The 72,089-nt window shown below is 39.7% G+C and overlaps 3 protein-coding genes across 4 annotated transcripts; 2 read left to right on the top strand and 1 right to left on the bottom strand.

Annotated features, from left to right (window-relative positions):
* Nucleotides 1–22,456: 22,456 nt before the first annotated feature.
* On the top strand, nucleotides 22,457–26,235 carry snrpe (small nuclear ribonucleoprotein polypeptide E). The gene is made up of 5 exons (XM_067503993.1): nucleotides 22,457–22,626; nucleotides 23,530–23,556; nucleotides 23,669–23,731; nucleotides 25,493–25,571; nucleotides 26,005–26,235. Exons 1-5 carry the CDS (start codon nucleotides 22,573–22,575, stop codon nucleotides 26,058–26,060), a joined length of 279 nt encoding a protein of 92 aa, XP_067360094.1. The 5' UTR covers nucleotides 22,457–22,572; the 3' UTR covers nucleotides 26,061–26,235.
* A 626-nt stretch (nucleotides 26,236–26,861) lies between these two features.
* cdc42 (cell division cycle 42) lies at nucleotides 26,862–38,806 on the top strand. Of its 2 annotated transcripts, none has more exons than XM_067503992.1 (6): nucleotides 26,862–27,007; nucleotides 30,984–31,124; nucleotides 31,394–31,466; nucleotides 31,806–31,915; nucleotides 32,333–32,530; nucleotides 34,651–36,290. In XM_067503992.1, exons 2-6 carry the CDS (start codon nucleotides 31,020–31,022, stop codon nucleotides 34,738–34,740), a joined length of 576 nt encoding a protein of 191 aa, XP_067360093.1. In that variant the 5' UTR covers nucleotides 26,862–27,007; nucleotides 30,984–31,019; the 3' UTR covers nucleotides 34,741–36,290. The 2 variants fall into 2 exon arrangements, with proteins under 2 accessions (XP_067360093.1, XP_067360092.1); XM_067503991.1 differs by lacking the exon at nucleotides 34,651–36,290 and adding an exon at nucleotides 36,995–38,806 and having other exon boundaries at nucleotides 26,863–27,007.
* Nucleotides 38,807–46,474: 7,668 nt separating this feature from the next.
* wnt4 (wingless-type MMTV integration site family, member 4) lies at nucleotides 46,475–69,795 on the bottom strand. Its single transcript, XM_067505644.1, has 6 exons — nucleotides 69,074–69,795; nucleotides 52,759–52,840; nucleotides 52,006–52,159; nucleotides 51,548–51,679; nucleotides 50,875–51,017; nucleotides 46,475–49,595 (listed from the first exon to the last, which is right to left on the bottom strand). The coding sequence occupies exons 1-6, from the start codon at nucleotides 69,148–69,150 to the stop codon at nucleotides 49,125–49,127; spliced, it is 1,059 nt and encodes a 352-aa protein (XP_067361745.1). The 5' UTR covers nucleotides 69,151–69,795; the 3' UTR covers nucleotides 46,475–49,124.
* Between the last annotated feature and the right edge of the window lie 2,294 nt (nucleotides 69,796–72,089).

Raw genomic sequence — 72,089 nt, 5'->3', positions numbered from 1 at the left:
GACATAGTGACGCAATTGGTCTTCAAATTAGTTTTGGAAGGTTGCAGCCCCGAACTGAGATATTAGCAAATCATTGCATTGTCTTTATATTTTCCCACTGCATCTTAACCTGCTTTTGTGTTTTTTCCACAAAGGGTTGTACCTCTTTATACCTGCTCTTAAGGGAACTTTATTATTACTCTCTCTGTGCCAGCTGGCCAGCATAGAACAGCTGTATGACTCCAACTGCTCCAGATGTTTGACCCTCTACAAAGAAGTTATTTGTAAAGGTACCTGGCCTGGCTGCAGTCCACCATGGTCTACACATGGCTGTTGTAAACTTTATCCTTGGTAACGTTTTCTTTATGATATAATCTTAGTATACTGTTTAATTTGTATCTGTTTGTAGACTAATATTTTTGGTGTTTTTTGTATTTATATTGAAAGTGTTTGGAATAGTGCAGCTGTCTTTATTGGAAAAGCACTTGTGGAGTGGGAAAAAACAAAGGCATTAATGAAGTTGTACACTCCACACAATAGCACATTAATATTTCCAAAAAAATCAAGATTCAGAAAACTGCAGCCATCCCTCTGGTTAGCACATGCTGGTAGAGATGTCAGCAGCATTTCAAATTAGCTTCACCTCCTTGTCATAATCAGGATTTGACCTTTTGCCAAAAGTGATGAAAACAAGCATTTACTTTAGATCCATCCGCAGCATATTTTTATAGATGTCCACATGCTGGACAGATCAAACCTTTATAGGCTCTACAGCATTTCCCACAGACCTCATGGCTCATGGTGGTGGCAGGGAATAGCATTTTGCATAACCAGGTTTATTATTCACTTGCATCTGTTTGGTGTTTTGGTGACAGACAGTGAAGATAACTCTGCCAGTGTGGGGGCAGAGGTGCAGTTTCAGTAACAATCAAACTGTGAAATGCCATTTTCATGTCAATTATTACCAAGATTTGCATTTGCTCTCATCAGGACAAGCACTAGGTGCAAAGCAAGCTTGTGGCTTTGCTGTCACATGTGCATGATCAGTTACTATTCAGAAACTGAACTTTTTGTAGATAAGCTGACCAACTGGAGTCAAAAAAAAAAAAAAAAACAAACCATCAGATCGTTTTTGATTTGATCGCAGTGCATGTGGCTGCGGTGTGAATGATTGTAATCCAACACAGAGCTGTCAATTTTTGCACCATGATGTAGCGACAACTGTGGAGGTGGCCGCATTCAATAAAGATGTCTGTTTTCTACATGTTCTACCTTTTCCATTCACCATAGTTCCTCAAACTTTCCATGTGCAATAAATTCAGGTAATGATTCTACACCTAAAGCATTCGGTTTCCATTTGGAAGGTTTTTCTAATGCTGTGTTTTGGACTGTTCTCCTCCACAGTGAAGATATGGCACACGGCAAAATGGGAAAGAGGGAATTTCATTAGTAACAAATTAAGCCAAGCTCACCACATCTACTCACATCGTGTTCCTCCTCTTTGCTAGCTCCATAGAAGGTGTGCACTGTGTCTCTGTCTTCAAAATTACACCAAACGAAAGTCACCATGTCCTGTTTGCCAACATCAAGCAGAGCCTTGCATGCAGTAATTTCTGCTACTAATGTGAAATCACTCACACCATCATTACTAACAACCAAATGTTACGTTTATGAAACACCTTGCATTTTCATTCCAACTCTGATTAACAGCAAAACTTGATACTTATCAATTTCATCCTTGTAATGAAAGTTTTAGTCAGACAAGGTAGAAATAAAATCAATTTGTAATTTTCTGCTAAAACATGTATTGGGGAATGAAACAAAATCCCACTTAATTAATTTGAGCTGTAATCTAAAATACAACTACATTAAACTGTTTCTGTTTCAACCTTACCTCAAGTCTTATCAACATTAACATTAACCTGAAATTAAACTCTAATTACTGATTATGCTCTTTCTTGGACTCATAACTCTATTGCATTTAAAAACATAATAAATGTTTTTATTATAATTTTTTCATTTCTTTGAGGTCCCTTTTTAAAGAACTTCCCTTTAAGAATAGTCTTTATTAAAGTACTTCTGTAATATCGGCTCCATAAAGGCCAAATTAAATAGCTGAAGTTGTAGCCAATCTCGTGACACTATGGAAACCACATGATCAAATACAGGTGATGGGAACTGAACTGCATTTGTTCAGTCTTAAAACATTTTCACACTGCAGAAACTACAACGCACCACAAATGTTTTGTCTATTTAAACCACACAGGTTTTGTTTTAGTAGGAAGCAAAGTGCCAGCTTTACAGTCTCGAAGCTCTTTTCTCCCTCTGGCCTTTCAGGTCGAGTACCTTTGTCTGTGTGCTGATGAAGCTGGCCGAGCTTTGCCGAGCAGTGCCAGCCTGCACTGTTTGTTCTGCCAGGCAGGACCATGCCACGGCACCTTCAGCCACTGTTAGCTGTTGTTTCTAGTGTATCCCTGCATTATCATGCTCTTCATTGTATAGCGTCAACCTATTTGTACTCCTGGGAGCACCAGAGTTTCCATCGTAGTGAGCCAAGTCGTTCAGAAAATTAAACTTTAATGATTCCCACGAGGATATTGAGACATTGCAAATAATAGGATACAGTAGAGTAAAGTACAGAGATATGGAGAAGGCTTACTGAACATATAGTGCCTTGTAAGAACAGTGCGCAATGACCACTTTTAGTAGATGTTGCATGATTATTATAGTGTAGCAATTCATCTCTGGGCATCTAACAACTCATGAATTTCACTTTAGGGTGCAATTACAAGAAGGACTATTCAATATTTTACATTAAAAATCCATATACAGTGAGTAATGTAGAGTGTTTTGCCCATCAAAAAATTTAAATGAATGCTTTTATTCTACAAAAGATATATACATTCTATAATCTTTACAAATAGGTCACATAAGTAATTTCTTGGTTACTTATTACACTGCACAAAACGTGGTCGTGTGATACTCAAAAGAACTTTTGTGCAACTCAGAGACATGACATGTGACAGTTCTGACAAACATATTCTTGAGTCTGTCCAAACGTTTGACCACCTTTTACAGTCCAAGTGTAGAAAAGTGTTTGAAACATTTCAAACATGTACCTAAGTGCTTTCATAGAAAAGAATAATCAGTTTAGGGAAAGAAAAACAACAAGCTCCACGTCATCTAATGTCCATGTGTTACTAATCAGGTGTAAGTGGAAACTGATCAAATCCAAAGAGTGTCTTAGTTTACTGAGGATAAGTTGGCCAATTTAAATTCTACCCAATATATCTTGACTGCCGGTTTTCCACAACAACTAAAACAACGCGAAAAATCTTTTTTATATCTTAAACTATTTATATTTCAGGTTAGCTGCCCACTGTTTATTGTAGAAAATGAACTCATATTATTTTTTAAATAGTATCATCTCAGTTTTACAGTGCAAGACTTGAACCACAACATTTGTTTTTCATTGCATGCCAATAAATTAAATCTTTAAATAATAGCTAAAAATGGCTGATAAATATGTAGTTTCAGCTGACACACCTAATATTTTAAGAAATTTTACCCAACCAGACGAAAACGTTGGGAAATGTTTTCAGCTGCAAACTCACACACATTTGGGACAAAGTCAAATTAAATTTTAAAAAATGGCTATTAGTGGGATTATACAGTAATTGTGATTGAACAACAGAGTGTCCTTTAATGAATATGTTTAACAAGCCAACTGGGCAACGCACTGTAGCTCCACATTAGCAAACACATGCAGATGTAATGCTGCAGAATTCAAGAACGATTTAAAGGGTCAGAGAGTCGTCATTTTTATATAACTTAATAAGTATAAGTATAAGTGGACCATGGTATTCAGATAAAACTACCCATTAAGCATAACCCAATATGTACAATATGTACAGTTAACGGCATTCACATAAGTACTGAACTTAAGTAAAACTTTGCTGTAATTCTATTTGGCATCACTAGTATTTCCATTTCCTGCCACTTCATACTTCATACTTACTCTGATTATTTACCCTTCGCTTTTGTGTGGGTAGGAGTGAAAAGCTGCGCTAAAGTATATCAGGTCAGTTTAAAAGTATGATAGGTTAGAGCCAGAGAATCGTGTTGTTTGTCGCAGGGCAACACAGACACAGATCAAAACATCTTTAAACACCAGGCATTCAGAGGGATGCTTACCCAACTTTAAGAATATTTGATAAGTATGATATTGACATGTATCAATTTCTATTGCCTTCACAGTCACCAGATCAACACTTATCATCACCAGTGCAAGATTTTAGAGTGATGTGTTATTCAGCTCCACCAACATCATACCATGACCATCATCAATATGTAGTAAAACAATTTTTCCATCTACAATGAAAAAGGAAAGTTTTAGACTAAAAAAAAAAAAAAAGAGTCTTTGATTATTATTTTTGCTCACAAACAATGCAAGCTGGGAAATCTAATAATACCTTAGTTTTTTCTTCAAAACCTAATTTATACAGTTATTTAAACACAGAATTTCACCACTTCAATTAATCACTTCAAGTTGACAGACTTGAACAACTAATGTTTAGAATTTCTGACAGTAAACATAGCAATCTAAATACAGTTTAAAATATAAAATTACTCATTATGTATAAAAAGTGTAAAAAAAAAAGTGCAGAATAGGAGTAAAAGTAATGTGGTCATAGAATATTGGACATAGTGTTTCTTGCTTTCTTAAATAAATGGTTTAATTAGTGAAGGAATTTTATAATCTGTTTAAGTTTTTGACAAGTCATCAGAAATGTACCTGTGGTGCGCCACAAATAACAGGAAATATGTTATTATGTTATGTTTTTAGAGCAAATATGTGTTTTTAAATGTGCACCAACACAAACCCCTCTGGCCATAGTGGCAGTTGCTGGAGGCTTGTTGTGTATGAGCAGCATAAAGTAATCTACATGCAAAATGTCATAACAACCTCAACCTCAACTGAAGTCAATTACCCACAGTGTCTTCCTGTGTCCCAGTTTGCTCCTCTTTTCTGGGGTTGTCAGACCCTGATGGTAGAGATTGGAATCAGGTCACACTGCTGCTGTATCTACACTCTGCCATTAGATAGATATCTGCTTCATCTGAGGGCTGCTGACTGCACCGCATACCTGCCCCTTCACTCACACACACACACACACACACACACACACACACACACACACACACACACACACACACACACACACACACACACACACACACAGGCACTTAACAGCATGAACCAAGCCTTCAGGACGATATCCAGCAGATAGTGAAGTATTAAATACATGCTAAGTTGAAGGACGGTGTCACCAATTAGGATGAAAATTGAAGCTGAGACAATGAATTTGAAGACTCGATAAATATTTTAAAAAACATCCTTATTTGCATTAATGCATATTTCTGCAACATCCTGTCACCTTCAGTATCTTGTATGTAACACTGTACGCAAATGGTTTTCTGTCAGGTTTCACCTCCATCCATACACTGCATAAGCTCAGTTCACTTACTGACGGACGACAGGAGATCATGACCGAGCTACTGCCATTGCGCCATTTCGAGTAAAATCCGACATTGCTCCTCAGTGACCATCACAAAGACACACTTAAGCTTGTCGGGTCACAGAATTGGTTCAGAGGACAGAAATAGAAACACTGGATGAAAGAGAGAAGTAGGCCTATGGCCATTGCTAGGGGTCATTTTGGGTCAGTATCAGACACAGCTCATCATGATAACAAAAAAAATTTAATTTTGTCAAATTAAATTGTGAAAATATTCCAGCCAAAGGAGCAGATATGGTAAAAGAGAGCTATTTTGACGGTATAATGATGGATTCCCATTGGTACGTTTGGGTTTGACTTAATCATCATATCATCATAATCATCATATTTTCTTTTTCTCTATAGTTTGACACTCTATAGTTTGACACTTTGCTATCTGTGCTATCTGTTATGATACATATATTAATTTAAGGTTGCTTTATATCTCTTTTCTTTTTTTTGCCACACATTCAAACTGACAAAAGGCCCAGTCTAAGCTGGAGAAATACACTGATGAAAACAAAATTCTATTTCTGCCTATAAATCCCTGTAAATCTTACACACTGTACCTTTAAATCAAACTTCCAAAAATGAGAGAAGACAATTCTTTCCTTTCTTTTAAGATATAAACATCATGTAGATCTAAAAGTTTGGATCTTTTTCTAATGTTAAAGGTGATTCTGGAGTGTTTAACAGGCTTCATGTCACTGACTCTATTACTCATCTGCTACTATTTTCTGATGAAAAATTGAAAGTACCAGTTTAAATGTTTGCAAAAAAGTTTAGTGTGTTTTTCTGTCAGATTTCACACCTGATTCTACACTGAATGCTGAACTGAAACGGTCAGTTTAATTTCCATCTTTTCCATTTTTACATGTGGAGATAGAAAGATTTTCTTTAAAACATTTATTAGCGATTACAAGTCTAAGTAACGTGGTAACAGGACAAACATATATCTGAAATATTTTTACCATAACCCATAATAATAGACTAAATGTATTATTAAAGATAAAATGCTTGCAGTAATTCAATACAATTTAAAGGCAGTTGAATAATGATGGAGCTAGGAGGATAATTGTGGCACTGACTGGTCAACAAGATGAAGGAAAAGTAGCAATAGCACACTGCAGAAAGACTCAATTTGTAACTCAGCCACTCCTTATAAACAATGACTCATTTTCAGGATAAGACAAACGTTGTTGGATTTTAATTGCTGATGCTGATGGTCGAATCCACCTGCCACCTGTGGTCTTTCCGCGTGTAGTTTGCATGTTGTTCCCCGTGCTTGCGTGGGTTTTCTCCCACATTCCAAAGACATGCAGTTTGGTTGATTGGGGCCGTGAAATTGCCCGTAGGAGTGAATGTGAGCGTGACCGTTTGTCTGCTGCGTCGCTTCAGCCCTGTGATAGACCGGCAACCTGTCTAGGGTGTTTCCCCCCCATCTTTCGCAATGACAGCTTGGATCAGCTCCAGCAACCCTTCACAGGATACGTGGTTTGGATAATGGAGGAATAGATCTGCAAAGTAAGTGACAAAAAAAAGGACAATATTTCTCAATTAAAGTATCATAAAATGAAAGTACAAGAAATTAAAATAAATAAACGGACTTTGTTACTTTCCACTGCTTTGTCATGAGCCTTAGTTTTTTTTAAGGTTATTCAATTGTATAAAGAGCCCTCTGAATGCATAAGACATAATTGTGTCAGCAGTGTGACCCATGACATCCAGCCTAAAAAAGGTATGGTGCACACGAGGGGGAAAGGAGGGCCCCTGACTGAGTGGCAACGCCGTGAGATAAACACCAACAGTGGAAAAACCTCATAAGGTTATTCTGCTTAGCTGACACAATATCACAGCGATAGCACTGATCTGCTTATGTGTGCATTTAAACAGAACAAGGTGCCTTTACCAATGAAAAGCACCCACACATACCAACACAGAGCAAACTGCATGGGGTGGCTGAATGAGACTTGTTGAAACAACAGTTTTTGTGAGCGTGTCAACGTGTTCAAGATGCTGCCCGTCCGATAAGCAAAGTTCGCATTATTTCTGAGAAGCAAGTACACCGCAACACCCTCTTTTCCGACCCATCATCCGCTGAATGCAGCAAAACAACGCTGCGGAAGCACATCGAAGGCGAGAGCTGCTTTTTCGCAAACATTAGCCTATAGAGATATGGAGACCACAATGACCTGATTGAGGGGATAGTGATGTGCAAAATATTCTACAGAAAGTCTCCAGAGGACAACGGATGCTCGGATTGGCGTCGGCAAACACGACTCAGACACTGAGCCCGAACATCACAGGTTGGCCCGACGGGGAGTCAGATATCCCCACCAAACCGACGGCCGTCACCTTCCTGCCTCGTGTTTTGTTTTTCTTTTTTCCTTTTTGCTCTCCCTCCATCTCCCTGCAGCTCAGGCCCATGTAGCTGGCTACACTTTGCCCTCCGCTGATGGAAAGCAAATAACAAGCCACATAAAAGGCCCGCACTCAATCCATGGACACACACACACACATAAACATGCATGGACAAACACACACGACCGTGCACAAGATAACAGGGCCTCTGCGGGGGCGAGCCGGGGAGGGGTGGATTCAGGGAGCTGAGGATCAAGGAGGGGTGGGGGAGTATGGCACTGCCCCACACAAAGGCAGCCCTGAAATAGCCCCCTCGCACAATGAGACCTGCCACTCTGTCTATGAGATAATGTCTAATTGAAAACACTGCAGCCATTGTGCTCCTGTCACCGGCTCTATTGTCCAGATAGCCCTCTCTCCCCCCTCCTCTCTTTTTCCATTGACGCGGCGCGATTGTTCCTCGCCATTGTGGCAACCCTACTCTCTCGCTCTCTTTCTCTGTCTCTCTATCTCCCCCTCTCACTGTATTGTTATGATTTCATTACTTATTTGTTTTTTGTTCCACTTCTCCTTTCACTCCCCTGCAGACCTTTTGTTCACCATATTTAGGCACTTCATTGGGATCTGCTGCCAATGTGTGTGTACATCAGTCTGTCGTGTGCGTGTGTGCTTGTGGCTGCGTGTGCAGGTGTCAGTTTCATGAGGAGATAAAAACAGGAAGCAAGATAAAATAGTTCTCTGAGATGAAATAAAGCTCTTGTGGGCATCACAGAGAGGGAGATTGGTTTTATCCATGTCCAGCACTCGATTCTGGTAATATGAAACATGGCCCTTGTGTTTCATTGTCCTAGGAGACAAGAGGTTATGAGGACAACTGGCATTGTCCTGAGTGACCTACAGTCTGTGCAGAAACAGGCTTTTTGCTGACATGGTAGCAGTTTGCCTACGTCCTAAAACTATGGGCCACCTATCACCTAATGACACAGATATCTGGCAGGGATGGAGCAAACATAGATCATGAACCTTGGGACTGACAAGGCCAGTCTCCCCGAGGAAAGGCACAGTAATGCACAAGAGGACTATGGGATTAGTGCTTGGACATGGCGAACCTGTCGCTGTTTGCTAAGGAAGCTCCCACTCCTCATCTTTCTGTGTTGATTTTATAATGTCCAAGTTCTGATAAATACAGTATATTCATTAAAAAAATTCTTAAGGCCCAGTCACTGAAGGACTTGGCAAATATCAGCTACACATCTTAGGACATTTCGGACATTTTTCTCACACAGATTATCCAAATATTACAACGCTCTATTTGAAGCTAAACTAGCTAGCAGCTAATCGCTCACCTCTTCCACACATTAGCCCCTTAAAAAACGTTTTTAGTTGGCCCCATATTTTACTGCTGTGCACCAACTTGTCAGATGAGACATTTAAAGAGACGGCATTAATTTACCTTAGGTTATATGTGAAAACAAAAATCCCAACAGGGTTTCTGAACAGGGTAAACCTGCATAATGTAAACAGTAATAATTTTACAAAATTGTTGAGGTAATGCGTTATGTTACTGCATTACTATAAAAAGTACACTACATAACACATTACCAAAGTAGTGCATTACCCTAACACAGAGTTTAGGCAGCACGGTGGCCATTCTGTGCGGACTTTCTGCTTGCATGAGTTTTCAGCCACCAACCAATTTCCTGCAACTTTGCAATTTCCCAATGCGATCAATAAAGTTCTCTGAATCTTGAGGACAGGCGACAGGTAAATGTGAGGGTGAACAGTTGTCTGTCTTTGTTGGCCCTGAGATAAACTGGTGACCTGTCCAGGGTGAACCCCAACTCTCGTCCTATGACAGCTGGGATAGGCCCCAGCCCCCACAACACCCTAAATAAGATAAATGACCTTTGTACGCAGGTAAGCTCACTAATAAAGCAAACATTCTTTCCTGTAATCGGTGCAATAGAGCTTTAATTCTGGAATCTTCCTTTTCCACAGTGGTTGCTTGTTGCCAGCTAAATGTTCAAAGTCTGTGGCTCTTTTTTGGGTGGTATCACAACCAATAGCAGAACTATGAGGTCAAGTTAGGTCGGCTTTGGGCATTTCTGAATTTATATGCGTCATACCAGACTGGCTGTCTGACATTATGAAGGACGTGGTCATAAAAGGTCTGTCATTGAAAATCACACCCACCTGAATGTGCTTTATTTGCACAGGATAGGGTTAAGCTTGCATCCCCTTCCACTGAAATAGTGTAGAAGGACATGCAACCTTTACCCTAAACCTAATGTAATAAAAATGCACTTTCAGCTAATAGGATGTTCTGTCATCATCAGAAGCATTTTCAAAACACCATAGTAAAAAAAGACTTATGTAAATAATGAATTTATTTTGCAGCAAAAACGTACATTCCCCTTGTTAAATTAATTAAACATTGACTTGAAATAATGTCTTGTAAATGTAAATGAAGATTCTTTTTTTTTTTAACCTTTTTTTGCCATTTGCCACTTTGCACCTCCACCATACTGTTACTCCCACCAAAAACAACTTGTAACAACATTACATTTATTGTAATATCGCACATATTTTGTTGCAAGATTAAGTAATAGGTAATGCATATTTGTGTAGCCTAACACTAGCTAGAAAACAGGCCATGCAGGTGAAAGAAACAAAAATAATGAATATGCACACTTGCTGCCAACTCCACAGGAGTTTGAATTACTTGAAGGTTAAGTAGATTGCTCTCAACATTCAGATTTTTCATTTTATCAATGACAGAAAACATTATGTGACATCTGAAATCCTACGTACCATGGAATATTTTCTTTTTTAGAGACTGCAGATCACGAAAGAACATGGAGCTCACGGTAGATTACAAGTAAAAGTGATCCACCTACGTTCTAAGTTGCAAGTTAGGCACCTCATAAAATGTGCTGCTCATAAAAAGACAAACTTCCTTGGAAGCTCACACACATTTTTATGAACTTAATACTTAATTGCTCCTCTCTTGCAGGTGGAATGCATGTGGCACCTTTTTCAGGCATTGTTATTCTCTAACAAGTCGTTCCACAAATGTCACATTGATTGAAAGAATACCTCAGAACAATGATAATTATCCCCTCTGCTGAACTTCCTTATTGTCAGCAAATCAACCAGCACACACTTGAAAGGCTCACTGGATATGTGAGCATTTGACCCGGTTGAGGGCCTAAAAAATGCAGGATGCTTATTGTGACTGAATTTTGACAGATAATACTAATAATGCAAATAACATTGTAAAACTGTACCTGTGATCACATTACTGAACAAAACTCCTGATTTCTCTCTCTCCTGACTCACACTGTATTTTGTATTTTGTAACCATGGTAAATTATTGTCGTAGAATTTCCTTATCTGTAAATGTTTTGTGTTTCTTTATCTCAAATTGCATCTTTTTAAATAGTTTGTTCGGCAAACTGAATTATTGTTGATTGATTTTCACACACGAAATCATACCATCACTGCATAATTATTATTTTTGTGTTTGAGAGTGATTTTGACTCTGACATGTATTTAAGAAATATACTTCCAATAATTACAGGGTAATTCTGTAAGTATTAATAATGGGTAACAAGGCAGGGCCACTGGGCTATTATATATATTGTGAAGTCTTTTCTGAAAATCAAATAGGAATTGCAACTATAAACGTTTGGAAATATATTAATCTTCAGTATGGTTGTATGGTTTAAAGGCTAAGACTGCTGGTAACAGGTTTGCACCTAAATGCACATAAAATATGATATTATGCTCTTCAATTAAGTTTCAGTTTAATTTAGTTCTCGGTACCATAAACACAAATTTGATAGTCTTAAATTCTCACGCAGAAGTCGCTTGGCCCCTGCAGATAAAACGTAACAATTTCTTTGCACTCTTTAAAGTTAGTAAACTTTAGTTTTTAGTTACTTTACCAGGTAATGCAAACCATAAATATTTTCTGTATTTGCTGGACTGCTGGGTTGGTAATCTTTAAACCCAATTCTCTATATAGACTACAAGGCACTGTACCTGAAAGGTCCCTCTCCAGGATCAAATTGCAACAAAAAACAGTGCATCCATTCTTTTATAATTCTTGTTCTTCACAGATGGTTCTCTTCAGCTGTTTTTTGCTGGATTGTTCAAGATTTAAGATTCCAAGAACTTTATTGACCCCATTATCTACGTATTTATGCTCTTCATTGAGTTTCAAAACACTCCAAAAGGTGGAGTGTAAAGTGCCACCTGAATAGTTGGTGGAGGCACACAACTGCAAGGCAGTTAATTCTGGATTAAATACTTTTACATTCAACTTCAGTTGTTCAATTCAACACAATTGTTCTATCATCAAATCAATTGGAATCATTTTGATGTACAAGAGATGCACAAACTTTGTTTTGTTTTCTATTGTATATAGGTGAAAGGCCATCTTATTACCGCTGCAGTCTTTGGATTCTGCACATAACTTGAAGACCCAGTCGCTCTGGTTGCATTTTTGATGAACCCGTTTTGACCTTACCTGTAGTAGTATTTACATTCATTCCTATGTCTTTACTTCACATGAATACCTACCTGAAGTTGCACTGATGTTACCGGCTGCTTATACAAAACAGGTTTTCTCTGGTAAATAAAACTGCACCTCCACACAGCTGCTTGGCATGTTCAACAGCAAACTAATGGTACTGGTGGATGCAGCAGCATGACATGTCGACTTTGACAATCACACTTCTGCAGACTGGAATCGCAAGCACTTAACTGATGTACATGAGAAAACCAGAGGTCATTTATAATGGTCAAATTTAGGATACGGACGAAGCAGGTGATAACAACTCTAAGGGGGGGGGATCAGCAAAAACAATGGAAAAGGACTAGAATGCTACGTGCTAGCTAGATCTGGCTTATTAGAAGGGGAGGTGAACTGGTATATAGTAGGGGTGGACTGGATGATAAGACAGGTGTGTAGGCAGGAGGGAATTAGATGACGGGAAAGGTGAGAAGGGGTGAGGGTCGCTGCTGGTTCAGGTGATGAATGACGTGAGCTGAAATAGGAAAACATGAGTGGGATATAAAATATGTAGAGCTTGAGTCGAGTGGAGGGCGAACATGTGACGGGAACTATACTATCGAAACCGAACTAATGCTGACTAACACAGGAATCCTACTAAACACACTCATACTTACCGTATTAATAGAACTTCATCTGTCTTTGAAGGCTGTATAGGAAATAATAATAATAATTTGTTTGCACATGGATCATAAGATAAAAATTCATTAGTCTTTTATTTCCTAAATATGATTTTGTAGTTGAGGCAGTGAACAAGCTTAAAACTTCAAACCATAAATGAAGGTTCAGGACACCTGAATGTTCGCGCCTGTATGTATAACAAAGGATAATCACAATTACAGAGTCTTTCTGAATCATTCGCTCAGTAAATAGCAAGCTGTGCTCAGGTACTTACACAACCTTCAACCCTGGACTGGAATGAAAACTAAAGCTTTTTTTTTTTTTTGATAATGAGGTGGCTCTCTGTGTTTTTATTAATGTCACTTAATTCCATAAGACTGTGAATTTAATCTACTCAGTGTCTGCAAATCCAGGGCCTTGTGTTAGCACATTAAGCAAAACTGCTGCACTGCACTTGGTGACAATATTGTGAACGTAGTATTTTCTTAATATAGTGCTCCAATAGAGAAGAATGACCATCAGATTTTACAGGATCTGCAACAAATTCCTGTGAGCGCTGATGAATGTCCGAAGATGGAATCATATCAACTGGACTTTTTTCTTGGTTAGAAACGTTTTACTACTTATCCAACCAGCTTCCTCAGTCTGAATAAAGTGGTTAGGGAACCGTCTTATATCCTCCAAGTCCAATTGACACAATTCAATGTTCGGGTTTCTAGGTTCACAGATAGTACAGTGACAAGAATCAATTCATTGTTAGTTTTAGTCTATTTTTTGTTGGAATAACTGACAATACCAAAAGAGCTGCTTTATTGTTAATAAAATGTATTCATGCCACATTTTGTCAGTACCTCCCAGCTGTAAATAACAATAAATCATAATAAATCTGATTTATTGTAAAATGTACAAATGAATCAACCAATTGAAAAATAATTCAAACTTTTGGTAAAATTAACAAATTGCTCATTATGAGTCGACGGGCTTCCTACTTAGTCAGCAGTGATAACTTTAGTTGCCAAATGAAACTCCACACTAAGACACAACAATGGCACTTCAAGTCTTTAGCTGTACAACATATCCTGACAGCTGCTATACTGCACATACCAGGCAACACGTAATCCTGAAGACTTTTGGGGAAAAGATGTATGATTTAAAACATTTACTTTTATCAGGCTTTGTGTGGGAAATGAATTGAATGCATTTCAAGGTCTGACGACAAGCAGAAATATATTACAGAGCTCAGCTTTAATTTCTGAATTTGAAGCAGTCTCCTCTGAAGCCGAGATGTGGAGTGACAAAATGTAGTGATGGCATCATCTTGAGACAAATCCTGTTGCACTGTGCTCACAGTGAATAATGAAGCAAATGGTTGCACACTATGGCTCCTGCCATGGTGATTCGACTACAGTTTCCCGACTCACAGCTGGAACATAATCATTTAAAAAACTTCTTTATCTCTAATTAAATTACTCCACTAATTTGTTATGAAGCTTTCAAAAACCTCTTTCACACAATCACTGAGATCCTAAAATTCTTGTGACTTTGTCCGAAAGCAGTGTATGTGAGAACACACTCCCAACATTATCCGGACTTCATCCTGTGAGCCCCCCCGAGTACAATGTCCATATTCTGTGCATTGGCTCATGCATGGAGCACATTGCTCTATCCTGAATTGACTGAGGAATTTTAAGCTAATGGGTGTTTTTATGATGTTTCTATCAGCGACAACACTCGAGTGAAGTGCTCTGACGTGCGATAAACAAAATACCTAAGTTTTCTGTTGTGTTGTGCCTCGTGCTGATCCTTGACTGAAATCTAGCAGAGTTTTCAAGAGGCCACTTCTGACTCGGACGATCTCCTGCTGTGTGTTACACGTGTGAAAAGCAACCAGCTTTGGATATTAGGGGCTAAAGTTAAAGCTGCATAAAGTGTTTGGTTTGACCATTCGGGGGCAGTAGATCAATTTGGAAACACGGCACCCATATGAGTTCTTATGGCCGACATTCTAGCAAACAGCTGCCTGTTCTCAAAGCTGACTGACTCAGAGCAACATTAGCATTCTTTGGGATTTGTGTTGCCTTCACCTGATGAACATAAGTGCGATATTTACTCTCTTTATAGCTTTGTGTTTGAGTTCAACCAGTCCTGGGGAAAATGTCTGGCTCTTTAAATGCTCCATTAGGTTTACTGTTCTGTACTAGTTCTAAGTGCTGTGAGAGCATTGACAGTAAAGAGCTGCGAAAACAAGCATTTGAAAGATGCTGAGTAAAACTATACATTTAAATCATGTAATTATCAGTAAATTTGTCATTAAGTGACCTTTGATAAACCATGCATAGTTATCAAAACAATAATTTATAGAAAAATATGGATTAGCACAACTGTCATTAAATTTCTAAAACAACGTATCACTTTTCACGATTGTTGGAACTGAGCATTATTTCACACACACACACACACACACACACACACACACACACACACACACGCATACATAGATATTATCTTAGCATCTGAGATGGTGCTGTAGTTTTTCTCCCTCTTTTTGCACCCCTCACCCCCCTCGCCTCTGCTCACTGACCCCTGCCACTTCTGGAGCAGTTTTGGCCGACATGTTCATCAGATCCCCAGTGTTACAGCCAAACAACATCACAATGAAAAATGCCTCCACATTTCCTCGGTTTCACAAACAGTGATTCAAACAAAAAGCCCTTATCAGACCTGCATATTATTCACCGTGTTAATTGGAGGGAAAATAAATGTATTGTGCATCTCGACTGTGCTGTTAAAACAAGATAAGACCCACATGAGAAGTACGAGGCTGTGGCCATTGAATGAATTGTTTAATAGAGAAAGTGTGAACGAGTTGGAAACTGTTTTTTCCCTCTTTCTACTGTGTTGAGCCCTGGCGCGGTTTGTGTGACCAAACTGGTAATCCCCCTGTAGATGTCATGTATTGATTGTCACTGATTCTGGCATTGCACATACTGGCAAGAAAAGGTCAGAGGTCAACATGGACAGGCACATTAAGGCTGTAAAGTTGCACAATGAAAACATGCAGGTCTGATTACTCAACCACGAAAGACATGGATGTGTGTGTGTGTGTGTGTGTGGAAAGCTAGTCTGGACATTACAGTGAACTTCTCTAGATATTGAGATGAGCTTACAGTTATTTTTGTTTTGCAGACTCTCATTAGGTGTCTGCACCCCAGGCCACACAGTACCTCAGAACTCCATTTGCAACTTTATATCAAGAAGTTGACAGCTTTACTTTTTTATGTGTTTGATGTGTTTACAGTCTGTTTTTAATAAAAGCTTAAATGCAATTTATTCGAACAATATCAAATGAAATCATAAAAAAATCTTAAATATATTAGATTTTGGGGTTAGCTGATACAAAACTATGGGTGGATTCTGAATGTAAACAAACTAAATGTAGTACATGCAAATATGGGTGTATGGGCGAGGTGCACCGCCACAAACCATAACCTGGTTTTGCTGCCTCTATTGATTGAAAAGGGATAGTGAATTAAAGTAGTACAGTGAGATAATTATATTGTGACTCAGATTATCAAACTCCGTATTTGGTCAAGTTCGGGCACAGAAAATGAACACATGATTTCACATGTTTTTGTAATTGCTTTGCGTCGTGCATCACAGCTTAGAGCAATAACAAGCTGCTCCACCCTGTCCAGGAGCAAACCCATTTACTACTTCGGAATAAACATGTCAGTAATCGTGCTTATATGATCAAGGCCTTATGACTGACATCACATTGCACCAGAAACACTGACCCGTGTGTCACACTGAGCATGAATAGGTAAAGGGGTCATCCACAGGTTACAGCAGCCTGCCATCACTCATTACACATACTCTCCAAACCACTGGGTCTGACACAAACCCCTTTGACTGTAACTATTTATTCATATCAGGCCATCTGGATGGAAATAAGGGGGTTATGTCTCTCAACGGATATTGAAGACTAAAGTGAATGCTTTTTGTAGTTATTTTGTGCCTGTACTACTCACCTTTAAACTGAGGCACTTTGTTTTCAAAGCCTGCACATACACAGACATTCTCAGTTTACTCTACAATGAAGACAATCCAGACCCTTGACTGCACCATTTGATTCCTGTAGCACACACACACACGCACACACACACACAAAACCTGTTCTACACACAGAAGTAGTCATGTAAGGGTGCTTTAATGTAGCAGAGTACTGATGCTGAGAAAAAGGACAGGGACCCCCCTGTCCTGATAAGTTGATGTGTGTAACTTGGGGCTGCCAGTGTGCCAAAAATAGAACTGTAGGTATTTTAACCAGCGATGTGTCATCATCATTTGTCCCCCTGTTAACACGTTTTTTCGCCATTTTCTGTATGAAGAGTATTGTATTGTATTCTTATTGGGCTACTACTGAATGCAGTACTTTATTATACACATATTTATACTGTGATATCAATCTCTGTCACAGTGCAATATCGTTGTCTTTCCTTCTTTCTATATCACTTTTTCTTAGGTTATGTTGCCTCATTCTGAGACAATTGTACTGTCTTTAAATGACTGAGAGAAATGTGGAAGAACTGCTATATCACCTATATCTGTGTGTGGCAAAACATTTCTCCATGTATATTGAAAACCCCCTATACCCCCTGCCCTGCAGTACTACAGAGTACCCCAAAGGGATATTTGAGAAACTTTTCAGCCCATACTGTAGTTATATCTGTTTTTATCAGCAGGTATGTTGAATTGGTTAGAGCTGGGCTCTGATGAGGCCACAGAGGCTCTGTTCACATTACATCACCCTCTACTCACTATATAGCGTCGACACCATTTTGTATTGCAGAATGTATAAATCTGTCCACTATAAATAGTGCAAAGTATAGTGTGTACATGGCATGTACACTACTTTCTTTCACAATGCAATGCACCCTATTTTAGAGATGAGAAAATGGCCGTCAATACCAACGTGGGAAGTCTGTCCATTACCAAAATTCAGTCTCTGATTTCTCCCTCTATTCTTGTACAGCTTACTTCCACTCCCAGATAAAAAGTGCTGTAATTGATCATTTAAAAATTACTTAAATATATTCAAAAAAATAATATGTTGAGTAACAAAGTTAGGAAGCTTGTCCATAAAAAATAATCAAAAATTTCCTCAGTCTCAATCTCCAGTCACTACACTTTCTGTAGTTGTTCTCCATGAGGTGCCACACTGAAAGGTGATGAAATGCAGGAGTCAAATAAAAACAAAAAAAACACAATTAACTACTGGATATGAATCAGATCTAGAACCACACACTACTAACCTCTGCTAAAAAGTCCGAAGTGAGTCACTTCTGGGTAAAAAGGTCATATTTGGGCAACTTCAGCTGATGTGAATTTAGTTTAAGTAGATGGAAAGAACAGCGTAGGAGACAGCAATCTCAACGAAGACGTAAGAAAATACCACCAAACACTTTCTGTTTTTCGATTCCCTCCATTGCCCTCAGTCAGTAAGTAATGATAAGACTTATTCTGACTCAAGAGAAAAAGTTACACATTGTAGTTTTAAAAATAGGTAAATACACATTAGATTTTTGTATTTAATAATCACTTATATAAAAGACCAATATCAGTTCAGTCCAACTCTGTGTTCCAAGCACATTATGAATATCCTGTCAGTCATATAGAACAGGAAACACACAGCCAGCGGGTTGTCTGGCTTGCTCTAATGGGCCTGCTGGGGTCAAGCCCGTCAGGTGGGGGTCAGGCAGGTGAGGCAGACAGGGTAACAAAGAACAACCAACAATCTCTCGCCTCCTTCTCCAGCCCCCTCCTCTTCTCCCATCCCGTCTGCCTTCCCTTTCCCTCAGAACAATCGCCACCAACAGGAACAGGAAGTGATGTCGAAGGGAGGTTGTTCTAACCAGGGCAATTCCTCTGGCTGGGTCAGATGAGGAAAGGAGAAGGTAAAAAGAGGCTTGGAAAATAAGAAAGATAGAAAACACACAGGGCAAGTGGTGGCAGGGTATCCTGTTTGGGTATGTGTATAACTTTCCTATTTATAGGATCTTCCCTACGAGTTGTTGTGGTATTCAGGAATGACTTACAGTGTTGTGCATTAGAAGGACAGAGTTTAACTCGTGGTTTTAAAGGGCAACTTCGCTGATTTTCAACATCTTTCTATGACTCCAGTTTGGGGAGTAGAACCATGCATACAAATAGTACTATTTAATATTGGAGAGAGAAAATTAACATAATTTAAATATATTTATCTCCAAACAACAACCATATGAATAAAGTTGAAAATCTTAGGTATTTATTATTAATCCTTTCATTTTTTTAACAATATTAAGGTCATTCTAGTTAAGTTAATGTATTTAAAGGACCCTTAAAAAGAACAAACATTAACCAAACTACAGCAGTAAATAAGGAAAAAACCATTCAGACCAAAAAGGACACATTTAATAAAGCGTAGACTAGTATTAGTCATATCAGAGTTTTCACATAGAAAATGTTTGTGTTGGTGAGTCGGTGCACACGGCAGGTTAATACCCTGAATAAGAAGGCACATACACACAAACAGAGGGAGGTGGTTTGTCATAAATGGAAACAGATCTCTTTGCCCATATGAAACTCATACCCATATGATTTTGGCCATGACAGCAGTTTGTGGCACCATACTCTGTGCATGTTAACACTAGCTTCCTTGCTGTTATTTTGACTCTGGTGGGGCCTCTGCAGCAGGGAGTGCCGGTGTCTGCGGTGTCTCCCTTCTCTCAGTCTTTCTTAAGAATGTGAGCAGGCGTGTGGCATTGAGTCACCAGCTCATTCCAGTTCTCATAGCACAAAGACAAGCATGTGGCACTTGACAGCGATGCCCGATGAGAAACGCACGCTACCACGGGCCGCAGCAGCCCTGCCTTTTAAGACGTGGCTGAGGGGTCCCTGCCCTGAAAGGCGACACCTCTGCCTGCGCCATCGAGGCTCCTTGCGTCTTTTCTCTCCCCCCCACTTGCGGACTCTTGTCTGTCCTCGGCTGCTAATTTCTGTCACACTTTCTCTTCTGAGCAAAGGGACAAGCCTGTGTTGTATGTTATTAATACTATTGTTAACTGCACACTCAAGGCTGGCCTCCTGACTCAGCTCATCATGTTACAGGTATATTGTATGCAACAGAGAAATTGCCAATCCTGCTTTATATAATACCATCTATAAATATCAGAGGGAATACCTTGGCCAATTATGGTGAGACGCAGACTGATTGTCATCGTTGATCTGGATGCAGACCTCGACGCTTTCTTCTTGGCCTTAAAGTTGGACGTGTGTTTTGACTGTGGGGATTTCTGAGACCAAAGATTAAAAACTAGATTCTGGATCAGGGGTGAAAGCTGGTTATCAACTCATCTGCCCGTTTGCCAGAGAAAATGCTGCTATACGCAACAGTCACATCTGTCAACCTGCTGCTCCAGTGTTTGTTGTAACATTTGATATGTCACAGCACCATCTGGAGGCTGTTGTTTGGGAATTAGTTTGAACTTGTACTTAGCAGAGTGACATTTTGATCTTAAACTTAAGAATAGACTTTTAAAACAAACTCAATTTCCTCAATAAATAAAAGACACTACTTATTGCTCTTATTTTTTTGCTCCTATTTTTTGTTTAATTTATATTTTTCTTTCTTTTTTTTTTACTTTAATGTATGACATTTAGTGTGGACGGCAAAGTAAGGGAAATATGCTTTCTGTCTGTGCATTTTACAATAAACATTTTTAATCTTGAATCTTTTAATCTTGAAAAAAGCTTAAATAGCAAAAGACACAGATGAACACAACTTCCAAGACAGGGTTTGGGGTATATTCAACTCAAATATGCAAATATTCATAAGTATTATCCACAAAATGTATTTAAAGGTCAACTTCTCTAATTTCTAACATGCTTGCTGGGTTGAGAGAGTACATTTATGTGAGTTGTATTAAACTTTGCTCTGGCTTTTTTTTCCCTGCTGTAAAACTCTTCCAGATTATGTCAGTACTGATGCTATTATATCTTATTGTTCAGATTGGAGGCATTATCTTGATCGATCTGCTCCTCCATAACTCCTTCAGGTGACTGTCTAATGGCATTCATATACACCCAGCATGACCTTTATTAATGTTATGCTGAGTATGTGACTGGATGTTTTAATAGGGGGGAATATACAGAAGAGTCTAATACCACATTGAGAATATGCAATATTTTTATGTAAACCTCCAAATAATCAGAAGATCTGAAGGTTCAGAAACCCAAGAAGTTCTTACTTTTAAGATTTCTCCCTATTTTTAGGGTAGCAATCCAATTAATGCGTATAAGTGGCTTTGAACATGTTGAGAAGCCACTAAGGTGGATTTGTTTGATACATCGTTGACGTGTTCAGCTAAATTACCTTGAAACCATTGTTTGCCTATTATACACAAGGCTGAGCAGAACGTTGCTGACTAAGCAGAAATGTCTGAAACATGGCATAAGAACTAAATGAAAGTGTCCATTATTATTCTAAACAAAGAAGGACTTTATCAGCATCCTGTCATTGATAGACTGAGGGTTTACAGTGGCAGTGCATGGTACTGTATACCATGCTTTGTGTAAACTTTTACTATAACGTGAAGCTTGATCTTAGAGCACTGACCACCTCTTCTTGGGTTTTGATTTTACATGAGATTTATTAATTATGTCTCTGGGCATTTACTGTTGTTCCAGTTCAAATGCTCAAATGTTCACATCCACAGACTGGTGATAGACTATGAAGGGCTTGCAAAAGTCACAGTTAAAAGACAATGTTTAAATGGAAAGTCATTCAGTGGTATGTAATGTGGGATGGCTGCCAAAATATTGTGTTTGTAGTGTGTGCATTATAAAGAAAAAAAAAACACATGCAATTAAGTTAAAAATTAAAGTCAAATAAACACTAGTTCACTAAAACGATGTGTCTGCATTTATTAACATGTTAAAAGTTGTCTTTTTCGAAGCAATGCAAAGGGAAAGAAGACTGATCAAAAGTTGAATTCAATTTTCTGACTTAAAAACATTTAACGCAAGACAAATGTTTCATGAATAGGAGTTTGACCTTCCACCATTCGTACCTCCGAATTTCCTTCAAAATTCTCCTACAGATTTCTCTAATGTGTAATCCATATGCCTTCGAATTATTTTTCTATTTGAAATAAAAAAAAAAAAAGGTTGTGAACTTTAATCATTAAAACAATTAAAATATGTCACACAATGCTTACTTTGTTTAAAGGCCCGTCTCTAAGATCCACCGTGATCCTGTAGCGTGACAGCAGGTGGCGGTATTTGCTCCATGTTGAAGCATATTGTCAATGCGAAGAAGAAAGAAAAGCGGAAGAAACCCCGCCACAAGCCCCGAAACAAGTTCACAACGTGAGTGTTTCGTTTACGCGCACTCTGCAATTTTTTTCTTTATATACCTAGCACTGGTATTTTGTTGGAGAGATGGCTTACAGAGGACAAGGACAGAAGGTCCAGAAGGTTATGGTGCAACCCATTGTATCCTTTTGTTGCCGCGAACGACAGATGCAATTAAATTGAACGCTACCACGGTTAGCAGCTAGGCTAACCTTGTTAGCTAGGCTAACCTTGTTAGCTAGCTACACTGTTAATTTCCGTGAAAGTAACCAAGTGGGTACTTTAGACAAAGCATTGGAAAGTCATGTATTAAGCAGGAGATATTATGTTGATTTTAAATACTATTTTAAAACAGCGCTGGTTTATTGTAGCTTGCATTTGAAGGTCTAATTAGTGTGCTAGCCATAGGCCTTGACTTTAGCATAGCATAGCATGCACCCATTCTCTTATTAAGTAGAATATCCCGCATAAACTTTCTAGTCTAACTTTCGGTCAGATTTGTGTCTAGACAAAATAGATATATTTTGGATTAGACATTTGTTGTTTAGATGATAAACCACACTATAGCTGCAATTGCTCAGTACGACTGTCGATAGGAAAGTAATCTGCAGTTACTTAATAATACTCAGGTTTTCTGTTACTGTATAATAAAATGGTACGTTAAAATTGTATAGTTTCACCTTTTTAATTTTAAGAATCTCCAGCTTTTCCTGGAGTTATGTTTTGTATATTTCATGTATTATTTTTTTTAAATTGATTGTGTCTATTGTACACAATCAGTAACTACTTTTATCATATTTTTAATATATTACCTTTTATTTAAACAGGTAAAAGACCAGTAAAGATAAAATACTCTTTTAATGGTGACCTGGCCAAAAAGGCAGCATGTTTAAAAATGATCATCACATTGACTATTAAAGCAAAAAATACATGACAATATAGTAAGACAAAGTCAAATAAAGACGTCTTTACTGTGAACATATTTGTCTTTGTGTAAATGATGGTGTGTTGAGAGCATTGGATTTTCTTAACTTCATGCATCAGAATCTCATTTTTAGGTATCTACAAAATGTAAGTATATATAGTGTGTGTATATATATATATAAGATTTTTGCATTGTATATTTTGCATTGATTTGGCTAAAAGTAGAATTCTTACTTATTTACTTATTTCTTATTCTCAGCGCTCACGGATCCAGGTTTGGTTGTATGAGCAGGTGAACATGCGGATAGAAGGCTGCATTATTGTAAGTTGTAATTTTGCTTTTTTTAAAAGACAATGTTGAAAAAAAAAATTTACACTTTTGCAACTGAGACATAATTGTACAATTGTAAATACAACTAAAATTCTATTCAATAGAACATGTACTACCCAGTGAATAGTAGCTGCTGTGCTAAGATTAAATCTCTATTTCAGGGATCACCAACCTTTTTGAAACTGAGAGCTGTGATTAATGTGAAGGGCTACCAGTTTAATACGCACTTTTGAAATAACAAATTTGCTCAATTTACCGTTAATTATGTTATTAATAATTAATTAAATTAATGATATTCATCTATGTGAAGAAACGGATCGAGTTAATGATTTCTCACAATAACTATCAAATGTGATTTTAAAAAAGAATAGCAAGCAAAAAAATTATATGCAGCTCATTGGTAAGTGGCACTATGGTGAGCTAGTTTTAGAACAAAGTACTTTTAAAACGTTACTATCAAATTGAAGCCTGACCCACAGGCATAGCATGTTGGTGACCCCTTCTCTATTCTATGCTTTTAACATTTTTAGACTCTTAATATCGAGATATCAGTGACACATATATTGGGTGTATATTGTGATGTTTCTATTACCTTTTTAGTCTACATTTGTATCTTTTTCATCTTTCCACCCCATATGCTCAGGATATTTACAAAACTATTTTTTCCTACTCTTCCCATTTTTGAGCAAAATCAACAAACCCTCAGGATTCTAATGGCTCCAAAGTGGTGACTCATTTCTTGTGCAAGTTGCTTGTTCATGTTAGGATGAACATGTATTGTGTACTGGCAATAAACATAAATAGACAAACAACGGAAATTGTGCACATTTGTGGGCTAAAAATAATTAGTTTACTTGAGATGCTGATGATTGAAGCTGTCCCAACTACCCCTTTTTTGGCACCTGTGCTTCAGTACTTACAGCCAGCTCATTTCTACAAAGACTTCTCTCCACATTAGAAGCCCACAATTTAACAGGAATCGAGACACAGCTGATTTATGAGCATTCATTTTAAAGATATGGCTTCATCTCAGAACAAGCAGAAAACAGTAGTGAGAGGGTAAATTGGCCTTCGTTGTCTACACAGACAAAGGTTGAACTGCTTTTGTTTCTAATTTATTTGGTTACCAATATAATGGAAACAGACGTCAAAGCAGATACAGTTCAAGGCACAAACCAACTCCTTATGAGTGTGAAACGCAATTTATCACATAATCATAATATAGCATTGCATTGTTTCCTTGACCCCTGGTCCACAGACTTTAAAGGTAAACTACAAAGGCATCTATCAAAGGCAAACTATTAAATCTATATGGTGTCACTAATGACATCATCAGTACATAGACACATGACAAACATACATAACACTACACACACAGGCAAACATTACATTTAATGTTGGAAACAATTATTAAATTACATCGAACAAACCCTAACAAACATTACAGTACTGAGACCAATCTTGAAAATCTGTTTCACATATTATTCTTGAAAGAGTTGCACAACAGAGTTTTTACAAAGTTTTATATTTGCTTAATTTTATTGGCATCTTTTACACTTTAATTTCCCAAACAGCTGTGACAGACTCTTTCTGCAAGATATTGTCTGGGGTAGTGTCCTCTGCATCTAACATTGTAATATCACCAAAAGTATACTAATCGCTTGTCTTATGAAATGAGTAATGGCAGCCTTACTGAAAAAGTGCATAATGCTCACTGAAACAAATTTTGGCTCATTGTTCCTTCTGCCATAGGGTTTTGATGAGTACATGAACCTGGTTCTAGATGATGCTGAGGAAGTCCACATGAAGACTAAGAACAGAAAGCCACTGGGTAAGAATACAACCTAGATTTTGACATGTGTTTGTGTGGTAGCTTCACTTAGCATTAAAATATGTTTAAAGCTCGTTGAGTGTCACTATCCTGGTATAAAAGAGCTTCCAGTTTACCAACAATTAAGGATACTCACTCCTCAATGAAGCACAAAATGTGCAGTTTTTCACACAAAACCCTTTTACCTCAATGCTCCTTGTGCATGCTGGCCTAGGGTTTAGTGGGACACTTGATGGAACTAGGCAGTAATTAAATTGTTCAGTTAGTGGTTTTCCTGCTATGTTGGTTCCGAATGTCTGCCACTATATTCGTTACTCAGAAGGTGCCTTGTTGGTGTCCTGTGAAATTACCTTTTTATCTCTTTCAATCATCTTGATCTTGTAATTTCCCTTGACTTGGCTTTCACTCTTTCTTGCTCTCTTATGTCTTCCAGGGAGGATAATGTTGAAAGGAGACAACATTACCTTGCTGCAGAGTGTGTCCAACTAAGGACATCGGAGGACATCTGCAAATCTCAATCTTTACTAGAAAGAAAAGTTTGTTTTGTTTTTTTTTTTAATACAAGTGGTGCAGAGTATGTCTGTGTTTGTATAACTGAGTATTGTAATTTACTTTCTACTTCATGGATTCTATTTGGAATAAAGTTTGTTTTGCTTTTTTCCTACTGCTGCTGTCCATATTTAAACTTGTTCTGCTGTGATGTAACCACCAAGTTGTTCCATAGATATTTGGGTCATTACACTAAAGTGCCCTCTTGTGCCAGACAGCAGTATTGCACCAAACGTATGTAGGTCAAACTTCCAGCTCCAAATACAGGACACAGAAGTTTGTTTTGCTTGAACGACAATCACAGCGCTTATGTTTTGTTGTTGGGGTATTTGCTTAAGTGTTGCAAGAGTGTAGTAGTGTATGTGTGGAGCCATGTGATACAAGTTACAAAGGGAAACGTGCATATTAAAATGCCATAAATCTGGCTTTAGTATAGAGCACAGACCAAGCACGTCGTACACAGATTTCTCATTCACTGAACAGGCTGCTTTAAGATGTTATTGCATAGGCTAAGTTTGATATAACATTCTTTTAGTTGAATGAACACACTTAAGGAATTTGTCACTAAGTGTAATTTTTGGCACAAATGCCGGTATTAAACCCTGGGTTTACACTTGTGCTGGCACAGTTAATAATTTTCAGATTCAAATACAGATTCTAAGATAATTCATGATGAATCACCTGTATTCTTCAAGCATATAATTGAGCAGTTGAAAAACTCACGCTTTTAAGTCGTTTTTAAAGAAAAATAGTCCTGTTGTTAAATGCATTGAACGTAATTACGTAGTAACTGACTACGCACCGCATCGTGTCCCTGTTCTGTTGACTGGGAAGCCCCTAGCGCGGAGTTGCCAACGCCCGGCGTAAAGACACAAATAGAGGAGACGGTAGGATCTGTTTTTGTGTTTTTAGACGTAGTTATTGTCGATTATTATTTTAAATGTTGTCAATCTAATCTGTGCTGTATATCAGCGATACATTGGTTGTAATTGCCAGTTTATATATGCTGTTCAGCAACAGCGTCCGCTAAGGTTAGCGCTGCCAGTTAGCCAGCAAGCTAATATGACAGTAGGCTTAGTTAGCAAGAGAAAAGGCTGTTACATTGAACCGGCTTGTAAATAGTACTATTGGGTGTGTGTGTAACGGCACATATCACTCCGGGGATTTTAGTATGTTGGGATCTCTTCATTTATTGGACCTTTAGATGTGGCAAGGACGTTATATTGAAAAGGACGCGAATAGTTAGCGATTAGCTTTTTAACGAATTGAAGTAAAAGCCGTAGAGTTGGCATACAAACGCTTTTCAAATCTAAGCAGGGCCTTGGATAATTTGCGTAGGAAGCTGCCCTACATGATCCAAATCCACATCACTGGCTGGATAAAAAGAGGGGCAGGTTGTAAATTTATTGTTGGGTTAAGCAGCCGGCAAGAAACGAGGCCAGAATGAGGCCGAGGATGTGGCCGAAATTTAGAAGCTAGTAAGACTAACGCATCCAAACTAAGACCATCTTTCATCCTGATGGGATCCATCAAAATGGGCTGGTTGAAATGTTTTTGTAGTATAGTTGGCAGTAATTACACGTACAGGCAAATCACTACAATACACAAGTATTAGTCAATGTTTAGAGGATACAGGTTGTGAGCATGCTAATTTAATTGTTAATTGGTGGAGGACTGATGAAAAGTATTTTATGTTGATCTCGTAGTAAAATGCCTGTTTTTATGTTGGTCAAGTTACTCTGTAACCAAATCTGATGTAATTTCAGTGAATTCAGTGGTGAAGTATGGACATAGGGACGCTTGACTGGTTGGCAGAAGTGTTTATTTTTCAAGAGAAAACCTACACTGCTCACATCTGATGACATTATATCATCATAGTTTTCCACAAATTATTCTACTAAATGCAGTGGCTAACGTGCGGTGCTGATTTCAAATGAGGAGGTGCTTGTTTTGGGGAAAACCGCTTGATTAAACTCGGTCTCATTCTCATTTGCTACCAGCCTTTAAGTAGGCCTGCTCTTAAATTGCTTGCTGCCCTACAAACACAAATGCTTGGATTAAGTCGGTCAGCATTATTGCAACTGCACCGAACCGCTGTGGTTCTTGGCCATTGTCACACTAAAGTTCTTAATTTTTCCGACTTGTTTGATAATTTAGAATGACTTCAATTACAGGATGTCTCTAGACTTTCTTCTGTTACATATAGTTACATGATAAACAATGTTGAGTAGATGTAAAATTGATAAGGACCTATATAAACTTTTGGTTATCAGTATTACATGTAATGTAGATATTTTGCAACTACCCTCATCACAAGCATCTTTATAACAACATTTGGAACATGTGACTTTTTAACTGCACAGGTCAAGAGACCACAGTTGTAGGGAAGAAGTGTAACTTTGTTATGGCACGCCATATTGTAAATTGTTCATGTCTTAAAGTTATTAATCAACAATTTTCTGTTGCACCACTGTTACTTGTTTACACAATTGCAGTTAACTCAGTCCAAGTGTTGGTTAATCCTTATGCCCCTTTCGGACACAAATGCTTCTGCAAAAAAAATACTGTCAATTTAACAAGTCAATGTCACGTTCCTTGTGTGGAGCAAAGCTTAAATGTATGGTTTTGCATTTAATTCATGCACAGCCTAAACCATAGGCTTTACAAGTCCTATACACTATTGTTAGCATTTATACTTGTGCGCTCTCTGTCTTAGTCGCTCTGCAATTACGGCAAACCATAGCCATGAAGAAAACACCGGAAAATAAATCCCACCACCAACTAGCGTCTGGGAATTGATTTTGTCTGGTGATGTGCTCGAAGCTTCTAACTTGCACTGTTGGTATCCTTTCTTGAGTCTTGAAGAAACATGCCTTTCGTCCACGTTTTGAAAGGTTTCGTCTGTGCCTCAGTGTGGGCTCTGTCCATGAGTGTTATCTGTTAGCTCACCAATACCAGATGTAGTCCGACTTTTTCATTATGTTTTGGTGTAGTATTTTGCCACAACAACTTCTTGGGCAGGAAACCATTTATATTTTAGGTGTTTCTGATGTATAATTTTATCTTGTGGTTATGTGAAACATTTATTTTATGTAACTCATGTAACAGCACAGTTGTTTTAAAATCAGAGCTAGTATTATTTAATCTGTTTCTATAGCCAGCCCTAGTTTAATTACATTCAAATCAATCCTCCAATAGTTATATGAAGGAAAAACACCATCTCCCTGTGTAGTCAGGTGAGACAAATCTTTAAGATGTAAACTGAAATTTCATCTAGTGACAGTTTTCTCATTAGCTTCAGGCTTTCTTTGTTCTGGCATTTTGTTAAACATCTCACCAGTATCAGCACAGTGTTGCTGCAGGATGTCCACCTGTCCTGTCTTCCCTTTAAAAATCATTTTCATGCTGTAACATTTGGTCCCTGCAGTTTTGTCCCTCCTGCTTCTCCCAATGATGCCCCCACCCCCACACAGTGGTGCAGAGCTCCGCAGTGGCTTAGTGCTGACAAACCGTAATTTGTAGTGGAGAAACAGGAGTACTGTGGTCCACATACTACATGTAGTGCACACTGCTTCAAGATACACTGCATTGTTCATTTTCAAGGTCAGCTTGTCTGGTTTTGCTCATCTTTAAAGGCCTTTTTTGTCTTTCTGACGACATGCCATGGTATGAACTGCACGTTTAAGTAAATGACGATGACTTTATAAAATTTAATGCTACAGCAAATGATCATTTTCATTATACATTAATATATAGATTATTACCTTTATTAATCATATAGTCTACAGTTTTCTTTAGCTGATGGAAGCATTTAAAAAAATTACCATAGTGGTTTAATGAAAATAGTGGTTAATTTTATTGTTTGTCTTTGGTGTGTGCAGCTTTGGGACATGCACAGGCACTTCTCATTCAGCTATTCGCCCTCAAAACCACACACACTCACACTCACACACATGGATGGGGGAGCTGCTATGCAGCTGGTCCACACTCACTGGGAGCATCTTAGTTGAGGTTCAGTATCTTGCTCAAGGACACTTAGACATGTGTCAGGAATAACCTGGGATCGAGCCAACAACCCCGGGATTGGTGGATAATTGCTTAACCTCCTGCACCACAGTCGCCCCTGCTCCTTTCCCAAAGTCATGCAGACTATAGACAATTTTGAATCTATATAGGGACGTGTCCGTGTAAGTGTAACTTCTGTTTATCTCTGCGAGCTTCATGAACTTAAATCATGTTTTCCAACTGCAGCATTACAATTGCCAGTCATGGGGCAGCCCTTAACATGTGAACATGCAATGGGTTTAATATTAATAATTATGTCAATACCTGATAAATATCAGCTGGTGAGCATGTAGTTAGTTGTTTTTTAATACCTTTATAGTATCAGACTATTATCTGTTGAATTAATTTGCAGCATTTTTCTTGGGAGCTCCATAGAAAGAACACACCAATCCAGTGTATTTTATTTATTGTTTATCATTTCTTTCCAAATTTTTGCCACCCAAACATTCCTAATCCTTCGCTAACACAACCACTTTCTGCACTGTGCTTTAGTGTGTCATATGTTTCACACTTGGGTTTCAGGCTTTGCCTGATGAATAAATTAGAAAACCTTATTTGCACACTTTATTTTACGCCCTTGGTTGATTGAGGGTGTTTACCTATTAATCAGTTGAGGGAAATGAGGGAAGATCCTTATTTTAAAATAAGTTATGAGGCTTTTATTCAGGGGATAGGATTCAAATGCTTTCAGATTTAGTCAGGCTTCATTTTGATAGTAATGTTTTAAAAGATGAGTGTGGTATCTTTACAGTGTTGTTAACGCACAATGTTTTCTCTCTGTATGTTTTTCTGTTTCAGATCTTGAATGAGTAGTGTAGACAGTAAAACACAGCTATGCAGACCATTAAGTGTGTTGTAGTTGGAGATGGTGCTGTGGGTAAAACCTGCCTGCTCATCTCCTACACCACAAACAAGTTTCCCTCTGAATATGTTCCTACGGTAAGTGTGTGAATGACTGACTGCATTTACATGCACTTTAGAAGCCAGGTATCAACTGCCTGAGTTAGAAAATATGTGGGGAAAGTGACTTATTTAGACTTTTACGAGGCACTTTGTGTTAGTCAAATTTTCAGACATTGCTCTGTTAATGATCTCCGTGATTTACCGTGATACATTGAAATGTGCAGTTTAAAATACATTGACTACATGTTGATTAACAAGAGTTTATGCAAAGTCAAATTTCTAATAAAAATTTCTGTGTTTTGTAGGTGTTTGACAACTATGCTGTAACTGTAATGATTGGAGGTGAGCCCTACACACTGGGCTTGTTTGATACAGCAGGTATGTATTTCTATTCCCATCCTGCACTCACTTACTCTAGGGTAACCACTTAGGGGGAACTTTAACCCCCTAACCAATTACATTTTGTACTGTGATGTGTTTCTGTGAAGTTATATTGTTCGAATAAAGTTATGAGGTGTCCTGCCTTCACACTCATTCACAGGGTAACTTTTAATGGTGAGTGTGTGCTAATGACAGTTTTATTTTAGACTGGGCTGGACCCTGTGCTTTTGTTTCTCTGCATTGTCCCGCTGACAGAGACATCCTGCTTTGTCCAGTGCATCAGTGCACAATGATCAGGCTGTGTTTGTTGAACGTGTTGGTATGTGGTTTCCTCAGGTCAGGAAGACTACGACAGATTACGACCTCTGAGTTATCCTCAGACAGATGTCTTCCTCGTCTGTTTCTCCGTCGTGTCCCCCTCCTCCTTTGAAAATGTTAAAGAAAAGGCAAGTTTGCCCATTTCCTTTTCTGCTTGCTTATAAAAGATTTCCATGGTCCTTTAAAAATTGTATAAATTAAAAATTCTAAAATATACTTGGATATAGTGGTTTGTATATTAAAAAAAATAGAATCATTTGTAAAATTAATAAAAATGTTTTGTCGCATTAGACCTAGCAGAAGAATTAGTGGAGTCAACCCTACGTACCTCTGTCATAGTCAAACAAATAAAAGAACATCAAATTAATAGTTTTGTTAATGTTCAACAGCTAAAAATAAAAATATAATCAGATACTCAGTCAGTACTGACTAGTGTAGTACTACATATGTATTTATTATGCAGTTGTCTGGCTGAATAAGTAAATGGTTTAAGTTTTGTATTACAATGTAATGATCATTGCAATTGCCTATGTTTGGGTATCTAGTGGGTTCCAGAGATCACCCACCACTGTCCAAAGACCCCCTTCCTGCTAGTTGGGACTCAGATTGACTTGCGGGATGACCCCTCCACTATAGAGAAGCTGGCCAAGAATAAGCAGAAGCCCATCACTCCAGAAACAGCCGAGAAGCTGGCAAGGGACCTGAAGGCTGTGAAATATGTGGAATGTTCAGCCCTCACACAGGTAATACACAAGATCTGCACCACATGCTTAAGCATTAGCAACAACTAAGAAAATGGAGGGAAGAGAAACATGTCTTTATTCACCCAGATCTGTGCATGCGTTTTGTTTTGCATGCTGCTTTGGTTTTGGTGATTATTCTAGCTCATGTCCTTAGTGGTGTTGCTATTTGTTTATCATCAGATAGTTTCATATGGATTCAAATCCTTGCTTTAGGTCACAGCAAACAGTCTGCATTTACTTGTGTTGGTGCTGTTGAAGAAAGCAGTTGACATTTTTCCTCTTCATTCTACTGGCTCAACATGACTTGACTGTATGCTTTGGCTACTAGGAAGTTTTTAGCTGAAGATTATTTACCCCCTAGATGTAACCTAGATGTTGCTGCATGAACCGTGGTGATGACAAGGTTACACACAGTATAGGGGTGTATGTTATATCAATTGAGCATCTCTGGGTAATGTCAAACATGGCAAATTAAATCCAACACACGATGCTACAACTTTTTTTTGGTGGCTGATGCGAAAGGGAAATGTTTTCCCAAAGCGACTTACAAGGCAAGCAAAACTCTTAAGTCAAGGAGCAAACATTAAAGCAAAGTGCTATCATAACTAATCTATAAAAGAAATTTAGGCTCCCATCCAGAAGTACTCGTTTTTGGAACACTTTATTCTCGCCAAGTCTTGTATCCTTCTGGCTCGGAACGAACATTATTCTTCCACCGAGGTATGTTACGTGTTAATTATAGCAAATCCATCCTTTGTTCCAGTTTGCAAAGTTAGACTGGACACTTTAGGGACTGCTGCAATGGAGCAGAGGGTGAATTGAAAGGATAGATGATGATGACATTTTATTAAAAAAAGAGTGACATGGCAAATGTAAGTAGTTAGTTATATACTCCCAGTAATGTAGCATACGTAGCTTAAATTATTCAGTTTGTCATTAGACTGGAATAACTCTAAACCTTCTCACCTGTATCCACATTAGGGAGGGTACAGAAGAAGGTGGAAAACAGAAACGTAATGGCCATTTCTAAACACTAATTTATAAAATGTATTAAAATTCTATAACGGTTAATTCTTGCCAGATGTAGCCAGTCGAGCCAGCGGGTGAACTTTTTGTGTTTGTTTTTTTCTCATTGTGAAATATGTATCAGAGGAATAAAATATTGCAATAGCAGTGTTTCTTTTTATTTTGTTCAGTTAGAATGAAAGGTTTGCTGATTGTCTTTTTGGATTAGTACATAAGGAATTGGGCACAAGACCTCTGTGACAATTTTGAGACATGAAAATTACTATGGGCATATAGCTAATGGATAGTTGGATGGAGGTAAAATGAAATGAGCAGAGTGAAGATGCTGCTGCTATTGATGTAGAAGAGAGAATTGCTGAATTGTATAGACAAGCTTAGTGCCATCCTCCTTTTTGTTTGTCATTTTTGCTTAGAATGTTCTAATGTAATGTTTTAACGAGAACCGTATTAGCCAGTGTCATTACATCCGAGCAATCAAAAGGTTTTAGTAGGAGAAAAAGAAAACGTTGTAAAATCCATGAGCTCCATCTGTGCTCGATATTAGTTTAAATATGCTCATTATTTGTGTTTGATTTTATGAATAATATGAGTTATTCTGCTGGAGTACTTGTGTTGGCATTAGCACCACATTGTTTGAAATCTGTGCTGGGAAGCGAGCAGAGGGAACATAACTTAAAGGGAAACGCATGCGTTGGGCCATACTCAGGCAGAGAACAATAGTGTTGATGGAGCTAAGGTGCAGACCCTCCCACCCCCACCCCTACCTCCCTGCTATGCTCCTTCCTTCCTCTTCCTCCTCTCTCTGTGGCACAGCTGTTGCTGTTGTACTGATGTCATTTCCTGTTTCCTGTTGGGATGTGAGCACTCGGTCCACACCTTACTGCCCTTTTTCTTTTTCAGTAGGGAGCATTACAACGGTTCACTTCTCTTCTTTTTACCAAACATCTCCTTCTCAAACTTGTTCTGTGACTCTGGCACCTTCTGTTTGAATTTCACACAGACACTTTCCTCCATGTTCTGCCATGTTCCTCCTCATCCCTTTCTCTGTTTGCTGTTTTAATTGTGCTCTTCTCTCCCCTCTCCTGTCTTTGTAGCGAGGGCTGAAGAATGTATTTGACGAAGCTATCCTAGCTGCGCTTGAGCCTCCTGAGACGCAGAGAAAGAGGAAATGCTGTATATTTTAATTTGCCAGTGCTCTCATCTCTCTCTCCTCTAATTTCTTCATTCTTTCTCAGCTCTTTTCATTCCTTTACACCCTCTCTTCTTCTTCAGTCACTCTATTTACATGCACTGCTTTTGTAATCTCTATCTCTGTCAACTTACTAACCAAACTGTCCTGGACCTACAGTACTTTGTACTGAAACTTCATCACAACTAACCTTTGGGTGTCTAGAATCACTGACTTGAGGCCTTTATGCTCTTCAGTGATTTGCTGCCTATTCTACTCTGTAAAAGACATTTGCTTTGTTCAATGTGTCAACATACTTCATGCTTGACTTCTGGACTGCTTACTTTCACTCTTGTATCACTTTAATTTTTCGGAGCCAGGGCTCACTAATGTGGCCCCTGGCCAACAGTAGACACGCATCTTACAGGACATGTAGGATGTGATTTGGGATGTAGCCTTGTTTTTGTTAGTCTCTCGTCTCTGTCCTGCAGTGGTGGTGGCTTTACATAGTTCCACAATATGCTAACAATAAACAGAGCTTCCATTTTTAATGATAATGTATATTTTGTACTGCTTTTGATGCCTGATTAAACGATTTGAGTCTGACTGTGGGTTTATATATAGGGCTTCAAAACACAAAAAGCATATAGAGAGAATGTTTGGGCCTTTTTGTTTTTATTATACCGATTAGTGCTGGGCGATATATACGATTAATTGCATATATTAGAATCTTTGTTATTGGACGATGAGAAAAGTTCTCAAATGAAAAATTGAGGTACATTCTTCCTTCTGCTTGAACACCAGTAGTTCTTTTTAAAGTTACAATAGTAATGTCAGGTGTCATTGTTGTCTTGGAGACACTTACACGTGTGTTGACTTTGCTAGTCAAAAGGTGTTTTTTGTGAGTAATGGTGGCCACAGCAGGTGAGGACAACACAATATCAGAAAAAGCTACATATGTTACCTACTTGACATATCAACTATAGCGTTAGCAATCTCTTAGCAGGCATTGCTGTGTTCTGTGGATGTGTCCAGGGACAATGCACAGTGTAGCTCATCTGTGTGTTATTATGGGCAGGTTATGTTATGTTATGTACCTTACAATGTTTACAATATATAAAAGGAGAACAGTTTTCTAGTGATATTTTTCTTTATCAATACGGCACACATGACCCTAAGGGAACAGCATATAGTTTTAATTATTCTATTTCATTTTTTTTTTAAAAGTGAATCACCCAGAGCTCTGAAAAAAAGGAAAAAATAATCAAGATTACATTTTTTGGCTATATTGCCCAGCCCTAATACCATTAGTATAGAAATATAATTATTATTGTTGTTGTTGTTTATTAATTCAGTTTATGTAAAGCTCAGCAGCACTTTTAAAGCTATAGTTATATGAAAATTGCTATCTGAGTTTGCTGAGCCCAACATTCTCTATACATGACACTAATGTGCCGTTAACCTTGGTGCATATTCTGCTGTATTGGAGGTCCAATTAATAAAAAGCTAACAACAATTGTGTGAAATGACCGATGAAATAAATTAATAAAGAACAGATGAACTTGCGCTCTTCTCTCTGGCTCACTTCTTTCCCAGTACTTTCTCACAAAAGAATGGAGTGGGGCTAGTTGATTGAGTTAAGCAACACTGGGGTTTACTGGTATCCTGAATAACTACGGCTCTGTGTCAGAGCTGCTGGTTACCTCACATGATGAAGCTCATGGTATAAGCCGCTCTGCTCTGGGGCAAGTACAAAAACAAGAACCATTCAATGGAGCTACTTTGTGATGATTATTATTTTAAAATGTTCTTTGTTTTCCTACACTTAATCTGCACGACCTTTTCAACTCCAGAGTCAGTTGAGTCAATAATCAGGAGGCATGGAATGAAATCCTCAGCTATAGATTCTTTTGTATTCTTTTGTTTGCAGCATGATTTGCACGTTTCATCAAGCATGCATGGGATTTGTGTTGTTGACCACCTCTGTCTCATCTGACTGAAACAACCACATTGAATGGAGAATTGAATATTCTTATGGGTTGTTCATTTCAGACCTGAACACCTGGAAATTATTTCTAATTATTGTTTGTCCCCAACAGCTCTTTAACAATCCCTTCCTTACTATAACCCACTAAATGGAGCCTTCCCCCCACTCCACCCACTTGTTTCCCCCTCTTATATTACTCATATTATTTTACCTGTGTGTTTGTGTGTGTCTGTTTGCGTTGCCCCTTATTGAGCCTGTGTTTTTGTTGTGTTTGTGTTCACAGAAAGGACTAAAGAATGTGTTTGATGAGGCGATATTGGCTGCATTGGAGCCCCCAGAGCCCAAGAAGAAACGCAAATGTGTGCTGCTATGAGAGGCTCCCACTTTTTTCAAAGCGCGCACACATAACACATCCTAAATACATACACACACACGCCCAACTCCCCTTCCCTAACCCCCCTTTTCCCTTGCTCTGCTAAGGCTGGTAGACAGGATTGTCTTCCACAGGGAGGACCAGAAAGAAAACAGCCTACTAAGTTTCAGAAAAAAAAAAATCTGCAATAATAAGAAGCTTTTCCCCAAGTCTGAGATGAATCTAACCTGGCTAACAGGCTGCTGGCTGCTTGGGGCAGGGCAGGTCAGCCTGCTGTGATCTCGATACCAAGCTAACATAGAAGTAGAATTCATTCTGTCAAGCTTTTTGGTAGATTGACTTAAACTCGCTCAGTGTTGTGGCCTGATTGACCTGGATGCCCAGACATGTAGTTGTCCTCAGCCAGTGTAAATGTTTCATGGTTACAAGCCCTGCCCCAGCACCTGCTAACTGCCTAATGTGCGGGTGCTCATGCTGTTGGTTGACTAGCACACACTTTGCCCAATCCATCCTTTATTACTCAGCACTACCAGAGATGTCGCTAACAGTAGTGTTGTTTTGTTTTGTTTGCCAACATCCCCTTTCTCCTCAAACACAGTCTGAGATATTTATTCCGTGTTACAGATAGACGTGCTTTCAACCACTAAAGACACTGTGTAGGTCTGACAGGACTCTGTAATTGAGGCAATATTGTTATTTAAAAAAACTGAAAAAAAAAAAACATACCACAGCTCTCTCTTTTTTGAGGAAGTTGGTCAATATTGCCATCTAGTGTCCAGTCCTCTCTTTTCAAATATCCACAGTGCTCAGTCACAGTCCATTTGGAGTGTGGTAATCACATGAAGAGTGGAAGGCAGCCAGTACAAATGGGTCTGCAGCCGACCACAGGAATTGGCCTTTTAGATGCAGGGAACTTAAAACAGTGTTAGCAGAACAAGTGGTGTGTTGTCATGCGTTGCAAGGGACCAAGGAAGGGTGCAGCATGACTGAGTGCTTTAACGATGTCATCACCTTACACATCGAATGGGTACAACAGGGACTTTCCTTGGCTGAAGTTTCACATTTAGATGAGTGATCAATGAACATGCATTTCCACCAGATTTCTGTGCCAGGTCAGAGTTTGGTGCCTTTCTCTAGTTTCTCTAGTGTGTACAGACTGTGCATACGAGGTGTGATGGGCTGTCCCGCCTGTTGTACCCATTCAAAATGTACCACGCTGCAAATAGCTGAGCCTTGGTCTCTGGTCTAAATGATAGGTTTAACAGATATAATTATAATGTAAGCTGGCACACAATGTTGATGTAGGTTCCAGGTGTTTTTACCAAAATCTTTTTTTCTTCATTATTTCTCTCTGTGTTTTTATATTGTTATATATATATAAATATATAGGAAAAGGTTACTTTCAATCTTTTTCCATTCAGGAGTCGGAATTCATCTGAACTCTTAACCTATCAGTTTATACCAAGTAAACCTCCCTTGGATTACAACACAGTGCGGAAAAAAGTCCAATGGCAGAGAGACTGTTTGGTAAAAAATATTTGTGATTGGTTGGTTCTTTGTTTTTTTTTTACTGGTGGCTTATAGTTGGGTTGACCTGAGCCCAATCAGTATAATTATTATAACCTGTTGTTGTTTTGGTGCAAAACCAAATGCTTTGTCTAAAGTCTTTGTTCTTTGTATATGCATTCTTTTCAAAAATATTAAACTTATACCTTGCCTTTACCACTTCTCCCGTGCCATTTATTTTAAGTCTTGACTGATATCAGGTAATATGCAGTAAGTTATGTTGATCCCTGTTCATTGTCTACTCCAGTGCATATTAATAGCTCCATAACCTGTCATGGCATGTTAAGCCAGCAGGAGATGCTGTGCACCCAAACATTCTCATTCCTCTTTGACGTTCCACTGTTGGTGGTATCGAGAAGTTGATGCTGATGTTTACAATCCACACAAGGTGCTTTTACACTCTTATCTGATTATTGCATATTGACACTAGGGTTATTTAAACTCGCATTTAAGATCAAAAATGTATCCAGTGACACTGCTATGGAAACATACATTTATATGACCCTTTGCTGTATTTATCACAATGTATTTTTCTTAAGTAATGCTTACATGTGTTACAATGTACAACATCATAAAACAGCCCAAATGGAGTTTAAAGTTAGTGAAAAGGAATTCATCTAAAATATTCCTAATTGTAAAATATCAGTACACTAAAAAGTGTAGCAGTAACACTGCTACTAGTTAAATGGTTTGCACTCATAGTGCTTTACACTGCTTCTTACTCACCCATTCACACTCACAATCACCGATGGGGGAGCTGCTATGCAGCTGGCCAACACTCACCAGGAGCAACTAAGTTGGGGTTCAGTGTCTTGCTCAAGGACACGTCGACTTGTGACCCCCACAGTCGCCCCACAGTAACCATCACTTGTAGTCTTACCAGGTTCAAAATCTGTTTATTAGTGATCAAAACATTGAAAAATTGCAGAACAAACAATAGAACAAAGTGACACCAAAAGTAGACGAAAGGACACACACACACACACACACACACACACACACACAGCATGATCAGCTCTCTGACATGAGAAGAAACTTTAATTAAGCTGTGGTCCAAACAGCTTAGCAGAATTTTTAAACCCCCTTTTCAAGTGTGGTTACAAATGTGTTGTAAAGTTAGTAACGCTGGAAATTTGAAATTTCCAAGTTATTATTGAAGTTGGTATTGAAGTTTCCAAGTTATTATGATATTATGAAATTCTGATTTCCCAGTTCAAATGGAACACACCACAATTAACATATTAAGTTTCATTACAAGTCTCCCAGCTATATGAAAGTTTACGTTAAATATGAAGTTACCCAATTGCCCCTTGAAGAATCAGCAGGCTGTGTTCTAAGTTTTCCTAGTTAGCCACTCAGTCATTTTCTAATTTTTAAATTTGAGCAATTAGAAATTCTCAAAACACCATGTTACATTATCTTGGTTATGTAATTAATCATCACTGAAATAAATGTTGTAACTCTGTGTAGGAATATAAAGATATGATACCATTTGATACATGTACATGCATAGACAGGTCAACAACATTGTCAATAATACATAAATATATTATAAGGAAATAAGATGACATGTGCTCTGTCTGACTGACATAGCACATGTGATAATAATCCATTTACACTTTAACAAGTTATTTCCAGCAAATTTTTACTTTTGAAGCAGAGACAGGTCCTTACGTCGAGGTCTCACTGAGCAAGACACTGAAAACCAGGTGTCTCCGTGTGTGTAGAGAAAAGTGTAGACTTGTCAAGTTGTGTTTTTGGATTGACTTTGATTTCCAGGAGACCCGTGCCAACCATCACTACTCTACTAACCCTTACGTTAACCTTAATCTAACCTTCCCATAACCTGAAACCAGGTCATCGCACTTTGCACTCACACTAGCCGTGGTTGCCTTGTACCTATGTTCACCTTTTGCTATAGCTTTCATCACTATCATATGACTTTTAGTTTTGAAAAGAAGTGCTTCTCCATAGTCACACCATGGTATACAGTGTGGGTAAAACATGGTGCGTGCACACACACACACACACACACCAGTGTATCCCTGTATTGTTGTGATGTAAGTGTTAAGAGATATTGTTGTGATGTAAGTGTTAAGAGATCAGTATCACTATCACACAGCTCACACAGATGTCCAGGAATTCCTCAAATGTCAGAAAATGAGGGTGATATCTCAGTCTTGGTGACCTGAATCCTCTGCCATAGATGGTTAGGAGAGATATTGGACTGAAACCCCACCCCACCCTTGGATCACCCCTCATCCACCCCTGTGAGACGTTCACACATTCCCTGCGTTTCTGGAGTGCTGTCTGTCAGTGCCTTCTTCCGCTAAAGAGATGCTGACAGCCATTAATTATCACAGAGGCTGAACGGAGGGCATTCCTCTCTGCTGAAATATTGGCGTACACACACACACACACACACAAAGGCACCACCTGGCCTCCATTGGTCTTCATCATGTTTCACAAATGAGTGTAAATGTTTTGTCCTCTGGGGTTGTCCAATCACAGGTGAGCATGACTGAGTGTCTTTTCTTGGTGGGGCGAGCAGCAAGAAGTGGGGATGTAAAGCCCACGCAACACATCAGGAACGTTAAGAAACCTGCAACACACACACACACACACACACAATACTGGCGTGCACTGCTGCACCCACTTTTATGAGACGGTTTTATGATGATCTGCACAGATACTGACTTGTGATGAAAAGCACGCTGAGGATTTTAGCAGTTTATCAGAGCTCAGCAGTAAATCAGTGTGCAGACATCTCGGTTATATACTGTCTGAGGGCCTGCTCAGAACCACTTGAGGGCATGAAAATAAATTATTGTTGGCTGAAGCTACAGGCTTAGCCATGCTCAACCTATGTACTGAACCTTTAACAGTCTCTGCTGTTCTAGTGTCTATAAAGCTCCTGCCATCACACGGAACACAATGTGTTTTTCATGTCAAAGTTGGCTGTGGTGTAGAGGTGAAGCTTTACCTGCAAGTATAAGGAAAATGAAGAGGGGCCCATCTTTATTTTCAACTTTTAGCCCATATTGTAAAGCAGGTGGGAAATGATCTCTCAGCTGCATTGTGAAAAGACAGGTGTTTTAAGTTCTGCCTTCACTCTCACATCAGAACTTGGTTTAACTTTCATTTGCTTGTAATTCCAACAACAGGACAGACTGTGCAGCTTTTAAAGGGTTGGTTCTGACTTGTTTAGTTGTGTAGCTAAGCAAATATATCTGTAGGAGTTGATTGCACTCAGTCATTTATGCCATTCTTCCTGGAAAATCTGCTGTAGTTCCATCAAATAGGACAGAAAGTCACTGTGGTCTCTTCTTCTATAAGATTTAAGTCTGGGTTTTGGTTGGACCAGTCAGGGACAATCAAAGGCTCCAGGGTAGTGTTGTTACAATCCCCCCACTGCACTCTGGAGCAGGTTTTATTCCAAAGCTTCTCTGTATTTTGCTGCAATCATTAATACCTCATCTCCAGCATGATGCTGCCATCACCATGCTTCACTGTAGGCACCAGAGTCTGCTCTTTGCAAAGTAGAGTGGTTGTCCACCAGGGGGGATTCAATAAGTGATACTGTGTGTTACAAATGTAAAAGAAACTATTCAAATGTTACATGAAGCCAGGTACAGGGTGCATCCAACTACTGCAAACTATCAAAGATTTAATATCTTAAGACCACACCTACATGTCTGAAATAAACTAACAAGAACACAACAGCAGGAAAAAATGAATGTACAATGACATTTACTGTAAGTCTGTAAGTCAAAGGTCAGACCAAGGATCAGCCTGCAAACTACAGTAGTGCACTAAAGTATAATGATCCCAAATGACTCACTTGCTTGGCTGAGATCTGCGGTCTACTGAGAACATTTACTAGTTTTCGATTTGTCTAAATTCTTTTTTCTTTTTTGGTTTTTGTATTAAATTCCATCATCTGATGTTTTCGGTTTATGCTGTGACATTGTTTCAGGTTCAGTATCAAAATATTTTGGCAGAAATTAGTACTGAAGTCATAATTTTTGGTATTGTGAAAACACGACTGAAGAGGACGTCTAAAGTTCTTTTGCAGCGACCATTTGGTTCACTGTGCTCCTGGGAACACTCAAGCTTTAGAAATGGTTGTATATACTTGTCCTGGTCTTTGTCTAACCATGAAATGTTATTGAGGTGGTCTACAGAGACTTCCTTGGACTTCATGCCTGTGCCTTTCTAAACTATGTGCAGTGAATTCGATATATCAGAGGAATCTAATCAGGTTCTAGACCCGTCCAGGGAAAAACAAAAGCAAACAGGATTCCTAAAAGGGTTTGAGTACTTTTCAAAACGAGGGATTTTTATTTCCAATTAATTTGCATAAAATGTTGCAAATTCAGTTTACAGCACGTAAAGGGATCTGAAGTGACTGTAGGTACTAAAAACAGTAAAACATCATTATTAAAATGTCAGAACAAGTCTAACAATTCAAACGAGAAGTTTCTAAACTGAACTAAATATTAAAATAGGCACGTGTGTGCGAGTGTTTTCTGCATATTGAGTGCACGACTGACAGCCAGGCGCCCATGACGCTATCTCTGGTCACTGCAAGGATTATTTTGATATGGCAGATTGGTGCTGGCTAATAGATACATGGGACACTCCCAATCCAGCCCCTTTTACCCACATGCGCACACACACTTGAAGACGTGTGTTTGTTCATTTTAGTGTCCAGGTGTTTAAGGAAAGTTCTTTTCAGTTCAGCTGAAAACTTCTTGATGACAGACACACGACTCTAACCATCAGTGCGGAGTGTGTGTGTGTGTGTGTGTGTGTGAGCTCACAGTGATCCTCTATACCCTCATCCAGAGATGAAGCCGTGCCAGTTAAAGTCCCCATCAACACCCTGATCCACCATCTGTGTGTGGAAGGGGGAGAGGTTGTGTGTTGTCACTTTCACTCCTCTGTACTTATCTGATCTGTCCATGCTGGGATAAAGTGCAACCTAAAAGACATGGACACCAACACTTATAATTCAATACAGGTCAGGTGTCAAGTCCTTCTGAGCACTGAGCTCATTAAATGTGCAGAGATTTTACTTTTGCTCTTGTTTGTTAAAACATTAACACTATATGAAAAGGGATGTCCTGCTAATTATGTTTCGTGTCTTTCTCACTTTTTTTTTTCCTTTGGGCCTATGTGTAGTGTGCAATCAAGATCCATCGTTGAGAATTCTCCATGTATTCAGCCCTCTGAGGAAAAACTGAGATTAAATCCGAAGCACTTAACAAACAGTGGGCATGTGGAGTACAACAATTTCAAATGTGCTGAAAAAGAAAAGAAAATACTGGTGAACAACATTGGAAAACAGCAACAGATGATGACAAAAGGATTAGTCAGTGAAATCAGAGCAGGGCTGAAGGTGTCAAAATTCTCTTTCTGTCACAATCCTTTTTCCTAAATGTGTGGCTGCAATAAGTTTCATTGATAGTAATAGAAGCCAAGACCCCTTTTGCATGCTCATATTCATATTTAGGGCAGACTGGTGAACGCAGACACTCTTCTCACTGCAGGCAACCTGGTTTCTCACAGGAGGAGCAGAAGCTTATGTTAAACAGTAGTCTAAGGTGGGAATGACCTTACTCAGCTTGCAACACGACTACTTCATGTGTGACTTAAGCGTAGAGTTAACTTGAATAATCACTGTTTTCCTAACCAGAGCAGGTTCAGTTAGTGTGAACATGTAACCAGAGATAACAATACATGTTAAAATGGAACATGCAGGTAGTAGAACTAAGACGAGACTCAGGTGGAAAATGTGGAACTGTGCCCCATCAAAAAATGGTAAGCGTGATGTCACGGCTTCAGTGCCGAGCAAAAACCAATAAAGTGGACTGTTTATGAGGTGAGTTCTAAGTCAGATAACAACAACTCGTTTTTACTCCTTTAAATTACAGTATGTTCATATGTAGCTAATCGGTTTTAGTGAGGTATCTTTGAAGCGGTATTGTGGGAAATTGGGTTTTGCAAAACAGAAGTAATGGGTGTGGAGGTTCATGGTTCATGTCCTTTCTGGTACTTGTTATTGGTCCTGACAACAGATTTGGAAAAATGCAAAATAGCAGCATAAGAAATCAAATGATAGAAAATACATTAATAAGAAACATGAAAGAGCCTGCAGAAAGTGTAGTTTGCCCACACGCTGACTGATTTGGACTTGAAGCACATCAGGCTTACAGGCAGTGTAATGGCAAAACAAGTCAAGGTAACGGAAGGTCTGCACCAGTATGTGGCCATGTCAGGCAAGAATCTTTGTGCGTATATCTCGATGCCCACCAGCTCGACTCTCACACCCGCTCGACTCGTGTTGCGCAACGTGGCCGTTTCAGGGCAAGAAAAAGCCAGCAGAGACACCAGAGGAAAGCTGAGAGGGAGGCAGAGGGGGAGAGGGCTGCGAGAGAAAGAATTGCAACTGTCATCACAAACAAGAACCATCTGTCTCATTTGTGTAACTTGTTTTCTTTTAATATGAGAAGTATGCTGGAGCGATCTGGGAGTTTGAGAGAGGCCTGGGAGGGCCGGGCCCTGGGCTAAAGCCAGCCTTCTCCTGGTTCTCTGAGCAAGTGGCATTAATATACAGCCAACTTGCCCTCTTAACCCTTCACACTCACAACACACAGTGGAGGACAAAGAGAGACAACATCAGAAAACCTTTAAACTTATATACGCAGAGCTACAGGTATAACGTGAACTGAAGGTTGAATGATTTACATCAAATATGTCCTTACCTGTATTACCCTGATTTATTTGGGAAGTACTTGTACTTTAGTACATGTACCTGTAAATAACATATGCTTGTTGGACGACTCACTAGTCAAATTATTTTGTCTTTATTTTAAAGTTTATGGGATTTATGTTTAGCAGCAGTCAGAAGCCCTGCTGTTATTTCATGTAATGTAATATGAGTAGGAGCTGATTCAACTGCACCTTCTTAACGAAGTGATAGTTAAAAATCTAGCTTTGTCACAGGTAATTAAAAGAAAACTGTTTGATGAACACTATGACGTATAACTTTCAGATCCGTATATATGGGTTAAATGCCATAAACATAATTTTTTACAGACCAAGGAAATAAATGCTGAACAAGAGATTGCACTGAGGCCCAGATATGAAGTTGTATGTATGGCCGTGTCACCACAGTTAGCGTTAGATCCCAATCCTAATGCTCTAATTTCAGGGGAAGTGAAGTCTGTTTTGCCACATGTGTTTCCCATGGCCTTAATCTGAAGCAAAACTCCACTCTAACGTGAACCAGTCGTGTTTTATGACGCTTAACCTTTGCCTAACCCCAGCCAGTTACCTCTGCTCACTCCCAAGGCTTTTACCATGTCTCTGTGGTGATGCTGTAAAGGCTGATCGATGACTGAAGTATTGCAAAGCCCATAATAATATGGTATTTATCTCTTACTGTAGTAATGCTGGCATAGATTAAGGCATTTCTACTACAGCAATTTCTGAGGTTGTGCCAAGCTATTGACTCAATTTATATAAACTTTATTAGATTAGGTTATGTAGCAGCCTATTGAAATATGTAATATTTTAGTTGTATTTGCACTCATTAGGGAGAAAAGTAGAGGTTTAAATAATCCTGTAATAATATGCAGCCTTTTCTTTCTGTAATGTGAATGAGCTTTGTGCGCGTTTAGCTTGGAGGGTCGATCCCCAAGTCCTCCTGTCCATATGTCGAAATATCCATGGACAAGACTCTGATCCCCATTTGGTCCTTATGGGTGTGTGACTGTGTGTGTTAGAAGCAGTGCAAAGAGCTGTGGGGTCTAATGAAGTAGGAAAATTTATTTAAGTACAGACCATTTACTGTACATGCACCATATGAGAAATCATACCACAAAAGACAAAATAGGATAATTGCTAGTATTTTTTGGTCTAGTTGAAAAAAAATAACAGTCCTAATCCAGTTGAGCTAAGCTAAGGTTACTGTCTGATCTTAATTGACTACTGAAAAAAGACAAGCAGTTACTATAGTTTCAGATTTGTCTGTATTTTTGTTTTTGTTCTGAAAAGTTATAGATAGTTGTTATTAGCACAAAAAAATCAGATATGATTAGTTTCATTCCAAAAATATTTGTATCAGCTTTCAAATACCCATATTTGTTGCCTCTTAATTTTCTTCCACATTCATGCTAAAAAGCTACTGTCAGCCTCTCGTCTCTCGCCACAACCGCAGCAAACCACAAGAAGCATTAGAGTTGTCTGACTGAGTGTACAGTTGGCTGTCTGACAGACTGAACACACACACCCCCACACAAAAACACACACGTCCACAGCACATTCCCAATCAGTGCGGCCACCATCACCCACCTTATCCAGGCCATCACGGTGGCTTAATGAAGGACAGATCCCCACAGTCGTAGACCAAGAAACGGTTAGAGTTACAGTTTCTCTGCAGAGGGAGCAGACTGGAACCAATGTAAATCAAAGATATTCAGAATAGAGAGGGGGGCAGTGTAATCTTCCTGCCTGTGAGCGACTGCTCTGATTCTTACCAAAGCCAGATAAGATACTGTATGTGGTGATACACAACACATACATTGAATTAATAGGTGTCAGATGTGCACTTAAGGACCTTGGAGTGTCACACACACACACACACACACACACACACACAGGTGCTTGGTGTGGCCACATAATAATGCAGCAGAAAGACACGGGAAATGGACTTTTATTGAGATATGTCTATGTCTGTCAGCAGGGCTGTGAGAATACGCGCACGCGTGTGTGTGTGTGTGTGTGTGTGTGTGTGTGTGTGTGTGTGTGTGTGTGTGTTTCAGGGATTGTCTTCACTTTCCACCTTCTGTTCTTCTCATGTTCTTTCTTTCCTTCTGGGCAACGTTTGTTTTCGTGGCATTCTTTCTGTCTGTGACACACATAAAGAGACACACACACACAAGCACACACACAGTGCATAGTTGCTTTTGAAATAAGTGACAACAGTCATTTTGGACACAGCATATATTCCATATTAACATACATTCATAGGCAGTATAGTCTTCTTCAGTGTATAAGTCTTTACAGATCTACAGTATGTCTCTATAATGAAAGCACATTATTATAAGAAAGCTTGGCTTTATGGTGGTGGTACAAGACAACAAGACAGTGGCATGGGAAACTGTGTGTGTGTGTGTATAGGAGAGCGATAGAGTAACAGGGAAACTTTAATATGTGGTTGGATGTTTGTTGGCATGGGGCAAGGGCTCTATGTGCGCTTGGAGAGAAAGTGCTTCAGTCATGCATGGTAAACATGCTCAGCAAGCCACTGGCAGACTCCTTTCTTTGTGTGTGTGTGTGTGTGTGTGTGTGTGTGTTTACATTGTATCTATTTGCTGGGACATGCATGTCTCTGGGTGTCCGCTCATGTTTGCATTAAGCCAGCTAGCGTCTGGCAGATGGTGACATGCAGAAGGAGGCCAACATCAACGTCGACCCAAAATGAGCACGTAAGATTTTCACATATTGTCTTCTGAATTGGTAACTAATCATCAAACTCTACTCTTTTGATATAAAGTCTCTGGTTTCCCATTGCAGGTAGCAGCTGTGGACGAACACAGGTGTGGATTGTTTGTAAGTGTGTGTTTGGTGTGTCTCATGCCTATCGCTTGCCAGTGCTACAGGCCGACAGAAAGGACAGGAGGAAGCTGACGGTGGGTTTCACCTCGTGTGTCACCATCCTCTGACAGAAAGACAGTGAGTGTGTGAGTGGAGCAGCATCAGGGCATTGCAGGGGGCAAAATAAAGGACACAACAACTGAATCCCAGCGAGGCACAAACATGTCCGCTTGGAAAGCAAATCACCGAAATGTAATCTCCAATGCATTTTGTCTTTGTGGTTTGCGTCTGTCCTCTGACAGACTTGGTATCTCTCTTTTTGACATCCAGCATTCCAAGTCAGTCCCCGAAGCAGCAGCAGCAGCAAGGACAGAGGACAAGCTACCCTCCTTTTGAACCCACCCTAACCCCTTGATTCCACCCACCCATGGGTCCAAGTTGTCCTTTATCTCCACTTGTCTGTCCCCTCCCTCTAGGTCCACATCCCTGTTACTCTTTTCAGTCTCCACAAATAAGTTAAACATTACAAAAATAAGAAGAATCAATGACAAACTAGATATGAGTGAGGGAGGGAGACAGAAAGCGAAAGATGCTTTCTACTTGAGAAGAAACAAACTGCCTCTGTAGCTTTGGAGGAAATCCCATGCATAATCTACTGATATCCATAATGGTGGCATAAAATGTATAGGATGACCTTTGATGACCTCTCAGCCACTCGGTCTGTTTCCATTGACCAGTAGTAGGAAGGTGGGGTGATTTCAAGCCGAAGAGGGAACTTGACTTCGCTGTGCTCCCTTTCACCTTGGTAATCGAGTAGGGGGGCATTTTTTATTTTGTTCATCAGCAGTGCCCTCCAAGCCCCCGACTCCTATCACCGGCAAGTGTGCATCTCTACCATTTTGCGGCACTGTTTGCATTTGACATAACAGCACCAGTGGAACTTGCAGCTGCATCTGTCCACCACCTCCACCTCCTGCGTTTGGAAGCCGCGGCCACAGCACATCAACTCGCAGCCATCAATGGCCTTTGACGTTCTGTTACACTGGCGGCCCACCGTGCCCAGCATACCCGGCGTGCGTGGGTCAAAATCGCAGAAATCTGGACTGGGGTCCAGGTAGACCAGATCTTCATCTGTGTGAGGTTTGAACTGGGAGTTGCGAGGTACCAGGACCTTGGTGGTGCCCACTTTGCGCTGCTCCACCTCAGTGGCACCGTCAAATTTCTCTTTGATGATGTTGCCCACCTTGCGGAAGGGCGGCATAGCTTTCCAGCAGGTCTTTACCTCACAGGATCCTGACACACCATGACATTTACACTCAACACGCATGTGGGACAGGATGGCCTGCAGAGATGCCAAACAACCTTTGATTAGCTGATAGACATTGGACAAAAAGTGATGGCATTGTGTAGCTTTCTTAAGGACTAGTCAATGTGGGTATAGAAAAGAATCGATCCCTTTTCAATTATTCACATCTAGTTCCTTCAAAAGCCTGAAATGAAAAAATACACAAAAAATGTTTTCCCAGCTTGACTTAGTCAATGCTGGTTACAACATAAACGTGAAAGGAAACAACAGCAACAGCTTGGAAGATGGATGAAATTAAGAAAACTGGAATAAGACTATTTGGAAAAGTTTTGACTGAGTTAACCTTTTGCTTTAATTACTTTTCGACATCTCTCTACTAACTTTTTACACCTAGACTGAGCAATGTTTCTTACAGAACTGCTCGAGCTCCCGTCAGCTGACAGATTGCAGACTTTAATTAGGACTTAAGTCTGCGCTCTGATTAGAAGATGCGGGGACATTAACCTCTTTATCCTTCATGATGTGCACTTACAGAGCACTTTTCTACCTTACTGGTTCCCAAAGCACTTTCTCATTCACCCATTCACTCTGTTCTTTGGCAAGCTCAGCTGAGACATGACGCCTCCCTTTTTGAAGAGTGGTGTTTTTTTTTTTTCTCGCATGCAAGAAAAACTTGTGGAGCTCTTATGTGATATTGTTGTCACATGCACACATTGACCACTCTGCCATGAAGTCCTGCAACTGCTTCAGAGTTGTCACTGGCCTCCTGGTAGCCTCTCTGACCAGTTTCCTCCCCACTCTGCCATCCAATTTAAAGGGGCAGCCTGACCCTGCCAAAGTCGTAGTAGAACCACATACCTTCCATTTCTTAATTATAGACTTAACTATGTTCCTAGGGACAGACAAATCCTTAAAAAACCCTTTTGTACTCATATTTTGACCCGCTCCTCCACCACTCTTTCACTGAGATCTTTCAAAAGTGCCTTTCCACCCATAGTAAAATGCTTTCAGTCGCACTGCCAAGCACCGGAATGCTCTGTGAACGGCTTCTTTTTTTCTGAACTAATAAAAAGCAGCACAACAGATCACAGGTGATTTGGGAGGCATTTAGATAAGCCTGACTGAGTTTACATGTGCTCCTCAGGAAGCCTAACCTACTACTCAATCACGTTACCTTGAATGACGTGAGACTCAAATGATTTGAGACTCAACAACTTATGTTAAATGAAGTAAAACGTGACAAGGGTTTTTTTTTTTCTAATTCCTGTTCTTCAAAAGAGCTAAATCATATTTTACTTTAAGTATTGCTGATTACCTTCCTGCCAGCCTCGTTGTTGTGCAGGTTCATAAGAGCCCGACTGGACGACTGGCCTTTACTCCTTTCTCTCACATCCACAAACGACTGGGAAAAGGCCACTCCATATGCGATGTTATCGCTGCAGCCCGACCACTGGAAGCCTATGGCAAGATATTAAGACAGATACAGGAAGTGGTTATCTGTATGACTGTGTCATCACCCCCTGTGCAGAAACATAAATACCCTTTTGCAGCTATTTTTTAAAATCAAAAGTTAACAGCTTTCGGCTTGTCCCTTAAAGCGTCGCCACAGCGGAACGTGTTCCGTACGTTGATTTGACATGAGTTATTACGCCAGATGCCCTTCCTGCTCCCATCTTATCCAGGCTCGGGACTGGCACCACGGTGTTCCTTGGTGACTGGGGGGGGGGGGGCTACTTGCATCTCAACCCAATATAATGGATTAGATAAGACAAGCCTTTCTTTGTCACAGTAACAGTGGGGCAATGTCCATGTTAGAGCAGCAAAATGTGCAAATGTGAGGCAAAAAGCGACTTATGTCGACCTGGTCTTTAAAAACAAAATAGCCATTTAAAACGATTGCATTACAATGTACTGCACCAGCTGGTCCCTTTGTTTGCACGTGTGTGTGTGGGGGAGAGAGACAGAGAGAGAGAGAGAGAGACACCTACCCTCTGGACTGACTCCATGTACGTTATGGTCACAGCCACATTTTTCCAGCTCTCCGCTGCTGCAGGCCCTTGTGACCGCAAACGCCACACTGGCTGCTGAGATGGCATAGACAAAGGCTGCCTCACGGGTGCCTAGCACACACACACGCACAAAAAAATATTATTTCATTTTGTAGCTTAAATCCCATTCTGAATTGTGAAAAGAAAGCAGTTTGTATCCAGATGAAGGAGGGAAGGAGGCCAGATGTTAACATGGAAGAGGTTAAGCCAACAACAATAGAATCTAGCTCAAACATGTCAAAGTGTTTTAAAATCACCATCAAATTCAGCTTTGGAAACAGCTTTGAAGTGATATGAAAGATAATTCTTGCTTAAATGCCATCAATCATCTTTATTGCTTCCCATCATAGCAGCATATCATTGTCTATTCTGTGTGCTGATGCAGTGTATAATCCTACCCTGTGTGACCACCTTGCCAAACACAGGCATGGTCTCGAGAGTGGAGCAGTTCCATCGGCGGTTGCGAAATTGAAACTGACACTCATCTATAGCCAGCTGGGCACCACGACGCACGGCATCCATCACCTCCACACTGCGCTTACAGATCTGAACCTGGAGCAGAGACAAGCGGATGTGCAGGATTCAGCAACAAACACAGTATACACACACACACACACACACACCATGGGCCTCTGTTCACATACATGAACCTGCTATAGAAACAACCCAAAGGATGCAAAGATACAGCCGTGTTGTCGGTGCAATACATCTGTTTGAGGACACTTAACTCTTTGCATCTCTTTGTACTTGTTCTCTACCTCTTTGGTCATTTTCTCTCTTTGGTCTCTTTCTGATCATGTGTTTCTTTGTGGTTGTTTCTCTGAGGACACATTACATTTCTTAGTAGATGTTTTGTGTCTCTTTGTATTTGTTCTGTGAATGTTTTGGGTTATTTTGGAAGAATTTACACATAAAGAACTGCAGCCCCCTGAACTGCTGTGTCCCTGGGCCTTTGTTTAGGTTGGAAGACTTGTAAAGTTGACCGTATTAGAACTTTATTAATTCATTGATATAAGTTTTTGCACTTTTAAATCTAAACATTCAAACATTTCATTTTCACAGCAAGAAGTTATATTTGAGTGGTTGTTATAATCGAGTGAAAAGAGCCACATACATGGAGTCAGAATTAAAATTTTTGGTGGTATGTTTACCTGTCTCTGGATGAGGCCTCGTAACCTCTCGCACGTCTCTTCATCCCTGATGCTTCCCACTGATGACAGCTTGGCTAGGTACCTACCGAGAAAAAAAAACCATAACAGTAGTAGTATTACATGTGCAGCAGGAAAAATAAAATACATTTACTGACATTCTGAAAGAACATGAAGTGATGGAAGATGTTAAATGACTGAATGTGAAACCTGAGTTTTAAGAGATACAAGTTCTGATAGATGCTTGACCTTCACTACAGTCTCACTGGGGTTCAGTTATTGTCACTGTTTAATCGTTGAATTTGATGAGACCATACAGATGAAGCAGGTGTAGGGAGGACTGTTTCCCATGATGGTGTGGGAATGTTTTGGATAAATGTCTGACTGTGAGGACACTGAGAGGAGGGAAAGTGGCTTATCATGTGCACCACCTCCAGGCCAGACAGGTCACCGAGATATCCTGCAACCACACACACACACACACACACACACAAAATCTTAGACGTGTGAGGGAATGGCATTAATCTGGATGCCCTGACCCTCACACATTCACCCCACCTCACTCTACTTTCATATCTCGTCACCCAGCTGCACCTTACAGAAATAGGCTTTCTCATATGCTGGCAGTGAGTCTTCCACAGCGGGAGCAGCCCTGATTGTGTACTGTCTACACTACTGAAAGTGTCCTAAGACGTCATTTAAATCCATGTTATGTCTAAAAAACTAAGTGATTATTCCCCATTACAGCTCTGTTTTACTTACACATTTGAATAAAAAAAAAGTGTCAACATGCTTGTGTGCACTGTTATAAATTAGTTTGCCCTTTAGTATGTTTCTGTTTGCTTTCTAAAGATTTAAGTTATATGAGAAGATTGGGCTTCATTCACCAACTCTTCCTAAGAAGAGATTTCTTCCTAAAACCCACTTATAGAGTTTTTACAAAGAGTTTGACATTCACCAGTGTTTTCTTTATTTTTGAGTGTCATGTGCACAATTACTAATAGTGTTTTCTTTTCAGTTCTACAGTTCTATAATATATGAGGCTTTCCATCACAATATAATTTTTTATCATGAATACATTTTTACAAATAATTTCCAGTATTTTGGAAGCCATTCTTGTCTATTAAAATTAAGAAATATTACACCAACACTTCAATTCACATCACACATTAGTGTGCTACTCAGGAGAAGAGCTACTCTGTCTCAAATTACTGAAACTAATGAATGCTGGTTCAGATATAAGTGTGTCAGAACATACAGGGCATCGCAGTTTGGGGGCTGGGTAGCCAGTCAACCAGTCAGGGTGCTTATGCCCATGCTGACCTGTCCACTGTCAATGTTCTGCTGAGATGTAATTGTTCCTTTGACATGTATCAGCCACCTAAACATTGTTGCTGATGAAATTCAAGCCATTCATAAAAACGATTTTCCATATATTGCCGGATGCCACACGGTACCTTCAAAGGTCTTGCGGATTCCACGACTCGGCAAAAGGGGGACCTCCTCGATATCAGGCTGTCATAATGTTATTTCTGATCAATGTATATTTCCAGAGATTACAATCAGACATTGTGTTCCCGCCACATACAGCATTTACTGAATGAGTAACGTGGATTTTTCTTAAGAACTAATTCAGGAAAAAACATAGTAAGATATTAGTTAATGTGACTCATTGATATCCGTTAAATCTTTGAGAGGACAAAGTTTTAACTGATTTGACACAACTATCTGAAATCTTGCCAAATAAGTTGCCAGGTTTCATCCATCAGTGTGCCTGTACAGAGACCTCACTGATGTCTCACTGATGTCCAACCAGCAGTGTGCAGACACTCCGGTCGGATCTATGAACTATTGTTCCAGCACGTTACTCACCTAACAGCCAAATTATCCTGTTGTACATTTTCTTGCTTAAACGGATGTTAGTCAGGAGAGACTAACCCCATTTTGACTCCAGCCCTAAATGTACACAAATTAGTATTGATCTTGTTATCTGACTGTCAGAAAGAAAGCAAGCTGCTAATTGCTTCAGACCAAGTCACACTATATCCACACATTCATCTTTAAAAAACAAACTACATTATAAAGCAAATTTACAGTACATGAGATTGTCATTGTTTATTTTGCACGGCATTAAGCTACAACAGGTACTGCACATACCCAACAAATACCAACTACAGTTAGTGTCCAATGTATGTAGCACTGCAATAGTGTGAAAATGTTGAAGGGAAAGGAACAGAGTGGAAAACATAATAACTATCCTACTACTATATAATAACTAACTATACTAACAGGATTTGAGGCTCCCACACACAATGGACACAGTGTGAATATCAAATGGACCTTTAATAAAGGCAAAGTGGTCCAAAATGAACTTTTTAGGCCATTATTCTGTATAAGTAGACATGTTTTTCCTTAAGGGTTTTCAATCTTGTTTTATGAGTCTCGCGTTATGAGTTTCCAAGACCACACATACCTCTGTAAAGCCCTGCTTGCCTCTCTCAATCAGGCTGTGGCACAGATCCACTCTGCAGAGAATTTTGCTGTTAGCTCATAGACAAAGCAATAATGCAAAACATAAAGTCATATCACCAATGTTTTGTACCAGCAGACTGGTTGGAAAGGTTTAGCAATGGGATTATATGTAACACCTTTTGGTAATTGGTATATCAGCTTTCCAGACGTTAAACAGCTCAGACCTTCTAGTCACCATCGCATCTCCTCCTCTCAACAGTCTAGATAATCACTCTTTCTTTTCTCTCTCTCTCTCTTTGATGGCCCTCTTCTTCTCTTTCCATCCAGACAGTGTCAGTATTTAGCACTCATCGCTGTGATAACCCCCGCTCTCTGCCACTCCACCACACCTCAGGCACATCCACCATTGAGTGTGACCTCACTCTGTCATAAAGTTGACGCACCATCAAGGTCCCATCTGTCCTCAGACATGAGTGTTTTCATGTCATGAACGTCCAACAAAGCTACAATGAGCCAATATATCTCTTTATAGTGGGTTTAGCATATTTTATTGCATTGGTAAAAAATACGACGTTATAATAAACGGACTCTTCGCTATCTGCTAACAGCAGACAGATACTCTTACAAGAATTTAGTCAACATACATGAGCATTAAGAAGGTTAAGAGATCATGTATTTCTCTCTGGAGTTGGTAGAAACCAAAACCAGAGCTAAAAGGAGCAAGACAATTGGACTTACATTCATCAGGTGAACAGAAATACAAAAATTAAATGCTAATATAAACAATCAATTATAATTTAGCTCCATATCCACTGCTTGTAAATGGGCAATGATTTGTTAATCCACCGACCAACATTTGAAGGTGATATTGTGACAGTTTAGACGTTTTATTTGTCTTGCTGCTCCCATATCATCAGAATTGACTGTCAGCATAAACATATCAAGTGTTATGACGTACGACAAGATCAGAGCTGATTCTGAGTGTGATACGCGCAGATGAGTATGAGCCATATCAAAACAGACATAAGAAGTCCAGTACAGGGTTACAGCACACTGACCTCATCTAACATGATTAAGTTGACAACTTTTTGTGGAAGTTAGTCCGATGTCATCAACTTGACTAATGGCTGTTCCTAACCCTAAACACTCAACTTTTATCTTTAACTCAATGTTCTGCTAAAATTAACAACTACTGACTCATTTTGACTACTTCCTGCCAAGGTCCACTTGGTGTGTCTGCAACCATATTGTGGTGGTAGTTTTTGGTTGTAACTCAAAAAAAAAAAACAAAAAAAAAAAAAACAGCTGTACAATATCTACTCAACAGTGAACAGCACTTAGACCCTGTTAGAGACTAGATGGTGAACAGAGTGAAGCATTTAGCAGCTGAAGAGCCTGATGTTTCCTGTGGGAATTGGTAGAGGCCCTAAACTGAGCGTAAAGATGCTGAATCTTAGAGTCCTGTTTATAACTTAGAAATGAGTGACATTAAATTCGAATGATTATTAAAGTCTAATGGCCACTGCCAAGTGGCCAAAAACCACTGAAATATGTATCTTTAATTGTGTAATAATATAAATTATGATATTATATTCATATGCTTCACTTTTATATATTAAACAGCTGCAGAGTTATGGCTCACTTCTCTGCTTGGCTAACCAACAAGCCTCCACAAGCTGACCAATCAGAACAGGACTCCTGCATAAAAGCCTATTTTATAAAAAATAAGTATTTTTTGCAATCCAGTGGAGCCCCAGATTAAAAATAGAAACATAATATCATGTTAAAGAAAAAGTAAAGTCATAAGCTGTAATGTCAGTTTCATTGCTAATGTTGCCAGCATTAGTCAGAATTAGCTACTTACTGTTGTGATTACCAAACCAAGTAAGGTTTGGCAAAGCGTTTGAGTGAGTTAAATTGTTTTGTTGGTATTGCATGTATGTAGAATTAGGATGTGTTAAAACTTAAAGTCTCTCTAAAAGCCACGTGCAGCGTTTGATCCCTCTTTTCTGTTCCGCGCAGCCTTAGGCAGGGGGATACATTTTAGGTCGAGGTATTCAACTGGTAGAGCATTGGACAGCGATAAAAATTACCCATGGACGAAACTCAAGATGACAACAGATGAGCAGCACCACACACACAAAAACACGAACAGCTGGATGGTGCCCTGCTGGCCTGACATTTACCCTGGAAACATTTAATAAATATCGGATAAGCTTTTATTCAGGTAATTTTCTGGATATATGTTTGTGTGTGTATCCAAGCATGGGAAAAGTTCGTTGTTGGCCTTGGGCAAGTGTGTGTTAGCATTTGCAGCCCTGTCTCGTTTTATCTGCTCATTTTGCTGTGTATACCCTTCACTTCCCAGAGACGAGGTTAACAAAACACCTCAACAGGGAGACAGAGGAGTCAACCCGTAGAAGGACGGAGCAGTGCAACACACACACACACACACACCATCATCATCCCACATCTCATCCTCATTCCTCTCTGTGTCTCTTTTGCCTCTGGTGGTTGTGGGCTTAAATCCCAGGGGCCTAAGCCCAGTGGAGCCAGTGGTGTTGGGAAGGCTCGCAGTGTGTAATGCAACACAAACATACAGCGGCCCTGTGAACACATCACAATGAAGGGGGAATGCTCTATACCTCCCACCCAGACCTCCCCCCATGGCTCAGTACCTTTAGTGCTGTTCAAGGAGTCCACACCACAGGAGACCTTAACAGCACATTATCATGCCGGGATACGTTTATGAGAGTTCTGAATCTCAAGTAAAAAAACAAAAAGGAAAAAAAACAAAAACAATTTACTATAGCTTTAAATTCGAGGATTTGTGTCTCGCATAAACAACTGTACTCGCTGATGACCCTGAAAATCAATAGTGACCTTTTCTAAATTTGGAGAGTTTTTTCAAAAGTACAATTTCACCTTAGTGAGTCAAAGCGCAAGACAACACTAGAGAGAAGAGAGATGCTGGAGAAGACAACTCTAAATGTGCTACAGTAAACTTTTTAGTGTTCCAGGACACAAAATGACAAAAATGCTCACAAACAGCAGCTCCCTCTGCACCTCCATCATCTCATGTGTATTTATATAAAAATATCCTCATGTTTGCCTTTCCAGCACTGAGCATACAGCAGAGGCACACAGTGAAGGGTAAATTTAGCATCGACAGCAAATGCAAGGAGAGACAAGCTTCAGGAAAGGGGCTAAGAAATGTCTTTCCTGCCGGGGCGCTGTGCACTGAACCTGCAAGCAACGCTGCAACTCTACTGCCGAGACCCTCGCCCGAAGCACTAACAGTGTTTTTGCTTTAGTTTCATCCAGATAACGTCCAGGGAAAGTGAAGAGGACGCACTAATATTAAACATTACTTACAAACACACAAAAACAACATCTCATTACATTACTGTTAGTCAGCAGGCAGCAGAGATCTATGATGCTTGTAGAGACCATTATGATGGTGCTGTGACCTGAGCTAACCCTTCATATCCCCTCTGTAGTGGACACTCACACTCTCTCAATCATATGGCAACCTGTAGAGGGCACTATTCTCTCAGTTTAGTAGACACCTGACTGGACTGAACCCTTGTGGATCCTTTAGATGTTCAGTCTCTTGGCAGATGAAGAAATAATATTATTCCACCAGAGGGTCTCTGTTTTTAAGTCTGCATTTCCTCGCCGTGTTCCTACAAATGCTCTCTGTTCATTGCATGCTAATCTGAATAAAGCACAGATGGAAAATAAAAGTATTAAAAAATCAAAACAAAATTTAAAGCAACTTTTAAGGGTTGAGAAACAGAGTTTGAAATACATTTCAAGTTTGTCAGCATCATTATTTTCTCTTATTTGACATGTGAATGTTATTGTAAGACAAAATGAAAATAAAAAGTAAAGCTATCTGCTTTACAAACTGCTGTAACAGTTTTACCATCATGGCCACAGAGAACATTCGGATTGACTGGTAGTTGTGTGTTAACACTTAAAAATTACAATCAGCAGTTTAACAACCACAGGCAACATGCATTAACCAGTCTGACATAAGCCTTTAAAATGTTACTTTTCTACTTAACTCTAACTCTTAAAATACTTAGTAAACTTACTAAAACTAACTAAAACAACACTGCTGCCATACATCCATTGCTAGGGTGGTGGTAATAATGGGTGGATGTGTGGGTTATTGTATCGTTAGACTAGGTGGATCCAATCTGGAGTCATGACATTCAAAATAGTCTCACTCGTGTATGGTCAGCGACCGAAAATATAAATGTAGGAGGGAGATACAGTCCCTTCAATTGAAAGAACGAAAGATAAGAAAAAGGGAGAATGTGAGTGGAAAGACAATTGAAGGAGGTCGGAGGGAATCAATTCTAGTCCAGAGTGGGGGAAAGAAAAGTGAAGGTAAAGCCATATCGAGAAAGAGTTAAAGGAGAGAGGTGAAAATGTAAAGTACCTGAAGAGTTCAATTAACACATTTACTGAGCGGTGTTTTGTGTGTGTGTGTGTGTGTGTGTGTGTGTGTGTGCCTGAGTGTATTTATAAGCTGCTGGCTCCACTAGAGCTCATTTCCGCCTAAAAATAACATGCTCTGCCAACACCACAGTTCTCAAACACACACACACACACACACACACACACACACACACACACACACACACACACACACTTTCACACATATTTAGGAAAAGAGGCTGTAAAAGCTGTGAAATTAACCTCCTGCCTGGTGTTAGTGCTGTGGATCCCAAAAAACTACAAAGCAGTTAATGTATATGTGTGGGTGTCTTGTCCCACTGTCTTCAGCTCGCTTTAATACCACTGTCCTCTGCTTTGTTGTCCTGCATTCTATTGGCGTTCAGGTGATGTAACAGAAACTGAGACAGCCATGTTGGAGGTCTGTAGCTCTTGGGAAACAATAGCTGTGAACAGCTGATTGTTTCTAAATGCAGGACTTGGCTGTGGCTGACTACTGTGCTGCGTACCTGTGTTTAGGTGAAGTCAGCTTGTTGTCTAGGTTGCCATGGAGATAGAGCAAAATGCATCATCCCAACGAGGGCTGATGGTTTTGTGCTAGGTATGCGTGGTCATGCAGTATCAGGTTCTAAGCAAACAAGTCTCCGCATCTCTGTCAATCTGCTCATCTGTTCACAGATGTGTGTCTAGAACACAATGAATTAGATTTAGCTCCCCCTGTATTTTCTTTTGTGAAGTTAATTTCGTGATTCTGTGGAAAGTTGTTCCTAAAACTTGTTCCTGTTTGTTCCTGCCTGTTTGCTGGAGAGAAAAATTCAAGCATCTTGTTATTTCAGCAATTTTTTTGGAAAGAGGATTCTACAGCCATGCTAGTGGTAAAAAATGCATTAAGGCATAGTGGTGCATTAAACTTTAGTACATTAAAGTTGTTTTTATCAAACAGGTGTGAAGTTTACCATGTTTACCACGTTAAAGATTTTTAAGATCAATTTAACTTAGAATTGGTCCAAAACTGAAGTCGTTTAACGTGACCTGTGATTTGAACTCACCAGCACCGGTGCAGAGATGCTGGCTTTAAAATGTTTTTGAGCGAGTCTTACCCTTCTGGCCGATCAGAGAATTTTAATCATATAGCCTGCAATTATATTTAATTTTTTGTACCTATTGGTTCTCAAAGCTTTACGCTGCCTCTCATTCACCCATTTGCACTCACAATCACACACACTCACACACTGATGGGGGAGCTGGTTTCAGTGTCTTGCTCAAGGACCCTTCGACATGTGACCAGAGGAGGCAGGGGTCAAACCCAGAACTGTTGGATTTGTGGATGACCGCTCTACCTCCTGCCCCACAGGAGGTAGGTGCTGCAGGAGTGTGGTTATAGAGAAACATCACATTGTGTTAACTGTTGGAAGCTGTGAAGTAGGATGTTATAAAGTATAGGCTGTCAGTTTGCCTGTGGTTACAATGAGCTACCTGCATATATTTTGCCTGGATAAATTGTTCACATTAGATTTGAGGAAGATGGAGAGAGGTGAATAGGAGAAGGACGACACACGATGGCTCAGGATGATGCAAAACAATTAACATGAAGTCAACTTTCCATTCTTGATTAGGTTTTGGAGCATTCTTATTTGTTTAGATTCAGTAAGGACGACTCCCTGATGCACGGGACAGAGTGTAGCAGAGCAGTGAGAGTGAGGGCTGGATGGAGCAGAGCTGATTGATTTAGGGTCTCATCCTTGAGCCAGCTTACATAGAAGCATTTTTGATTAGATGATTTTCCTTGACTCAGGAACAACTGGAGCAAGTGAACCCGGTGGCTTAACAAACAACAAAACAAACCATGATATTAAACATCTCTTTACAATACTAGACTGATGATTAGACTGCTTATATTATGCCATGGACCCTTCATTAAACCACAGACTGAATGTTAGTGAGGAGTTCTGCTACAGTTTCAATGGTGTACTTTTATTTTCACATTCAGTTTCAGAGGAAGATAAGTTGCTTGTACAGCTGAAATCATTCATCCACAGTGGGCAGGGTTTGGACTAGAACCCTTTACTGCTGCTGCTTACTGTTTATACAGTTAACACACGTGTGTAAACTGTGTGTGGTACACAAAGTTTGCATGAATAAAGAGGTCTCTGTGTACAAGATTAGAATAAATCTGGTAACTTGCCATCACTACTGACCCGAATTCTTTCCTTTTTACATCTTTAGTTTTTTGTTCACTAATCAAAGTCAAGCAATTGAATATTAAATTAAATGTCCTTAAATATTGCTAACAAAGTGTTTCTTTCACTTTAATATTAAATGCATTTACTGATCAGGGACTTGATATGAAGGACCGTTAGTTTACAGCAGGGATTTTCAAAATCTGCCACCGTGGACCACACACAGACAAATGAGGGGATAATGTTGCCTTGGATACAGCTGGTTAGCTTTGGGCTGTAACTTGAGCACAGTTCTTTTCACAATTAATTGTTATCATTTTGCCAAAATGGCACCATTACAAACATGCCAATTTACCTATTAGCACTTCCTGGGCATTCTGAAGCAAAAAGGAGCACATTCATTTCATAATTTGTAAGCTGATTTGTGTCTGTTGGTGATTACCAGATGAAGACCCACTGAGACTGAGATCTAAATTACAAAGGCAAATTAGAGATAACATCATATCTGCGATATAGTGTAAGTCACACTGAATTTGCATTGTGTGGGTTATGCCTATGAGTTAAGTGCAGTAAAGTGCAATTTTTGATACAAATTGTGGCAATTTAGACATTTTTTAGTCGACATGAGCTGTTTACAGGAGCACAAGTTCTTCAACATGTCTCATAAAAGCCCTAGGTGCCAGTTCTCTCTCTCTATCAACTTTCAACAACCCCAGGGTTTCCTCATCGCCCGTGAACTGTCCTGGATGTGCTTTGATGTGGTCATCCCGAGTGGCTCCCCATGGCTCCAAGCGTGGCACGATAATTGTACACACTCTGGTGACACGAAGGCTCAAAATAACATGCCACAGCTTTACCACATTCATGTGTGCGCGAGTGTGTAAAAGATGTGTGAGGCGCCAGTGTGTACCGCAATGCCAAGGTCTCGGCTTTCTCTGGTTACTCATCAGCTGCCATCTCTTTAGCACCTCACCATGGTCATCCAGGACTCATGCATACATGTCCACACACTTACTACATACATAAACACAAACAAAGAGCAGCATGTGTGATTCTTTTTCTTATTTATCTGTGTTGTTTAGTTCCCATAAAGCTACTTGGATTAAAAAGGAAGTAGCACTTTAGCATCCAAAACATTGAGCCTGATCCAGAACATGTTAATAATATGTTCATTTTCTTTTGCTGATTGCTTTGCTGTCATATCTTTGGCTTCATGTTGACAGTAGCACCTGACATACAAACTTGAACCCACTATTCCAAACTGAAAGTGAAGTGTTTAAAAAGCAAACAGCAAACTCTTTCACGGTTTGAAAGGAGATGTGCTTTCCTAAGCAAATAAATAAGGATTATAATCCTTTCTCCAGGGCAGATTCACGACAGTTTAACTAAGCAAATAAATTGAACTGAACAAGGCTGCTTTCATTTGGTGTCCTTCCTTTAGATGCTTGCCAGATGTAACACTTCGTTTGCCTCAGCGGTGGTGAGTGTAATCACTCACAACAACTCTGATTACATTTTCTCAGGTCATAGTTTGAGAACCTTTTGAAACTAGATTTACCAACTCAGTGCTGTGTGCCTCTTCCAACCAATGAAGTTGTGGTTTGCATGAACATGTCTGCCCTGACTCAAATTCTAATCAGTTCATCAATGACTCCAATGAGATAGCTGTGCCAGATGTAATAAAATTCTCTCCATTCCTGCGATATTGTGATGATGAGAATGGGACAGATGTAAGGTCACTTTGATCGTGATCTTTGACCACCAAAATCTAATCACTTCATCCTTGAATCTAAGTGTACACTTTTACCAAATTTAAAGAAATGAAAGTGAGGTCACAGTGATCTTGATCTTTGACTACCTAAAACAAATCAGTTCATTTTTGGAGTCCAAGTAAGCTTTTGTGCAAATTTGGACGAAATATGTAGAACATGAAAATCTGCGGGACAGACAAACGTCTCTGGCCATATTTGTCACTGGGGCTGAGACGTTGAAAAGACAAAGATGCCTTTGATTCTGTTCTGGACAGTTGCTTGATAAAAGTCATCCAAATTCTTATTTTGGATTTGGTCTTTTTTTAAATTTTATTTTATTATCAAATGTATTTTCAATCAGTTTCTCTGGTGCAGCTTTTAAAAATCCATGTTATGTGATTGCTGTCAAGCAATGTCTGATTTAGAAATGGTTGACATGCTTCTCTGTAACTAAAGTGTATGGTAATACATGACAGGCACAAGCTGGGGCTAAACAACAATGACTTGTGTGTCCTCCTCTGTCCCCCTCTCTCTGTCCCTTTCTGCAGGTGTCCCCCGGCTTTGAAGCTGTGTGTCTTCCAGCGTGCAGCTACTGGTCCTACCAATCTGCCCGATGTTTTGTTATTGCTTTTTGTTGCTCTGTTCTTTTCTCTCTCCCCTTTCCACTCACCCCAACCGGTCGAGGCAGATGGCCGTCCACCCTGAGCCTGGTTCTGCTGGAGGTTTCTTCCGTTAAAGGGAGTTTTTCCTCTCCACTGTTGCCTATGGCTTGCTCCAGGGGGAATTGTTGGGTTCTCTTTATATATCTTTATAATCTTGACTTTATTCTGTAAAGTGCCCTGAGATGACTTTGTTGTGAATTGGCGCTATATAAATAAAGTTGAATTGAATTGAATTGAATTATGAAGACATCTTGATGTTTAGCACATGATCATTGCCTGTGTTTGCTGATTAGTATAAAACATAAGCACAGGATTTGATTCTAAATGAAAGTATACATTGAATTTTTGACCAGCTGTTGAAAGTGGATAAAAAGTCAGAGGATGAACAAAATAGTAAATTACGTAACAATGAGTTGAACCTAAATGTCTTCTCACTAATTCATCTAATTTTAAATGCATATCACCCTAAATTGTTGATTTCAAAATGCACAAACATGGACTCGTGGACACTTCCTCTCTAACATTGTGGTTAACTGTGCCGCCATGTCCTGCAGTGAGTATAGTAATTACTTGTGTGCCACAAGAAGGAGATGCCAGCTTGCATACTCAATCTTAAAAAATAATCAGCCCACACAAACAGACACACACACAGACCTTGAGCAGTGTGCAGGTGCAGGCGAACCACTTAGTGTAGGGCAAGAGCCAAGAGGAAGAAGAGAAGGAGGAGGAAGAGGGTGATGACGAACTAACTAATGAAAAGATCATTGAAATCTGTGTTTGGCAGTGGGACACTAGATGTGACTCAGCAGCCACAGAGAACTGGAAAGCGATCACATCCTGGCTCAAAGGTGAAAGGTGACGGGGGTGAGGTGGAGCTACAGGTGAGGTAAACAAACAGTCCAGTTCACGCTGTGGTTTAATGTGATGTAAGATCAGCTTGGAATCACAGTCGGCGAAGGGAAACTTTCACATTAAACACAAAAGAAATTAAAATGTCATGTAATTTAGGAATATTATCCTTTTAAATATATGAAATATATTCATATTTAAGAGACTGGAGCTGTTTTGATTGATCCAAATTTTTGCTAATTAACTGTTTGAGGTTTAAGGTTAGAGTTAGTTTAGGTTAAGTGTTGGTGGTTTTTTGGCGGAAATTAGGGCAAATGACGAAAAAAGCAAGTCAGTGAACGCACTCAACATTCAAGTGGAAATGTGTTTTGAGGGTTTTGTTTGGAAATATGAATCATCGAGGCAAATGACACCTGCAATTTGATTGTAAACCCACAATATTTACAGGTGTTGGGATTATTTTTAGCATATGCCTTTATGGTTTTTCAATAAACACATCACATAAATCATAGTAAATATGTATAAACATAAAGAAAACACAGCCTGCTTGTCTTCTGAACCCAAAACAACATCCACTGCAGGTATCAGATTAAAACTCCTTGCTGCAAAGATGTGTTTGGTGGTAACCATCTTACTTTGTGTTGTATCAACAGCTTGAGGGTGCAGGTGGAAAATCTCAAGAGATCTACTGCAGGTTATGGATATTATCTAAATTCTTCGGTAGCTTTGTCATTTGCTTGATTTATGAACATAAATGAACACATTTTTCACAACTGCGTGGCTAATCTCTATTTCTATATTGTTATCAACAAGTTCTCCAACCTTAATGCTCAAAGAGGCCATTTGTCCTACCGTCTCATAGAACCCATAGAGGCATAGAGCCCTTCCATGTACGGCCGCAGGCATTTATTAAAATTGCAGCCGCTTTTGGTGCCAGGCAACAAAAAGGCAAATACCAGCGCTTAGAACGGTCCCAGAAAAGTAGCTGGTGTAAATCTTTTTTTCATGCTAAACAGTAAAGCCGTGCAAAAATAGATTGGTTGGGTTTGGACATCGGGGTCAGGACATCAGGGCTGGGTTTACGCAATAAATAAAAATGGTTAGGGTTATTTAAAATGTCATGGTTTGGTTTCCGTTCACTGGTTTGTCACATGATGTTCCTCACATGACCCAAGTCACTTGACTTGTTACAATAAGCAGGGGTGGATCTAAAAATGTTTTATTGGACTGGTCAGACTGGGGCACACACTCAAAATAGGGTGACGCATTTCGAAACCTTCGAAGGGTTTCTGAATATAATAACCTTGATCTGCCTGGTTGTAACAGCTACAAAATTGTAATGTGGCAAAACACATGAAGACATCTTAAATGTAAATAATAATTGAACAGTATTTATATACATGATCCCAGAGCTCTGTAAAGAATTGATCTAGGTCACTAGTGTAAGTGCTTGTCAGATTGTAGATTATAAAACTGGTGTGACATTTACGATTACAAATCTGCGTTACATTAAAGACGAGCACACAATTAACGGCTGTAGGCCACATTAAGCATATCATTTCATCATAACAACAGGACGGATCTATTTGGTCTTGGTCAGTGCCAGTCCAGCTAAGTCAATGCTGACCATCAGCAGAGAAAGTCGGCTGAGCAACTGTGTGCTGTGTGAAATTAAAAGTGTTTAGTCTTACAACCCAGTCTCTGTCTAACATTCTCACAGAGATTTTTTTTTTTTTTAATGTTTAATATTTATGACTGGCATGACCCAATTTTTTCCTCTGGATTTGCATGTTAGGGTTAGACATAAAACAATCGGGTTAGGGTGAGGGAAAACGCCGAGGTTTGGCTTATAATAAAGTTGCCCACACCTGCACTGACGTTTCGGCTTAAGTTATCTCTTCGGCCGTATTTACTACAAACACTGTATGTCACCAAACTTACCACACAGTACTGATGATAGCGACTCTACCAACCTACTGGTACAGTAGGTAGTAGGTGGCCTACTGAGCCATGCGGGCATAATAACAACTGATAACCATTAAAAGTGTGATGGAAGTCAGAACAGCTGTAGCTGTTGACAGTTTCAATATGACAATATGACACAACAGCAGTTGTAACGAACAGCCCAGAGGCATTATCCACTGGAGTGTTGTTGTGGTGAACTGGTCTTCATGTACAGTAGGTTAATTGTTTTATATACGCCCACGTTACCATCTCATCTCAGTGCTTCCCATCCTTTGATTGAGCGCAGCTGCTGTTGCGCAGAGGGGACCCTGAAGCTTTGCCTCTTTGCGGGCTGAGACACAGTCCGCAGAGCCCCACACAGGTTTTCCTCAACAGTGTAATCCCGTGGAGCAGACTAGCAGCTCGACAGCTTGCCTGTACATGCCTGCTCTGTGCTGCTGTCACCACGCCTTCTGCCCCAAAACAGCACAATTACCCTGCACTCAGTGACAGAGTTCAAGGTAGGCAGTGCTGTTTGGCAAGGCTTTAATTTGACTTCAGTTAGGCCGTGTGAAATGCTTTTCTGACGTAAACATACTAGGCCGTAGTAAATCTTACTAAGGTATTCATAGTGGAAATAAAAAAAAAATTTGAAAGTCAACACACAGTCTCTGTTTGGCTCCACAGTCACACTTTGAGTCGCTTCAGGATGAAGAGAAGGCAATTGTGTCAGATAATAGCACCTATCAATGTCAGGTATCATTCATATGACCCGAGCCTTGATTCTGTGACAGAGGGAAGGAAAGTTCTCCCTAAACAACGAGCGCTGCTTGTAAATTCTTCAAGAGGAATGAGTGGCAGCAGAAAATGGAGCGGTGGAATGCAAGAACCCACCTAACCGCCTCCCACGGGCTGCCGCAAGAGCAGGCACACACATGCGACCTAACCGACCGGCCCCAGGAGGAGGTGGCACTGTGTAGACTGACGCTTGACAGGGATTTAACTGGACCTCAGACCTCCTCCTAAATGAATATTTAGTAATGTAAGATTCCTTCACTGGCTGGTGTGTGTCTGTGTCCTTGTCAGAAGACATCCCTTTAATATCACTATTATGTTCCTATATGTCAATCAGCCTGACATTAATCCCATAGGGTATTGGTGTCCAAATGCAAAATGTATTGCTAAAAATACCTTGTATTCTACTTTATTGAATGATGTGCTTTAAGTACAACATAGTAACAGGATACACATATCGAATCGAATCATTCGATTTGATTTTACAGGGTTGCTCAAATGCAGATGAACTGTCCAACAGCCGCCTAATATTAAACTGATCGTAGTCATTCTTCCTCTTGACCAGTAATAGTATGTAGGTGCTGAGGAAAACACAAACTTTGGAGCATGAAAAAAGTTTTTAGGGATCAGCTCAGAGGTTTTACTTGGTCTCCTCCTCACATTTCTTTTGCTTTTTCTCCTGAATTACATAAAACATTAAGTTTTAGAGCCGCACTAAAAAGTTACAAAGTTAAAAATCTCTTCTTTGCCACTTCAAAACTCTGGATTTAAAACAGCATCTCTCAAAATGGGCTGAGCTAAGCTGTATGTGAATGGTCGTGTTCACTTCCACCTGCTATTAACATTCGTTTCATGCATAAAACAAAAGTGCTAGAATCAATAAAAGAATGTGAAGTTACGTGGAAACCTGCGCCTTTCCATAAAGAACATGTGCGTTTTCACTTGTGGGTGACTTTTTTTTGTAAAGGTCTTTGCGGAGGGGTGGGTGGGGGGTGCAGCTGTGTTATAGGGTAAGTTATTAAGTGTGGGGGAGATAGTGTGTGCATGTCAGCGGTTAACAGTTAACCTGAGGAGCGGCTGAGGGGGAGCGGGACAGGGGAAGATGATGCGGAGATGAGGAGGGAGAGCAGGAGAACAGGTGAATGGTGAAAAAGAGCAAGAGATGAAGGATCAGTGGTAAAAACCCAATTGGACTTACAGCCAGTTACTCGCGTTGGCCGAGAGGAGCACACAGCAGAGCATCAGGACGCACCGCAAAACATATTCCTCGGTCATCTCGAGAGGTAAGGAGGTCGGAGGTCGGCAAGAGCTGAAATAATCCCGGGGAGGACGTGTGGGGGGGTCGGCGGAGAGGAAAGGCAGCAACAGAAGGCTGTTAATCCATCGTCTCGCATCCAGTGGCTCATCCACCGGGGGAGGCGCGCAGCTTCACGATCTGTCCGCTCGGTTCTCCCGTCCCTCCCTCTGCCACTCCGCGCTCAGAAGGGACGCGGATAGGGGGCGAAAGAGGGATGCTAAAAAAAAATAAATAAATCAATGAAAAATGCGTTTGAAAGTTTGGATTGTTTGCGTTTTCCTTCTCAGCTGCGCGTTAACGCCAGCCGGGAGAGCGCATGGAGAGGCAGTCCATTAAAAACCAAATAATCGAGCTCTGAAGCGGATCTTCCTCCTCCTCCTCCTCCTCTCTGAGGGCTTATCAATCGATGCCGGGTCCTGCTCTCAGATAAGCGGATCTCTTCTGTCAGCGCGCGGCGGGCTCTCCCAACTTTCTCCCTACACATGCACACACACACATACACACTCACACACCCACAAACACACGCACACTCTGAGCGTAAATACGCACGGCTCCTCCTCACACGGCACCTTCTCTCGGTGAGTCTGGCAGAGGAGAGAGTGTGTGTGCTGACTTTACTTGAGGGGCGGTGCGAGGACATAGAGGTATGGCAGCGGGATGGGAGTTTTTTGGGGATGAAGGAGGCGGGTTTACTGCGCTGCTAAAGGTGCTGAGTGTGTGTGTGTGTGTTTGTGTAGACGGTACTGTGTATGTGTTTTTAGAGGTCTCCTGGGAGGATGCAATAGCGCAGCCATTCACTAATACCCTTCCCAGCCACCCCCCACTCCTCTCCAACGCACACACAAACACACTTTTCTTTCACACAAACACACCCCTCAAACCGCACACACTTCTTGGCAGCACCTCACTCTCCCTGTCACACACTCAACCAAATATTCTGCGGTCAACAGGCTATTTAAAGCTTGGCTGCAAAATGTCTGCATTTGAAACCAGCAAATCCCAATAATACGACAAACGTCAGCTACACACCACTGATTGATGAAAAAGGTGGAGGAGGATAATAAGGTGAGGCAGCCATGTTGCTTTTTACGAGGACTCTATGACTCACCTGGTCCTGGCGAGGAAGACGAGCGAAGTGGAGGATGAAAAGTGAAAGATGATAACGTTCAATTATTTTCATAATAAAAACATTAAAAAAACACATTAGGCCTATTTATTGTTAAGACGTCCAACGCTACCTGTGCCCTTCACTATAAATGATCCTTGTTTCAAAGCCACAGGGATTTATTTTTAACAGCAGCGAGGATCCCAAAGTTTCCAAATATGTCAGACTGAATTATGGGGAAACATGCACAAACATATAGAGAGTTTTCTATTTAAGAAACATGGAGCTGGATGTGGTTGAAATGTGCACTCAGTAGCATAAGTAACAGAAGTGTATATAAAATAATAAAACACAGAATGAAGATAATAAACTGATTTAGCTTTTTTAAGGTATTCAAGGAAAATTAAAATTAAAGCTGAAGCCTAAGCTGTTGATTTTTAGATACTTTTATCACCAGCACAAGTGGCATTTACACCATCCGTGCACATACATGTAATTTAAAAGATTAACTATAATTATTCTGCCCAAATTAGTATAAAACAATAATAAAATACAAGATAAATTAAGATGAGAAACACAAGATGTTCATATATTGATTCTTTGGGGTTTGAATCGAAAAAAAGAAATACAGAGAATGTTAATATTGATTCACAAATGTTCTTTTTATCTTGTTGCAATTAATCATATTGTTTAATAAACACATGATTAATTCTAAGATAAAGTGCATAAGCTGTACTAGATGCCATTTACAATATAGTGCGATAAACGGTCATTATTCATTATTTCTATTATAACTATACCATAACCATTCTAGTAAATCCATGTTTGCATTTAAATAAAGGTAATAAAATGGTGTTTTTACCATAATATTAGCATAATATAGACATACAGACCCAAACATGGATAATACTATAATTATGCACTGCAACATAAAATATTAAGTAAAACATTTATTTTGATTGAGAGTAAGAAAAATAAAATAGGTTAAAATATAATAAAAAATCTAAAACGTTTTTTTTTTTTTTTTTTTTGGTCGCTGCCCTAACAACTGAGCTACAGCCACAAAGTACATATAATATTCAGCTTTGACCGTTGCCTGGATAAGAGCTGATGCAGAGGATGTTGATTATTGCGACAAGTAAAATGTCACAATTTTAGTAAAGAAATATTGAAACTTAACACATAGACCAAAAACAAATTAACACGGGTGTTTGTCAACGCCACTGAGCTGCTGCTGCAGCTGCTGCTGCTGCTGCTGCTGCTGCTGCTGCTGGGTGAGTCACCACAGACATCCACTCCACCCACAGCGTGTTACTTTAAAGTCTCCAAACATGCAAACTTGAATATTTTCATTCGACCAAATTGTGCAATCATTAACAACAACAACAACAAAAAAGGATTAAATAGTGTTAACACCAACAAAAAGCTGGTTCAAGTGCACAATAAACAATATGTGGAATAAAGGGACTTATTCAGCTTTCAGAGAATAAAAACAATAATTATATCAACATGTTTGTTCCATCAGAGCTGCCTTTGAGTCACAACACACTGATGTGGAAAAGACCCAGACAGGAGACTTCAGCAGCAGCCAATCTTTACACATGGGCTTAGGCTTACGTGTGCATGTGTGTGCACGTGTGTGTGGGAGGTGCTGGTGGCGGTTGAGGTTTGGGTTATGTGTAGATGTGTGTGTGTCGTCTAATCTCATTTCCCTTATTGGGTTTTAGGGAGCTAAGAATACACCCTGCTGGGACGAGATGCTGCAGCCGCGCCACCAGCTGTGCGCAGTGTGGCTCCTGCAGGCTGCCACAC

Source organism: Channa argus, chromosome 5 (assembly GCF_033026475.1).
Source record: "Channa argus isolate prfri chromosome 5, Channa argus male v1.0, whole genome shotgun sequence".
Taxonomy (NCBI): domain Eukaryota; kingdom Metazoa; phylum Chordata; class Actinopteri; order Anabantiformes; family Channidae; genus Channa; species Channa argus.
This window is presented reverse-complemented; position numbering and strand designations above follow the sequence as displayed.

Coding starts and splice junctions, on each gene's coding strand:
- wnt4 (XM_067505644.1), bottom strand. CDS start 69,150: ATGACCGAGGAATATGTTTTGCGGTGCGTCCTGATGCTCTGCTGTGTG. Junction 51,680..52,005: donor TGGCAAGGTGGTCACACAGG/GTAGGATTATAC, acceptor TGTGTGTGCTAG/GCACCCGTGAGGCAGCCTTT. Junction 51,018..51,547: donor ACATGGAGTCAGTCCAGAGG/GTAGGTGTCTCT, acceptor ATCTTGCCATAG/GCTTCCAGTGGTCGGGCTGC.
- snrpe (XM_067503993.1), top strand. CDS start 22,573: ATGGCTTACAGAGGACAAGGACAGAAGGTCCAGAAGGTTATGGTGCAA. Junction 23,557..23,668: donor TTTTTAGGTATCTACAAAAT/GTAAGTATATAT, acceptor TCTTATTCTCAG/CGCTCACGGATCCAGGTTTG. Junction 23,732..25,492: donor GGATAGAAGGCTGCATTATT/GTAAGTTGTAAT, acceptor CTTCTGCCATAG/GGTTTTGATGAGTACATGAA.
- cdc42 (XM_067503991.1), top strand. CDS start 31,020: ATGCAGACCATTAAGTGTGTTGTAGTTGGAGATGGTGCTGTGGGTAAA. Junction 31,467..31,805: donor GGGCTTGTTTGATACAGCAG/GTATGTATTTCT, acceptor TGGTTTCCTCAG/GTCAGGAAGACTACGACAGA. Junction 31,916..32,332: donor TTGAAAATGTTAAAGAAAAG/GCAAGTTTGCCC, acceptor TTGGGTATCTAG/TGGGTTCCAGAGATCACCCA.